Raw genomic sequence first — 72,089 nt, forward strand, 5'->3', positions numbered from 1 at the left:
TAACGACAACAGAACTCTCAAAATTATTCAATTCTTTCGCGTTGTAACGCTCTATAATTTTCAGGTTTATAAATCGTCAAAAGATGCCTAAAATGGAATTCTTTGAGCATGGTAAATGTTCAGTATTACTGTTTCCTCACAAAAATCATAACTACAGCGAAAATTTTGCGAATCTGAATTTTGTTGTAAATTTATCCACATGTGGTTAGCGTGTGGCTATGATATTAACTAGTACAAACATCATTTCGAATGAAAAAGTAATCAATTTATAACGAAAAATCAACTTTTCTGAAAACAAAAATTCAAATATATACAGGGGCGTCGGAAGCAAATTGACATTGGGGCGGCAGAGCGGTTTGGTATGGGGGGGTGTATCCCCCTCCCGTTAGTGGGGGTCCGGAGCCTCCCCCGGATTTGTTTTTCAAATTTTAGCATCAAATGGCGCATTCTGGTGCGTTTTTATGCCTGATACCTGACCTTATACACGTCTATTGCAGGCATATTCTGAATGACAAAAGTTGTGACAGACAGACAATCGATGGAGAAGTGATCTCTATATGTCGCAGTTTTTTCTTTGTAGCAGGCGACACAACGATAGGGATCATGTGGGTTAAAATAACGTTCTTCGGAATTTTTTCCCGCAATTCCGTTTGGGAAATTTAAAATTCGTTGGTTTGGAGTAGACATATCGAAATGACACAAAAAAGTGGTAAAAAAAAAGTTTTTTAGAATTATCGATTTACTTTGAGTTATTACAATTAATTCAGGTATCTTGAGGTATCTTTAATTTTGTGATAATTAAGGACTATTGGATATCGACACATTTGTTTCAAGTCATACTTTCCTTTATATTAATAAAAAGAAGCAAAGGCTTAGATCATACCAACAATTAAAGATTCCCAGGTTTAATTACTCAATAATAAAGGGATTATCGTTATAAAAGAGATCGATCAATTAACAACATAATTGACATGTAAACTACCGCGGGCGGATGATGGCAAACAACAATACACGTGTCATAAAATAAAACAATACACGTGTCATAACCGCCAAAGCGTGATTACCTTGCTTCGTGGTAAAGATATTTTCAAATATACGGGTATTGAAATGGAAAAAAAAAATACAAAAAATGTCTGCCGAAATTTCGTTTTTGCCGAAAATATTGGGGCGGCGACCGCCGCCCCTGCCGCCCCAGCTCCGACGCCTCTGATATAGTGATTTTGTTTTCAGAGAAGTTGATTTTTCGTTATAATTTGATTATTTGTCATGCAAAATGAAGTTTTTACTAACTAATGCTCGATTGGTCATTGTCGGCTCGGGTACTACTTACATGTACCCCGGGTACTCTTAAGTATACTTACATGTACCCCGGGTACGGTAAATATACTTAATCGTACCCGGTCGATTTTAGACTGCACCCGAGTTCTATTCCCGCCTAAAATCCGATGTCGTAAAACGCGCTACCCATTATCTTAAACAAACTTCTCTTTTTAAAAAAACTGCGTCAACATGCTTTGTGAGTATGAGTTTCGATAATATAGAGGCCATTTTACAGAAAATTGACATAAATGCGAGTATAATTAATAAAAAAAAGAGACGACAACGACCGATTTAGCGTTTAATTTCCCGGGTAAGTTTTAGTATATTTACCGTACCCGGGGTACATGTAAGTATACTTAAAGGGATCTTTTCACGGTTTGGTAAATTGACAAAATTGAAAAAAGTTGTTTCAGATTCGCAAATTTTCGGTTTAGTTATGATATATGTGAGGAAACAGTATTACTGAACATTTGCCATGGTCTAATATAGCCATTGTATGCATCTTTTGACGATTTAAAAACCTAAAAATTATAAAGCGTTGCAACGCGAAACGATTGAATAATTTGGAGAGTTCTGTTGTTGTCGTTTACATTTGTGAAACTACGAAGATTGCTTATATAAGGTACAAAATACGCATGTTATGAATGCTTGGCAAGATAGCCCAGTTGGCTAATTCGTTTTTGCTTCAGGATTCCGGGGGTCACTGGTTCGAGCCCTGCTGCGGTCTACTTTTTTTCCTTTTTTAAATTTTATTTTTGATATTTTACTGGAGATTTTAAAATTTAATGTTTACATTTATCAATATAAAGCATTTAATGACAAACTTCAAAACATGTCAAAATCTGTGAAAAGGCCCCTTTAAGAGTACCCGGGGTACATGTAAGTAGTACCCGAGCCGACAATGACCAATCGAGCCTAACTAATATCACAGCCACACGCTAATCACCTGTGAATTTACCAAAACGTGAAAAGGTCTCTTTAAGCAAGCTCATTATTCAGTTAAAGCCTGTTCTTATGTCTCGCATTTAACGGCAAAGATACACACGATATCGAAAGGCCGTTCATATATATTTCAGGAATATAGTGATTTAGATTGGTCTTTTAGTCGAGAAGTTTAGCTCTCCTTAGCACAAAGTCCTCATGGTAAGCGTTAAGGATACCTTATTGTACGTCGTCCGTCAGTCCGTGCTTGAGTTAAATTTGTACTTTTAAAGACTTCTCCTCCTGAACCGCATATTTTAAAGAACATTCACACGAATGATTTTTAAGTGACCCCTTTTCAAAGTTGTTCAAATCGTTCAGATGAATTGCATATGCAGTGTACCATAGCCACAAACATATTTTAAAAAAGGAAACCTTTAAAAGCCTTCTCTGAAACCACAACATCGTATTGGGATCATCTACTGCGTTATTTCAAAACATGGCCCCGGGGTCAAAACTGGCCACGAATCAAGGTGTCAATTTATTTATATAAACTTATATGGTATATCATTTTTTTTTTAAATCCATGAAACAACTAACAACACATTGTGTGATATACATTTTAATGTCTTTGGTGTGAGCCACACACACACATTTGTACAGACGACATTTTAATGTCATTTGTTCGGCGTAAGCTGTATTAAGCCAGCTTTTCACCCTGACTTGACCTTCGTAAGTGTCCAATAATATTCAAATAAAATTTCCCGCGGCTAGGTACGAATGAATACACTTCATTTATTCTATTGGCTGATTTGAGTATAACACCAGAACATTGGAAACATATCCGCGTCTTTGTAACACTGTTTTACTGCATGAAACAATTTTATCTCTAATGAAAAGGCTGAATAGATAGAACAGTTTTACAATCAATTTTCGACATAAATACAGTTTGTGCGTTCACCTTCTATTTTCAGAGAATTACCAGCGCAAAAGCGTTTATACTAAAGGCTATATTCTCATATTTAGTACTTACTTGCATTGCATTTCAACCCGCGAGGTTTCGGGTCAATTCGCGGCCAGTGTGTGAAAGTCAGAGTTTATATACAGTTCATCAGCGGAGTTCGCAGAAGGGGTTACGATACATTGAAGGAAAAAAATGGAATCTATGCTATTTTTGTCTGATGGAGTAAATAGTTCGTTTAGTCGCTTTGTCGATATATCAATATTTTAGGCACAGCTGTTGCCTTGGTCGTGTACAGTTGGCGTAAACAAGCCGTCGTTTCAGCAGCAGAATTGTTACCTAACTTTAATGCCTTGCATTCCAATCCGCAAGGTATCAAGGTGAGTTTGCGGTCAGTTGCAGAAATCTTTTTATAAACGCCGTCTCGTAAACTTTATGCACTTGAAGTCTGTTTTGATCAGAAAGATACTAAATAAAGATATTCGGCGATATTATTGTGGTATGTCAATCATCGATTTTTAATATGTTTTCAATATTTGCATGATAAGGACCAATTTTGATTAAATTAATTAGAAATATTTATCCATTTAGACCAGTTTATTAAGAATGAGCACAATAATTCACTATACTATAATTATGCAATTAAATAAGATTCGAGTATTGCCGGCTGACCTATATGCACTCGTTTATTTTCATGTTTCTTGTGTTTTTCTATTCTGTAAATATAGATATCTGAGTAAAAATATCACATAAAGCAAAATAAGCCACGAAATCTGGCGCAACACCCCGTAATTGATTTGCTTGTGATGTAGCTAAGAACTGCGCAGAAAAAAGGCATCCGCTACTTTTTATCTCATAGAGATAACTTTTGATCGTTCATAAACATCGACCACAATCAACGCCGTATATCTTTTTTAAAGATATTTCTTGTTATTAAAATTATATTGAAATGTATAATTAACGAAAATATTACATTTAGAGAAAAAAGCATTCTTATTGTAAACGTGAATTTGTTTTACGCACCCATCACATCACAGAGTTTTAATTGAAATAAGTAAAAACGTGATGAAACAAATCGAACCTTTGCAAACGTTTGAATGAAGCGGAGTCCGTTTCCGCCCCGATACGCCCCTAAATCCGCAATTCAACACGCCATTTATAATATCTGGGTATATTGATTAACATGCATAACATGGGTTATTGCGACTGCAGCGCCCCCGCTCTTGAAACGTATTGTGATACTGCTATGTGAAAGTTGATCTTTCCACACATGCTTATGGTGAGACATAATCATGGCACACAACGTTTCTTCTACTGCTCTTTGTTTTCTAGGTCTTCGCGGATTTTCTTCAGTTCTTCTGCAATTATTGCAAAACCCTGAAAGAATTTCCATCAAATAAAGCCTGTGTTGCATGTTTTAATATTGCAAGAAGAATATACTAACTAAAGTAGTTGGCCAATTATATTTAGAGCTATGTGGTATGGCAGCAAGTGAGATTTAAAATAAGACACGTACAAGTAACGTGCGGTATTACCTCTTCCATCTTACGATCTGTGGCGAGAGAAAATGAAATCCTAACGTATGGCGATCTGGCATCTGTACCGGCAACAAAGGCGCTTCCGGTGACCATGAGACACTTTCGCTCAAGCAATTGGCCCATGACGAGAGGCATCGAGTCTTGCACGCCTAAGAACCTGACCCAGAGGAACATTCCGCCAGAAGGCGAACGCCAATCCGCCAGACCTGTGGGTGAACGTATTATAAAGTTTGAAAAAAAACCCGTCAACACTCAATTTTCTTGGAACACATCATTTTTTATTTTGAATGCAAACACTACTGGTGTATATTTTTTGTTTTCGCTCTCGACTCTGAAAACCCCACATCAGCTAACGTTTTAATGGAAATTCGCCGTTTTCCATATGTGTGATGTTTCTAAAACGGCCGTTGCATAATCTATTTCGCGATTCAATGTTGCCTTCGCCTGTTGCTATTACAACGGCACAACATACCTGTCAGATGCTTTTTGGCGATGCGTTCGCATGCCTCCCGTCGTCGGCGATAATACGCCCCAATGTTCTCACAGTGCGCAAGGAAACCTTCTATTCCCCACTTCCGAAGCAACGTCAGAATAATTGTCTGCAAAAATACGGTAAGTTTAAGATGCAGATCTTTTTCACATCACTTGAATGTCAACTTGATATTAATTCTTCGTTTATACCTGACAAAGGTTGCTTGTTCCCTGTGTGGACGTCTGACTCACAGCAACCAACTTCCGGTAGAGACCATGAGGCGCCGTCACGTAGCCTACTCGAAAGCCAGGTGCCAGCGTCTTGGAGAACGTATCGAGACGCACCACACGGCCTTCCACGTCGAGGGAGAGGAAGCTTTTGTAGAGCGGCTGCAACATCGGACAGAAGGGTGTGCTTACCGCTAGTCTGTAAGCGTATACTCTAAATACTTGTTGTCCAAAATGTATCGAAAAGCGCAATTTAAATACCCAGCTAAATGCCAGAGTACGAATTTAAAAGATAATTTGAATCTATTTAACTCTGTTGATTCTGGAAAATATTATGTCTATTGACATCGCCACGCCAATCTCATTTAATCACGATTTATCGGTTATACATTTCAATTGCATTACTACCGTTAACGACAATTACACTTGATTATAAGAATCTGTTCGGTTACAACAACATACTTGAGTGCAATTCAACCACACCGACCACAGCTCTTAGTTACCCGTTGTTCCAAGAAGTAGTAGGCGTCGTCCTCGATGATCAGGAAGTTGTACTCGGACGCTAACTTGTACAGCGCCTTCTTGCGTGCCTCCGTGTACCGAATACCTGTAGGGTTGTCGCCATTGGGAACGCAGTAAAACGCCTGAAATATATTGAACAGATTTATATCACATTAAAGCGAGTATATACGATTTTGTCAAATATTAATTAATTTATATAAAATGTGTAAAAAACTTAATATATATATATATATATATATATATATATATATATATATATATATATATATATATATATATATATATATATATTTCAATATAAAATATAAAGAAAGTTCAGAAGAACATGTGTCGAAAAAATGCGAAATAAGCCAGATATTTTATTCTGAAATCGAAAATGGCTGTACAGTTGAATTCACCAGCATGTATATCATGCATTTAAGATGTGAATCTAAACTTAGTTTAACGGTTCATTTTAAATACCTGCATCGATAACTATACATACGACACACGAACACTAACTCTGGTCCTAATAAAAATACGAATGCTTTGGTTATTTTAGGAAAATATGTTCGTCACAATCGGCTCGGGGCGCTAATTCGTCGTTGCTGCATTTTATGAAATTCGTATTTAATGTTTAATTTGTCTTGCCTATTTTGTGTTATTGCAGCATATTTTATCAATATATTACAATTCAACACATATACAAAATCGTATAATCTCGCTTTAAATTGTTGTTTAAAAACAGTGTCTCAATAGTTTGCTTATTGAGACAATACAGTGAATTACAAATAGCAAAACGGCCAGATTCCCACGTTTCACACACTCGTCCTAGCTACACCAATGTTTTGGTGGAAAAGCCGCGTCCAAAATGACCAAAAGTGAATGTATTTAAAAGACTATTAAAATATAATGCCATTTTTGAAATAAAAATATTGTCTCGTCGATATGCCCCCTTAAAATGTAAATGTGTACAGCTAACCGCTGACCTTGATTTTACCGCCCGTCACCTGTCCTGGGCCGGGTTTGGGCCACTGCCGAAGATACGCCTCTAAGTGATCAGGCATGATTCCCTGTTCGTCCGAATGGATGTGCTGAACGGAACAGCCGCGCGGTATTATCTACAAACTGAAATCACTCAAAGAAATCTTGTTAACACACGCAAAACATCCTAGAAAGGTACCGCATATACGAGCTGTGGAACTATCGACCTAAGTACGTACCTCGTAGAGGTGTTACATTAAACAGCTATTTCGTGCCATGGTTTGGGGTTATGACCCTGTACCGCTACGTACGAACTTCAGATATGAGGTATGACATTGAAGAGCTAGGTACATACACAGGGAATTAGATATGACTATGCGTACGATGGATATGAAATATGACGCTGTTCAGCAGGGCAATCGTAACGGAGATGATACAGCTCGGTAATAACCACAGAGATGAGAAATGACATGGTACATCTTGGTAAGTACCACGGATAGAAGATTTGACAGAGCTAAGTACGTACCCAAGATATGATATAGGTACTGTTCAGCTTTGTAAGTACCATGGAAATGAGATATGGTACTGTACAGCTAGATACGTAATACAGATACAAGATATGGTGCTGCATAGCTAGAAACGTACTACAGTTATGAGATATGGTACTGCATAGATAGATACGTCATACAGATACAAGATAATTTATGGTCCTCTATAGCCAGAAACGCACTTTACATATGAGATATGGTACTGCATAGATAGGTGCGTTATACAGATTACGAGATATGGTCCTCTATAGCTAGAAACGTACTACATATATGAGACATTGTGCTGTATAGCTAGAAACGTAACACGAATATGAGATATGGTACTGCACAGATAGATATGTCATACAGATACGAGCTATGGTACTGCATGGCTAGATGCGTAACACGGAGATGAAATCTGGTATTGTCCGGCTAGATAAGTAACACGGATATGAGAAGTGACAATACACATACGGCTTGGTACGTACCCCGGAGATGAGATATGACACAATGCAGCTATGTATGACGTACCATTTGGGTCAAAAGTCAACAAGACCTACTAGGTAAAAAGAGAAATGTACGTCGCCGTACAATTCGTACCGACCCTTGAGTGTTAGCCAATCAGAAGAACCCTTACATTTGTTGCTTTGATCCGCATGTTAAATATTCACTGCGCTATTTCCAGACTCTTTATACGATTTTTATTTCATAATTGGATTCCGTATTATTTGGCCTATGCTTTCTAAACAATCGTGTTAGCACAATAAAACAGCGGAAGTCTACACTGTGTATTAGCAACCTGCTGTGGTGATCCCTATCCCTTTGAGCGTCAAGTTATGACATGTAGATCAGACATCGGCGGGCTGTCTAATAAAGTGTATAATATTTATTACTTAAACCGATTTTAAAATAAATACCGTCAAGTAGATACTTATTTTAATTTTTTGTTTTGTTTGTAGTTTTTTGGCAATATTGATATTTTTATTCATTTTGTCCCCAATTAAAAAAAAAGATTTTAAACATTTATTAAGAATAAATCTGAAGAAAAAGCCGCTCAAGAGACGAGTGTTTTGATTGGCTGTTCATAAAATTTGTACGTCGACGTACAAAAATGTACGTCGAAGTACAAATTGTACTTCGACGTACAAATATATACGTCGAAGTGTATTTCATATTTTGTACGTCGAAGTACAATTGTTGTACGTCGACGTACATATTGTACGTCGACGTACATTTCTCATTTTACATAGTAGGTCTTGTTGACTTTCGACCCAAATGGTACGCTATAGCTATGAGGTATGGGGCAATACAAGCAAGTACCTACCACGGCGAGGACGTTTGGGTACACATAGTCCCCGGCAAGGATGATGTCGCCTTCGTTAAGCAGGAGATCCAACACCTGAAAACACGCACACGAAATAGGCCTACTTATATTTCTTTTCTAGAAGCTGCCTTGGAATACAACCGCTAACAGACAAAGTTACATTATTATAGGATGATTATCATCAGCATATAGATAATCGGCTATTAATATCTAAACATACTTGTTTTTACTACTTACAACGATTTGCAACATAATGTTCACATATAAAAGTTACCATTACGTCAGACAATATAATTCATGTGTTTAAAAGGCGCTATAGGTCAATTTTTTTTGTCGGCGAATATATGTGTCATGGTGCATACGGTAGTTATGTTACACCAATGGTTTGATAAAACAACAGGAATTAGATTTATGTCAATAAAGACTCACACATTAAAATATAATTAAATGGACTAACTTTCATAGAACATTAGATGGAAAATGCAACTAAACATTCATGCATTCATGGCCAAAGCGACTACGGTGTAAATCGCCCGATTAAGAACCACAATGCAGTGCAGTCTAGTTTGGTCGGGAACTGACAAGTTGCTATCATATCAGATCAAGGTCGCAAGGTTAGACGTATCACTAACATTCTATCTTTCATTTAAACATGTGATGGATCATGCTTGTGAATAATTCACTAACCACATAAATAGTAATGTACAATGTTCATCTTTTTTTTTTACACAAGATCTTTCAATATCAAGATATTTTAAGCAAGAGGGTCATGGACCCTATGACGCTCACCTGAGAGACAAAGGAACTTAACAAACATCGACCGAGATTTCATTTGTGCAAATATTCTGATCCATCGTCATAAAAAATGGACCTTAAATGTGACTTATAGTACGGTGGCATAGAGGTGACATTCGCTCCTCTTTTTCTATCTCGTGGCCACGAGTTAGCTAAGTCGGGATCTCGAGATCTCGAAATAGAAAAAAGCACTCCTCTCTTTTCTATCTCGTGGCCACGAGTTAGCTAAGTCGGGATATCGAGATCTCGAAATAGAAAAAAGCACTCCTCTTTTTTCTATCTCGTGGCCACGAGTTAGCTATGTCGGGATCTCGAGATCTCGAAACAGAAAAAAGCACTCCTCTTTTTTCTATAAAAGAGAAGAGAATTTTCGTTATCTCGAGATCCCGAGTTAGTCAGCCAATCAAATTTTGCGTTACATGTGTAAATATTCTGTACGCATATATATAGCTGGTCAAAGCAGGCAAGGCTCTGATATAACATAACATACTTCTATTAGTACTACTATTACTACTACTACTACTGATGCTGCTGTTGTTGTTGTTGTTGCTGCTGTTACTACTACTACTACTACTACTACTACTACTACTACTACTACTACTACTACTACTACTACTACTACTACTACTACTACTACAACTACTATTACTACTACTACTTCTGATACTACTACAACAACAACAACAACAACTACTACAGCGATTTTTTTTGTCATATTGGGAAAAGTACCCGTACCGGTCCAATTGGGAAAAATTGAGTCGTGAAAACCTCAAAATTGGAAAAAAATGAGTCGTGAAAACCTTTAAATTGGGAAAATTGCGTCGTGAAATCTTCAAATTGGGAAATTAGTGTATATTATTTTTTTGCTAACAAATACCTTAAAATTGAGAATAACTGAAGTCAAGTTATTAATATTATATTACTTAGGTTCTAGCCATAGAGCTGCATAAGTAAATTAATTAAAGTTAATTAAAACAAAATTAACCTTCATTTGGGAAATATGTATTTTTTCCCAGATTGGGAAAGTGCCGTTTTCCGGTACTTTACAAAGAAGGAAAAAAATCGCTGTACTACTACTACTACAACTACTACTACCACTACAACTACAACTACTATAACTACTACTGCTACTGTTGGTACTGCTCTTCCTCCTCCTACTACTACTACTTTTACTTCTGCTGTAGCTAGTAGTAGTAGTAGTAGTAGTAGTAGTAGTAGTAGTAGTAGTAGTAGTAGTTGTAGTAGTAGTAGTAGTAGTAGTAGTAGTAGTAGTAGTAGTAGTAGTAGTAGTAGTAGTAGTAGTAGTCGTAGTCGTCCGTCGGTCGTCGTCCGGTCAACATTCGGTCGTCCGTCGGTCGTCCATCGGTCGTCCTCCGGTCGTGGTCCGTCGGTCGTCCATCCGGCGTCGTCCATCGGTCGGTCGTCGGTCGTCCGTCGTCGTCGTCGAAGTGGTAGTCGTAGTAGTTGTGGTTGTAGTAGTAAAAGTAGTATAAGTAGTAGTATTAGTAGGAGTAGTAGTAGTAGTAGTAGGAGGAGTAGTAGTAGTAGTAGTAGTAGTAGTAGTAGTAGTAGTAGTAGTAGTAGTAGTAGTAGTAGTAGTAGTAAAAGAAGTAGTAGTAGTAGTAGCAGTAGTAGAAGTAGTAGTAGTAGTAGTAGTTGTAGTAGTAGTAGTAGTAGTAGTAGTAGTAGTAGTAGTAGTAGTAGTAGTAGTAGTAGTAGTCGTAGTCGTCCGTCGGTCGTCGTCCGGTCAACATTCGGTCGTCCGTCGGTCGTCCATCGGTCGTCCTCCGGTCGTGGTCCGTCGGTCGTCCATCCGGCGTCGTCCATCGGTCGGTCGTCGGTCGTCGGTCGTCCGTCGTCGTCTCGAAGTGGTAGTCGTAGTAGTTGTAGTTGTAGTGTAAAAATAGTTCTAGGAGTAGTATTAGTATTCAGTAGTAGTAGTAGTAGTAGTAGTAGTAGTAGTAGTAGTAGTAGTAGTAGTAGGAGGAGTAGTAGTAGTATTAGTAGGAGTAGTAGTAGTAGTAGTAGTAGAAGAAGTGGATAGTTAGTCGAGTAGTAGAAGTGTATTAGTAGTATTAGTAGTAGTAGTAGTAGTAGTAGTAGTAGTAGTGTAGTAGTAGTAGTAGAAGAAGAAGTAGTAGTAGTAGTAGCAGTAGCAGAGTAGTAGTAGTAGTTAGTAGTAGTAGTAGTAGTAGTAGTGTAGTAGTAGTAGTAGTAGTAGTAGTAATAGAAAGTACTAATAGAAGTATGTTATGCTTTACTATCAGGGCCTTGCCTGCTTGACCTAGCTTATATATAGGCGTACCAAGAATATTTACACATGTTACGCAAAATTTGATGGCTGACTAACTCGGGATCTCGAGATAACGAAAATTCTCTCCTCTTTTATAGAAAAAAGAGGAGTGCTTTTTCTATTTCGAGATCTCGAGATCCCGACTTAGCTAACTCGTGGCCACGAGATAGAAAAAAAGAGGAGTGCAATTTAAAAAAAGAGGAGTGAATGTCACCTCTATGCCACCGTATTATAGCGTGTTAACAAGGTTTCACTACAGCAATTTAATGACAACTACCCATCACCCTGGCGGCCACGTTTTTCAACAGACCGAAACCATTTTCGGACTAACATATAAACAAACAAACAAATATTCTGACCAAGGTTCATGAATATTGGTTAATATTTGTGGTCTCGAGCGTGAAAATATCGTTTTTTATCTTCTGACCAGTGGTTCATATACGTGCACAATACATAGACCTAATATAAAATGCACTAAAACACTTAATTTCATTAGATAATAGTGCGTGTTTGTTGTTCTTGTTGATAAATATTGTATGTATTTGGTTATAAGTAAGAACAAGTTTTATATTATTTGTTTTAAGATTAATAAAACTCATCATTTAATTAATAAATAAATCAGAGGAGCTCGCTACAACTACCGGTATACAAGTTTACAAGAAATATCTTTAAAAAAAGATATACGGCGTTGATAGTTCAACGAATGAGATCAAGGATAGCGAATGTCTTTTTCTGTGCAGCTCTTAGCTGCATCACACGCAGTACTGGATGTTACGCGGAGTTTTCGCGGCTTATTTTACATTATTACATAATGCTGGTCATAAACCTATAGATACAAAACAGAAAACCAAAAGAAGAATGGAAGTGAAATTAAAACATATGAGTCAACCCGCCACACCCGAAATATCCATATTTATAGGCGCGTTCTTCGAACAAACCTGTTTTAGTTGTTTGTCGGGCATTGCTATTTGATTCGATTATTAACAGTATCGAGAATCATCGCGCTCATGCTTAATACATAAGTCAATATGGTGGAATAATTATTGTTTAATTAATCAAAAATAGTATTTATCATTGTATTGTTGAAAACACATTTAGCATCTATTATTGACATACCATAATTATATTGCTGAATATCTTCATTTAACATATTTCTGGTCTTAAGAACATTCCAGGTCACCTAGTTCATGGATAGCGTCTTTATTATATAACGATTATTTTACTGGCCGTGAACTCCGGTGATGACCTGTATATAAACTCTGACATTCACACACTAACCGCGAATTGACCCGATACCTCGCGGGTTGAAATGCAATACATTAAAGTGAGGCCTCGCTTCCACTGCTCTTTATACTTTTACATGTTAACATGTTGACAGGAATATGGAAGTAAGTACTAAATATGAGAATATAGCCTTTAAGTATAAACGCTTTTGCGCTGGTAATTCTCTGAAAATAAAAGGTGTACGCACAAACTGTATTGATGTCGAGAATTTAGTGTAAAACTGTTCTATCTATTAAGCCTTTTCATTAGAGATAAAATTGTTTCATACAGTAAAACAGTGTTACAAAGACGCGGATATGTTTCCATTGTTCTGGTGGTATACTCAAATCAGCCAATGGAATAAATGAAGTGTATTCATTCGTACCTAGCCGCGGGAAATTTTATTTGAAATTTATTGGACACTTACAAAGGTCAGGTAAAGGTGAAAAGCTGGCTTAATACAGCTTACGCCGAATAAAAAGACGTTTATTGATACATCACTGTTTTAACGACAATAATATATCAATGCAGAAGTACCCTAATGTTCTGTCTTAGGTCTCTTAAGTCAGGGTATGATGAAACAAAATCGAATTAAATGGCAGTCTTTGGTTAATTCTAATGATTTTTCAGGTTCTATAATTTCCTTGTATTCTACACTCTCTTTACAACAATGCGGAGCATGACAACTTGGTGATAATTACCGGTATATCCTCGTTACCATACTTGACTTTGTATACAGGTAATTCTACGCCCTATCCATTTGCAAACATGATACTTATATTTTTATAAAATATGTCACTGTAGCAAATGTTGTTCAACATTTAAACAGATTTAAACAAATAATAACCGGTGTTTTTCTTTCAAATTTTAGGTCTGTAGAGGGACCCATTCCCAATCGGAAAAAGTATGTATTTTTTCCGAATGGGGCCTAAATATTCACAATTGAAGGTTTAAACAAATAGATAAATAGATAAATAGATAAATAGATCAATAGATAAATAGATAAAAAGATAAATAGACTATTTGATCAATAGATAAATAGATAAATAGATCAATAGATAAATAGACAACTAGATAAATAGATAAATAGACAAATACATAAATAGATAAATAGATAAATAGAAATCAACATTTAGTGTATCTCCCATCAAGCTCTATAAGTTAAAGGGGCCTTTTCACGTTTTGGTAAATTGAAAAAAAATAATTCAGATCCGCAAATTTTCGTTGAAGTTATGATATTTGTGAGGAAACAGTATTAGTGAACATTTACTATTTCAAAAATATCCATTATATGCATCTTTTGACGATTTAAAAAACCTGTAAATTACAAAGCGTTGCAACGCGAAACGATTAAATAATTAGGAGTTCTGCTGTTGTCGTTATATTTTGTTACACTACGAGGATTGCTTATATAAAGTATAAAATACATTATTCATTGTATGAGCACGGATGGCCTAGTGGTCTATGTGTTAGGCTTTTTTACTCCAGGGGTCAATGGTTCGAGCCCAGTTGATGTTTATTTTATTTTTTTATTTCTTTCATTTTATTCTAGTTTCTTACTGGAGCTTTTTATATCCAATATTTACATTTATCAATATAAAGCAATAAATGGAAATCTTCAATATCTGCATAAATCTGTGAAAAGGCCCCTTTAATCTTAAGTAAATATATGCAAATCATTTTTATTATTGATTTAAAAGTATTTGTTAGCAAAAAGAAAGCAACACTAATTTCCCAATGTCAGCCAAAACGACGCGATATTTCCCAAGCAATTTAGGGGCCGTCCATAAAGTATGTCACGCTCCAGGTGGGAGGGGGGGGGGTAAGAATGTGTGACCGTTTGTGACATGAGCGTATCTCCTGAATGTGTTGTTCGAATTTTGTATAGGCACCTTGGCTGGGCCGGCTTATTCATTAGGCACAACCTCTACGCAGATTTAATTAGCAAATGACGAAACAATTTATTGGACTGTTCCATTTTTTAGTTAGTAAAGGGTTAAAATAACAATTATGCCAATCACATTTCCTTGACATGCTATTTAATTGAAATATTTGCTATGTTTATATGGCTATGTACTGATTGTATTCGCCAATAAAATTGTCTGTCTGTCTGTCTGTTAAAAGAAAATCTAAATTATAATGTCGTTTTTTATTAGAGGTTAACACAAGGATAAATATTCATACTGCCCACCGTAACAACCCTACAGTCATAAAAGCCTGAGGCCAAAGGAAAGATGATGTCCAAAGTGAACATGTTTTAATTAGAAATGTTATTCAATTAAAAACTCTTACAACTGTTGACAATTAACTATTCTAGTATTAAAGTCATTTTAATAATGTGAAAGTTCTTTTAAGCGAAATTTGAATAGTGAATTGTGTTTTAGACTAAATTTGAAATAGGTATTAATTTAAAAAACAAATGTTCGAAAGTGTGCGTTTATGACGTACTTAAGTGGGTGGTGGACTTTAGTGAGGGGGGGGGGGGGTCCAAGATTTTGGTACAAATATGGACGGCCCCAAACGGATAACATGAGAGAAACACGACATGGTTGTGTTCGTTCTTGATTACCTTATATTGTCCATCCTGGGCACCACATGAAGTCATAATACAATGAGCGTCCGGGCTACCTGGAGTTCGCCACGTGGGTGGATCATGAAGACGCTTGGTAAGGTCGGTTAGAAAAACTATTAGCTCCTTCCGGCTAAAAAGGGAAACAGACATTTTGATATTTTTACTCTGAACGCGCGCACGTATGACGAATATATAACTGATTTGCACGTAAACATGGCATTCTGAATGCATAATAATTCATGTTCAAATTTAAGAATGTTGTGATAGAGTAAACTTGTAAAAATAATCAACTACCCTGCAGTGGCGTCATATTGCAAGCCAGCAACCAGATCTTTAGATGAGATTTCGAGATTGGTGCCGTCGCTGAAATAATATCAAATAACAGGATATTGTCTTATTGATCATTTTTCTTATTTACTGTAAAGTATGATGATTTAATTTTAGCAAAGTATTTTATACGCATAACATAACCGAGGCTACACGAGGTACGTACGGCAGAGTGAGGGCCACGCTCTTCAGTGGGAAGAGTTCCGGTTCCGGCAGCCCGCCCGCCAGTTTGATGTAGGTCTCGTCCGTCTGCAGGGCGTCGACTGGCGAAAACAGAGACCACGGGCAGGTGTGTATGGTTGCGACGGTATAACAACGAGACATGACAGAGACCACGGGCAGGTGTGTATGGTTGAGACGGTATAACAACGGGAGACCACGGGCAGGTGTGTATGGTTGAGACGGTATAACAACGAGACCACTGGCAGGTGTGTATGGTTGAGACGGTATAACAACGAGACCACGGGCAGGTGTGTATGGTTGAGACGGTATAACACAGAGACCGCGGACAGATGTGTATGGTTGAGACGGTATAACAACGGGACATGACAGAGACCACGGGCAGGTGTGTATGGTTGAGACGGTATAACACAGAGACCACGGGCAGGTGTGTATGGTTGAGACGGTTTAACAACGGGACATGACAGAGACCACGGGCAGGTGTGTATGGTTGAGACGGTATAACACAGAGACCACGGGCAGGTGTGTATGGTTGAGACGGTATAACAACGGGACATGACAGAGACCACAGACAGGTGTGTATGGTTGAGACGGTATAACAACGGGAGACCACGGGAAGGTGTGTATGGTTGACACGGTATAACAACGGGAGACCACGGGCAGGTGTGTATGGTTGAGACGGTATAACAACAGAGACCACGGGCAGGTTGAGACGGTATAACAACGAGACATGACTGAGACCACGGGCAGGTGTGTATGGTTGAGACGGTATAACAACGAGACATGACAGAGACCACGGGCAGGTGTGTATGGTTGAGACGGTATAACAACGGGACATGACAGAGACCGCGGGCAGGTGTGTATGGTTGAGACGGTATAACAACGAGACATGGCAGAGACCACGGGCAGGTGTGTATGGTTGAGACGGTATAACAACGGGAGACCACGGGCAGGTGTGTATGGTTGCCACGGTATAACAACGGGACATGACGTAAAACATGATATAATGTATGGTTTGGACGGTATAACAACGGGACATGATGTAAAACAATGCATAATCTATGGTTGGGACGGAATAACCACGGGAAATGACGTCAAACATGATATAATAACTATATAATAATAACTACACAAAATTGTATATTAAAGCATACATTTGTTGAACTCCCTCAACATTTACTTTTCATCCAGTCATTTGATTTTAGGGCTAATTTTTTATTTACTCGATCACGAATCCAACACAGCCGATCGACCGGTTTCTGAAGTCAATCTAATTAAGGACTTATAATTATGCACAAATACTTAGAAACGGCCATTTACTAAATATAGGAACCGGCACATGTACATTCCTATTTAATTTGAGAACAGAATAAAATATTCTTAGGAACTGATAAGCGATAACGTTTCAGCGGAAATACCTGATTTGAACCCCGGAGGAGACACATTCTGATTCTCACAGGAGAGGCTTCAAAGCCCGTAAACACTCAAATCAAGGAATATTTCGTACAATATTTCGAAAAATCAAAAATGTTACACATACAAATCAATGTTCCTTATAGCATTAGCCAACATGTTAAAACTAAGATGTGGTCTGGTAACATAAAAGGATGAATATTTGTGCAAAAAGATGTGGTCTGGTAACATAAAAGGATGAATATTTGTGCAAAGTTATTTCAAAATCCTTCCATGAAAGAGTAAGCCACAGTCCGCACAAGTAAATCAGACTAGAAATACCGGTATCATACTAGAATCCACAGACAAATCATTTTTGCTTTAAAAAGATTCAGCACTTAGCGTGCTTACCATGGCATGCGAAAAAGCTTTTATATAAACAGAGATGTTATATGACACAAATCTGCACAATATATTTCGAACTCGTTTTTATGCTCCCCCAAAATAAATTTTGGGGGGAGCATATAGTCGCCACTTCGTCTGTCTGTCCGTGTGTCCGTGTGTCTGTGTGTCCGTCCGTGCACAATTTTTGTCCGGGCTATTTCTCAGAAACTAATGACCGGAATTCAATGAAACTTTATGGGAAGCTTCACTACCATGAGAAGATGTGCATATTATCAGCGGGTTCTGGTCGGATGATTTTTCACAGAGTTATGGCCCTTTGAAATTTTCCATTAACTGTACATATAGTGCAATTCTTGTCCGGGCTATTTCTCAGCAACTAATGACTGGAATTCAATGAAACTTTATGGGAAGCTTCACTACCAAGAGGAGATTTGCATATTATCAGCCGGTTCTCGTCGGATGATTTTTCACAGAATTATGGCCCTTTGAAATTTTCCATTTTACATAGAGTGCAATTCTTGTCCGGGCTATTTCTCAGCAACTAATGACTGGAATTCAATGAAACTTTATGGAATGCTTCACTACCAAGAGGAGATGTGCATATTATCAGCCGGTTCTGGTCGGATGATTGTTCACAGAGTTATGACCCTTTGAAATTTTCCATGGTACATATAGTGCAATTCTTGTCCGAGCTATTTCGCAGCAACTTATTACGGGAATTCATTGAAACTTTATGGGAAGCTTCACTACCAACAGGAGATGTGCATATTATCAGCCGGTTATGGTCGGATGGTTATTCACAGAGTTATGGCCCTTTGAAATTTTCTATAAACTGTACATATAGTGCAATTCTTGTCCGGGCTATTTCTCCCCAACTACTGACTGGAATTCAATGAAGCTTTATGGGAAGCTTAACTACCTTGAGGAGATGCGCATGTTATTTGTGGGTTCTGGTTAGATGATTTATTTAGAGAGTTATGGCCCCTTTGAATTTTTTAAGTTGCTAAACCATCCATCGTATTATTTTGTCCAAAGTTATGCCCCTCAAGACGTTTCCTTTTATCTGAATATATAGTGCAATATTGTGACCAAAAAAACTTTGAGGGGCATCACCCGTCTCCGACGGTTTCTTGTTTTAATACGTTTTAAAATCAACATTCACTCCAGCTATATTTATGTCAAATAGCCTACATAAAGCTTTCTCAGAAATTTTATTGTGCAGATATATTTTATTGTGCAGATTACTTTAAGGTCGCCATCAAACCAGTGTTTATTTAATGAAAATGTATTATATTAGTTTGTCAAGCCTTTCCTTGTAACGTATATGTGTACACGTATTTACGGTGTCTTAACTGCGCGACATATGTAAATATTGTTTAAAACAAAACTTGCAGTAATTGTTCTTTACCCTAAAAGTTAAGATCATAACCTAAATAGAAGAATAACAACTATATAGTTTTCCGACCTTCGAATAGATCCGAAATACTGATGAGTGTTTCCTGAAAATGTTTTCGTTGTACATTAAACAGTTATCTCTAGTGGTTTGCGTGTTGTTGTTTTTTTTTGGCCATAGTTGTTAAAACAACCGTATAGAACATACTTGAAATAAATCGATATCTTTTTTGGAATAATTCAAGCTCGACAGGCAAAACGGTACTTCTATTTGCCGAGAACACACAGTTCAACAATCCTTTATCGACAGAACAAACAATTAATTATCAAAGGTGTTGTAAACACATGTTTACAACACTCCGTAAGTGCTGAGTCTACATGTACCGGTACTCACAGAATTCCCGAAGTGGACTTGGTACAACTCTAGCAGCAACTTTGCTAAAGAATGGGGAAAAATCCATTCCAGACATATTTTATTAAATATGTTGTTTCCAATTTAAGCTGTCGTATAACGAAGTTGTAAGAAATTACACCGCTTCAAAGCAAGTCCGTTAACATTAACTTACACGTCGTTTTAAGTATGTAGTAGTTGCTTATGTAAAATATATTCATTCCGTCGTATCTCATCCTCATGCGCTTGCATTAAATAACTCGAATGCAGTGTCTCGTCTCGTAGCCATTGAGGTTATGTACATGAACAGACACGGGCAAACGATATAACAGATTTACATTTAAAAACGAACTAACAAAATAAAACAACAACAATGTGTGCTTTATAAATACAAACAAATGTATATCGTGTGACGTAGTTTCTCTGACGAAACATTCCAGTTGGAGTTAAATTCTCTGGATGTCGGACGTGGTGTTTTTTTAACAGTTAGTTATTTTTTTAACAGTTAGTTGTACTCGAAATGTATTTTCATACATAATAAAACACACCTAAGCCGCTTTATAGCTTCGAAACTTTACAATGGAAGATTAAATTACTAAAGGAACAAGGATCTGTGCAATCTGAATGTGTTTTATATGAGTTGGTTGCAGTGCAAGCTGATAGTCAACACCTGGATCCTCGTCCCCGATCCCTTTTTATCCGCATCCTCCCCATCAGCAGAGAAGCATCGTCATCTCCATCATCAGCTGTGCGACCGCCACCAACATGGGCGTTGTAATCATTATTTAGTTGTCATGATCTAGAGCATTTCCAAGATTTTACTAAAGCTATGAAGAACACTAACATGTTTTTAACAATATTCTGTTCTGACAAAGTTTAATAAAGATTGGAAAATAAATATACCGGTAAATGTTAACGATGTTTACTATTTCATCATTGTCATTCCATAGACATGTCTGCTCAATTGGTGGAAATGAGGGACGACGACACAATGATCATCAACAAGTCATGTTGTAGGTAATCATTGGGGGGGCGGGGGGGGGGGCACACACTTGTTCACATTGCCCATCTAGCTTTTCTGATGGCCTTGACGGCTACTTCCCTATAGCGTGCCCTGGAGAACAGTCTTGCACTGAGAGTCATGCATGAAGGCGTATCCAAACCAAGCAGCTTTTGTCGTTTGATGGTCGCCATGAGGGGTTCTTGTGGCCTAAAAGTTCCGGACGTACTCGTTGATCTTGTGCTCTATGTAGATGTGTAGCAGTCTTCGTTGATACTTGGGTTCAAAAGCATGTATCATACGTTCTGTGTCCGCATTAAGTGTCCAGATTTGGCAACACTACAGTAAGATAAAGACTACGAGTGACTTGAAGAATCTGTGTTTTTTGGTGAGCTGACGGAGCTGCTTGTCCACATCATGCTCAGTCTGGATATCAATCTGCAGTTGCCAAGGCAATTCTTATTGGGACCTCAGCTGTACTGGTACCATCATTGGACAGGGTTGCTCCTGAGCACTTGAAGCTGGTCACTTCTTCCAACTTCTCACCGTTCATGATGATGTCTGCACTGGTGTTGTTCATACTGTTTACCATAATCTTCGACTCCTCCGTGTTGTTCTCCATCCCGGATGCTCCTGTTCGTCTGTTGGTGAGGTCTTGGTGTTCACTGCAGGTGCAACCCAATGAGGTCAATGCCATCAGCGAATCTCAAGTTTAAGTTGAGTCTGCACATACATATAAACAAGTATTAATCCTCTATGATTTGGCCAACTTTGACCACAGTGGCATATTTTAACAAACTTGGTAGAAGTAAACTGTTGGAAGATTTTATTTTCATATTTGACCCCGGGAGCATGAATATTTTGACTCCAGAAACATGATTTTATCAAAGTTTGTACAAAAAAACAAAACAATGTTTCATTCCAATTATTAAACCTCTGACCCTTCCGGTTTAATATATTAGTTATTTAGTATAGAAGTATATATGAATCATTTAAACCCTCAGGCACGTCCAGTTTTAACAAGGACATATTCTGAACTTAGCAAAGAACCACTATAAAATGTGACATGACAAATAACAAAGCTCTGGGCCTTGTCGTTTCAAAGAGGAAGATTTAATTATATGCATATAAGCATAACAAGTAGCCTAACAAGTAGCCCCATAGAGTGGGGCCAATTTTGAACCAAAGGGCATGAATTGAAAAAACTTGCTAGAGGATCATCAAACAATCCTACACCTTAATATATACCCCATGAAACTTTGTAACTTAAAAATGATTTTAAAACGTATTTACTATTTATAGCTCTACATAATCTTGTGTCTCCTAGGGATGGCAAATTTTGACCCCAGACCCATAGTTTGATTAAACTTAATAGGGGACGACCAAACGATCTTTCATGCCAAATACCAAACCCATCATGCTGATGTTTTTGGTATTTGGCATATAACATCGTTCAGTTTTAGAGATTTTTTAAGTTATCACTTTAAAAATCATTTAGGTAAAACAAGTAACCCCAAGGCTAATTTTGACCCAAGGGGCATGATTTGATCAAACTGTGGAGAGGACCACCAAACGATGTTACACACCAAACATTCAACACATGATCCTTGCAGTCTCATAGAGATTGTTTTAAATTTACTATGTAAGTCTATAAAAATAATTTGACCATTAGCATGTGGCCAGTTTTGATCTTAGGAGCATGATTTTAACAAACATAGTAAAGGGCCACTAGACAATATTACACACAAACATAGTAAAGGGCCACTAGACAATGTTACACACAAATATAGTAAAGGGCCACTAGACAATGTTACACACAAATATAGTAAAGGGCCACTAGACAATGTTACACACTAATATAGTAAAGGGCCACTAGACAATGTTACACACAAACATAGTAAAGGGCCACTAGACAATGTTACACACAAATATAGTAAAGGGCCACTAGACAATGTTACACACAAATATAGTAAAGGGCCACTAGACAATGTTACACACAAACATAGTAAAGGGCCACTAGACAATGTTACACACAAATATAGTAAAGGGCCACTAGACAATGTTACACACAAATATAGTAAAGGGCCACTAGACAATGTTACACACTAATATAGTAAAGGGCCACTAGACAATGTTACACACAAACATAGTAAAGGGCCACTAGACAATGTTACACACAAATATAGTAAAGGGCCACTAGACAATGTTACACACAAACATAGTAAAGGGCCACTAGACAATGTTACACACAAACATAGTAAAGGGCCACTAGACAATGTTACACACAAACATAGTAAAGGGCCACTAGACAATGTTACACACAAACATAGTAAAGGGTCACTAGACAATGTTACACACAAATATAGTAAAGGGTCACTAGACAATGTTACACACAAATATAGTAAAGGGTCACTAGACAATGTTACACACAAACATAGTAAAGGGCCACTAGACAATGTTACACACAAATATAGTAAAGGGCCACTAGACAATGTTACACACAAATATAGTAAAGGGCCACTAGACAATGTTACACACTAATATAGTAAAGGGCCACTAGACAATGTTACACACAAACATAGTAAAGGGCCACTAGACAATGTTACACACAAATATAGTAAAGGGCCACTAGACAATGTTACACACAAACATAGTAAAGGGCCACTAGACAATGTTACACACAAACATAGTAAAGGGCCACTAGACAATGTTACACACAAACATAGTAAAGGGCCACTAGACAATGTTACACACAAACATAGTAAAGGGTCACTAGACAATGTTACACACAAACATAGTAAAGGGCCACTAGACAATGTTACACACAAATATAGTAAAGGGCCACTAGACAATGTTACACACAAACATAGTAAAGGGTCACTAGACAATGTTACACACAAACATAGTAAAGGGCCACTAGACAATGTTACACACAAATATAGTAAAGGGCCACTAGACAATGTTACACACAAACATAGTAAAGGGTCACTAGACAATGTTACACACAAACATAGTAAAGGGCCACTAGACAATGTTACACACAAACATAGTAAAGGGCCACTAGACAATGTTACACACAAACATAGTAAAGGGCCACTAGACAATGTTACACACAAACATAGTAAAGGGCCACTAGACAATGTTACACACAAACATAGTAAAGGGCCACTAGACAATGTTACACACAAACATAGTAAAGGGCCACTAGACAATGTTACACACAAACATAGTAAAGGGCCACTAGACAATGTTACACACAAACATAGTAAATGGCCACTAGACAATATTACACACAAACATAGTAAATGGCCACTAGACAATATTACACACAAATATTAAACCCATGACCTTGAAATGTTCATTTTTAACTCCACTCCAGTGATCTACATATGCAATCGATCTAGACAATTTGAACAACTTTGTCAGAAAGTTAGGCCCACCCAAGGATCATTCATGGGCTTCGTGTTGACTTTGATTGTTATTCTTACAAGAAGATAGTCATTAGGACAATGATGATGTGATGATAATAATAACGATGGCAACAGTTTATCTCCTGATAATGTTACTCATATATACTTCATTTCATAACTTTTCATGGATCTCAAAAGACTATGTATCAAACACCAAGGCTCTGTGACTTAAATTTTACTAAAGAAGTCAACACAAGTCATGTTACCCTACGGAGCATGGCTGAAATTGAGCCCAGTGGAATGATTTGTAGGGGACCACTAGAAGTAGAAACTCTAAGACTTGCTGTTTCAGACAAGATATTCAAAGTCATTTTTCTATGTTACACATTCATTTGTGTGATTCCTGTTATGTTTCTTAGTATTTGCAAAGCCATTTAGGATATATATTTTAATCTTGATGGTTATTTTCAACCATTAACATACTTTAACATAAATAGATTGTTAAACCTCAAAAAGTAATTCTTGTTCAATATACAGTAATGTATACAACTCGCAGTTTGCTCTTGAATTATTGAAATACTTGAATTATTGAAAGTCTCAGGTAATCAAGGTTTTCATATTGTATTACTTTACCCAAATTCTTAGTAGGAAAGAATGAGTGAAATGTTTGAGACTACCCAAGAAGATTTTATCATGAAAAAAAATACATGTGGAACAATAATTATATCTTGTTTAAAGGGGCTGTATGGTAGGCGCAGTGGTTGGTGCACACACACTTATCACCTAAACAATCTGGGTTCCATTCTGGCTCCAGGAGCAAGTTAGTTTGGTTGGTGAACATCCTCCTGGACAGGGTTTCCTTTGGGTTCTCCAGCTAGCCACCCCAATACACCACAAGACCACCACCACTTAAATGTTACAGTAACAAGACATGTGTCAATAGGGCTCAGATGCCCTTTAATTCCACTTTGTCTCAAACCTCTGCTCATCTCACAAACAAGCTTTCTATGTGTATATTTTACCTTCGACCATACAGTGTGACTTTGACCTTTGAGGCATGAAGGTATGAGGTATTACAAGGGGCACATCATCTTATGATGGTGGATAATTGTGGCAAGTTTTTTCATAATCCTTCAAAATATGATAGAGTTACAGCTGAGACACAAACAATTGCACAGATTGACAGATGAACAGAAAGACATGCAGACTGTGGCGTTAATTAAAACGGAGTAAAGAAAGCATATGCAAAGTAACACATCTGATACTGAGAAAAAAGGTTTATAACATTTATTTAGTTATTGTAAATCATAAACAGAAATGGGTGAAGAAATAAAACGCTTATAGTGCTTTTCATTAACAATAATATGCCTAACATTATGTTACAAAGAAGCTGCTGTCCATTATAAATGCTTGATTAGTGTGGTGGCAGCAAGTTTGCTTTTGCTACTTCCAAAGAAGTATCTGGATTGAGTCTTGTGGAAGGAATCTTTTTAATATCAATCTGCACCAAAATCATATAGTTAGAACCTGAAATTACTTTCTTTTAGACCAGCTATTTTGTTATTTTTTATATCAGTAAAATTAAAAAAACATTATTAACCAATCTCTGTCTCTAAAACACAGTTTGAAATGGAATCTGTCTTGCAAAAATATACTGTACACAATCATCAAATGTAATAGCCTGCCTATGAAATGATGTTTTAGTACATTGTTAATGCCTTCATCTGCCAGTTGTTTTGATAAGCCGTAAGCATGCTGCATTCTTAATTAGCCACTCCTGTGGATAGAGATGTCACAGAAGCTTCACATCCCTGAGTGCGTCAACTTGTATGCTGACTATGTGGTGTCCCGGCACCATGGCAAGTCCAAGGATCCTCGGCTCCTCCTTCTTCCCTCCCTCACCTGTCAACAATGGAACAACCGGTAATCAATGCCTTCCTCACCTGTCAACAATTGAACAACTGACAATCAATACCTCCCTTACCTTTCAACTATAGAACAACTGACAATCAATACCTCCCTCACCTTTCAACAATGGAACAACTGACAATCAATACCTTCCTCACCTGTCAACTTTGGAACAACTGTCAATCAATACCTACCTCACCTGAGAACAATGGAACAACTGACAATCAATACCTTCCTCACCTGTCAACTATGGAACAACTGACAATAAATAACTTTCTCACCTGTCAACTATGGAACAACCAACAATTAATACATTCCTCGCCTGTCAACTATGGAACAAATGACAATCAATACCTTCCTCACCTGTCAACTATGGACAGCTGACAATTAATACCTACCTCACCTTTGAACAATGCCTTATGATACAACTGACACTCAATACCTCCCTCACCTGTCAACTATGGAACAACCAACAATAAATACCTTCCTAACCTGTCAACTATGGACAGCTGACAATTAATACCTACCTCACCTTTGAACAATGGAACAACTGACAATCAATACCTTCCTTACCTGTCAACTATGGAACAACTGACAATAAATAACTTTCTCACCTGTCAACTATGGAACAACCGACATTCAATGCCTTCCTCCCCTGTCAACAATGGAACAACTGACAATCAATACCTTTCTCGCCTGTCAACTATGGAACAACTGATCATCAATACCTTCCTCACCTGTCAACTATGGAACAACCGACAATCAATACCTACCTCACCTTTGAACAATGGAACAACTGACAATCAATACCTCCCTCACCTGTCAACTATGGAACAACTGACAATCAATACATTCCTCACCTGTCAACTATGGACAGCTGGCAATCAATACCTTCCTCACCTGTCAACTATGGAACTACTGACAATCGATACCTTCCTAACCTGTCAACTATGGAACAACTGACAAGTGATACCTTCCTCACCTGTCAACTATGGAACAACTGTCAAGCAATACATTCCTCACCTGTCAACTATGGAACAACTGACAATTAATACCTTCCTCACCTGTCAACTATGGAACAACTGACAATCAATACCTTCCTCACCTGTCAACTATGGAACAACTGACAATGTATACCTTTCTCACCTGTCAACTATGGAACAACTGACAATCAATACCTTCCTCACCTGTCAACTATGGAACAACTGACAATCAATACCTTCCTCACCTGTCAACTATGGAACAACTGACAATCAATGCCCTCCTCACCTGTGAACAATGGAACAACTGACAATCAATACCTTCCTCACCTGTCATTTATGAAATAATTAATATTCAATTACTTTCTCACCTGTCATTTATGGAACAACTGACAATCAATACCTTCCTCACCTGTCAACTATGGACAGCTGACAATTAATACCTACCTCACCTTTGAACAATGGAACAACTGAAAATCAATACCTCCCTCACCTCTCAACTATGGAACAACCGACAATCAATACCTTCCCCGCCTGTCAACTATGGACAGCTGACAATTAATACCTACCTCACCTTTGAACAATGGAACAACTGACAATCAATGCCTTCCTCGCCTGTCAATAATGGAACAACTGACAATCAATACCTTCCTCGCCTGTCAACTATGGACCAACTGACAATCAATACCTTCCTCACCTGTCAATTATGGAACAACGGACAATCAATACCTACCTCACCTTTGAACAATGGAACAACTGACAATCAATACCTCCCTCACCTGTCAACTATGGAACAACTGACAATCAATACCTTCCTCACCTGTCAACTATGGAACATCTGACAATAAATAACTTTCTCACCTGTCAACTATGAAACAACTGACAATTAATACCTTCCTCGCCTGTCAACTATGGAACAACTGACAATCCATACCTTCCTCATCTGTCAACTATGGACAGCTGACAATAAATACCTACCTCACCTTTGAACAATGGAACAACTGACAATCAATACCTCCCTCACCTGTCAACTATGGACAGCTGACAATTAATACCTACCTCACCTTTGAACAAAGGAACAACTGACAATCAATGCCTTCATCACCTGTCAACTATGGAACAACTGACAATAAATAACTTTCTCACCTGTCAACTATGGAACAACCAACAATCAATACCTACCTCACCTTTGAACAATGGAACAGCTGACAATACCTCCCTCACCTGTCAACTATGGAACAACTGACAATCAATACCTTCCTCACCTGTCGACTATGGAACAACTGACAATAAATAACTTTCTCACCTGTCAACTATGGAACAACCGACATTCAATGCCTTCCTCCCCTGTCAACAATGGAACAACTGACAATCAATACCTTTCTCGCCTGTAAACTATGGAACAACTGACAATCAATACCTTCCTCACCTGTCAACTATGGAACAACCGACAATCAATACCTACCTCACCTTTGAACAATGGAACAACTGACAATCAATACCTCCCTCACCTGTCAACTATGGAACAACTGACAATCAATACCTTCCTCACCTGTCAACTATGGACAGCTGACAATCAATACCTTCCTCACCTGTCAACTATGGAACAACTGACAATCAATACATTCCTAACCTGTCAATTATGGAACAACTGACAATTGATACCTTCCTCACCTGTCAACTATAGAACAACTGTCAAGCAATACCTTCCTCACCTGTCAACTATGGTACAACTGACAATTAATACCTTCCTCACCTGTCAACTATGGAACAACTGACAATCAATACCTTCCTCACCTGTCAACTATGCAACAACTGACAATGTATACCTTTCTTACCTGTCAACTAAGGAACAACTGACAATCAATACCTTCCTCACCTGTCAAATATGGAGCAACTGACAATCAATACCTTCCTCACCTGTCAACTATGGAACAACTGACAATCAATGCCTTCCTCACCTGTGAACAATGGAACAACAGACAATCAATACCTTCCTCACCTGTCATTTATGAAATAATTAATATTCAATTACTTTCTCACCTGTTATTTATGGAACAACTGACAATCAATACCTTCCTCACCTGTCAACTATGGACAGCTGACAATTAATACCTACCTCACTTTTGAACAATGGAACAACTGAAAATCAATACCTCCCTCACCTCTCAACTATGGAACAACCGACAATCAATACCTTCCCCGCCTGTCAACTATGGACAGCTGACAATTAATACCTACCTCACCTTTGAACAATGGAACAACTGACAATCAATGCCTTCCTCGCCTGTCAACAATGGAACAACTGACAATCAATACCTTGCTCGCCTGTCAACTATGGAACAACTGACAATCAATACCTTCCTCTCCTGTCAACTATGGAACAACGGACAATCAATACCTACCTCACCTTTGAACAATGGAACAACTGACAATCAATACCTCCCTCACCTGTCAATTATGGAACAACGGACAATCAATACCTACCTCACCTTTGAACAATGGAACAACTGACAATCAATACCTCCCTCACCTGTCAACTATGGAACAACTGACAATCAATACCTTCCTCACCTGTCAATTATGGAACAACGGACAATCAATACCTACCTCACCTTTGAACAATGGAACAACTGACAATCAATACCTCCCTCACCTGTCAACTATGGAACAACTGACAATCAATACCTTCCTCACCTGTCAACTATGGAACATCTGACAATAAATAACTTTCTCACCTGTCAACTATGAAACAACTGACAATTAATACCTTCCTCGCCTGTCAACTATGGAACAACTGACAATCCATACCTTCCTCATCTGTCAACTATGGACAGCTGACAATAAATACCTACCTCACCTTTGAACAATGGAACAACTGACAATCAATACCTCCCTCACCTGTCAACTATGGACAGCTGACAATTAATACCTACCTCACCTTTGAACAAAGGAACAACTGACAATCAATGCCTTCATCACCTGTCAACTATGGAACAACTGACAATAAATAACTTTCTCACCTGTCAACTATGGAACAACCAACAATCAATACCTACCTCACCTTTGAACAATGGAACAGCTGACAATACCTCCCTCACCTGTCAACTATGGAACAACTGACAATCAATACCTTCCTCACCTGTCGACTATGGAACAACTGACAATAAATAACTTTCTCACCTGTCAACTATGGAACAACCGACATTCAATGCCTTCCTCCCCTGTCAACAATGGAACAACTGACAATCAATACCTTTCTCGCCTGTAAACTATGGAACAACTGACAATCAATACCTTCCTCACCTGTCAACTATGGAACAACCGACAATCAATACCTACCTCACCTTTGAACAATGGAACAACTGACAATCAATACCTCCCTCACCTGTCAACTATGGAACAACTGACAATCAATACCTTCCTCACCTGTCAACTATGGACAGCTGACAATCAATACCTTCCTCACCTGTCAACTATGGAACAACTGACAATCAATACATTCCTAACCTGTCAATTATGGAACAACTGACAATTGATACCTTCCTCACCTGTCAACTATAGAACAACTGTCAAGCAATACCTTCCTCACCTGTCAACTATGGTACAACTGACAATTAATACCTTCCTCACCTGTCAACTATGGAACAACTGACAATCAATACCTTCCTCACCTGTCAACTATGCAACAACTGACAATGTATACCTTTCTTACCTGTCAACTAAGGAACAACTGACAATCAATACCTTCCTCACCTGTCAAATATGGAGCAACTGACAATCAATACCTTCCTCACCTGTCAACTATGGAACAACTGACAATCAATGCCTTCCTCACCTGTGAACAATGGAACAACAGACAATCAATACCTTCCTCACCTGTCATTTATGAAATAATTAATATTCAATTACTTTCTCACCTGTTATTTATGGAACAACTGACAATCAATACCTTCCTCACCTGTCAACTATGGACAGCTGACAATTAATACCTACCTCACTTTTGAACAATGGAACAACTGAAAATCAATACCTCCCTCACCTCTCAACTATGGAACAACCGACAATCAATACCTTCCCCGCCTGTCAACTATGGACAGCTGACAATTAATACCTACCTCACCTTTGAACAATGGAACAACTGACAATCAATGCCTTCCTCGCCTGTCAACAATGGAACAACTGACAATCAATACCTTGCTCGCCTGTCAACTATGGAACAACTGACAATCAATACCTTCCTCTCCTGTCAACTATGGAACAACGGACAATCAATACCTACCTCACCTTTGAACAATGGAACAACTGACAATCAATACCTCCCTCACCTGTCAACTATGGAACAACTGACAATCAATACCTTCCTCACCTGTCAACTATGGAACAACTGACAATAAATAACTTTCTCATCTGTCAACTATGAAACAACCGACAATTAATACCTTCCTCGCCTGTCAACTTGGAACAACTGACAATCAAAACCTTCCTCATCTGTCAACTATGGACAGCTGACAATTAATACCTATCTCACCTTTGAACAATGGAACAACTGACAATCAATACCTCCCTCACCTGTCAACTATGGACAGCTGACAATTAATACCTACCTCACCTGTGAACAATGGAACAACTGACAACCATTACCTTCCTCACCTGTCAACTATGGAACAACTGACAATAAATAACTTTCTCACCTGTCAACTATGGAACAACCAACAATCAATACCTACCTCACCTTTGAACAATGGAACAACTGACAATACCTCCCTCACCTGTCAACTATGGAACAACTGACAATCAATACCTTCCTCACCTGTCAACTATGGAACAACTGACAATAAATAACTTTCTCACCTGTCAACTATGGAACAACCAACATTCAATGCCTTCCTCCCCTGTCAACAATGGAACAACTGACAATCAATACCTTTCTCGCCTGTCAACTATGGAACAACTGACAATCAATACCTTCCTCACCTGTCAACTATGGAACAACCAACAATCAGTACCTACCTCACCTTTGAACAATGGAACAACTGACAATCAATACCTCCCTCACCTGTCAACTATGGAACAACTGACAATCAATACCTTCCTCCCCTGTCAACTATGGACAGCTGACAATCAATACCTTCCTCACCTGTCAACTATGGAACAACTGACAATCAATACCTTCCTAACCTGTCAACTATGGAACAACTGACAATTGATACCTTCCTCACCAGTCAACTATGGAACAACTGTCAAGCAATACCTTCCTCACCTGTCAACTATGGAACAACTGACAATTAATACCTTCCTCACCTGTCAACTATGGAACAACTGACAATCAATACCTTCCTCACCTGTCAACTATGGACAGCTGACAATTAATACCTACCTCACCTGTGAACAATGGAACAACTGACAATCAATACCTTCCTCACCTGTCAACTATGGAACAACTGACAATAAATAACTTTCTCACCTGTCAACTATGGAACAACCAACAATCAATACCTACCTCACCTTTGAACAATGGAACAACTGACAATACCTCCCTCACCTGTCAACTATGGAACAACTGACAATCAATACCTTCCTCACCTGTCAACTATGGACAGCTGACAATCAATACCTTACTCACCTGTCAACTATGGAACAACTGACAATCAATACCTTCCTCACCTGTCAACTATGGAACAACCGACAATCAATACCTCCCTCACCTGTAAACAATGGAACAACTGACAATCAATACCTTCCTCACCTGTCATTCATGCAATAACTAATTTCTCACCTGTGATTTATGGAACAACTGACAATCACTGCATCCCTTACCTGAGAACAATGGAACAACTGACAATCACTTCCTTACTCACCTGTCATCTATGGAACAACCAACAATCAATACCTTCCTCACCTGTTAACAATTAAACAACTGACAATCAATCCCTTACTCAGCTGTCACTAATGGAACAACGGACAATCAATACCTCACTCACCTGTCAACTACGGAACAACCTACAAACAATACCTTCATCACCTGTCAACAAAGGAACAACTGACAATCAATACCTTCCTCAACTGTCAACAATGGAACAACTGACAATCAATTCCTCCCTCACCTGTCAACAATTGAACAACTGACAATCAATACCTTCCTCACCTGTCAACAATGGACAAACTGACAATCAGTACCTTTCCCACCTGTCGCCTATAAAAAAACTGACAAGCAATACCTTACTCACCTGTCATTTATGGAACAACTGACAATCAATACCTCACTCACCTGTCAACTACAGAACAACCGACCATCAATACATTCCTCACCCGTCTACAAAAGAACAACTGGCAATCAATGCCTGCCTCACCTGTCAACAAAATATTTTGAACAACTGACAATCAATACCTTCCTCTGTGTCAAAAAATGGAACAACTGGCCATCAATACCTTTCTCATGTGTCATAAATGGAACAACTGCAAACCAATACCTTCCTCACCTGTCATTAATCGAACAACTAACATCAATGCCTTCCTCACCTGTCATTTATGGAACAACTGACAATCAATACCTTCCTCACCTGTCAACCTATGAAACTACTGACAATAAATGCCTACATGTACCTCACCTGTCAACAATGGAACAACTGACAATCAATACCTTACTCACCTGTCACTAATAAAAACAACTGACAATCGATACCTTACTCACCTGTCACTAATAAAAACAACTGACAATCAATACCTTACTCACCTGTCACTAATAAAAACAACTGACAATCAATACCTTACTCACCTGTCACTAATAAAAACAACTGACAATCAATGCCTTACTCACCTGTCAACAACAGAACAACTGACAATCAACACCATACTCACCTGTCATTAATGGAACTACTGACAATCACTACTTCCTCACCTGTTAACAAAGGAACAACTGACAAACACTGCTGTCTTTACCTGTCATAATTGGAAAACAAACAAACAATGCCTCCCACCAAAGTCAACAATACACCAACTATAAAACGACTCCAAATTAATTGTGTACATCATACTATTAAGACATTTTGACATATAGTAAGAAAATAAGTAGAGTAAGAGTTGATGTAAATGTTACCTATGTGTGACTGATAACTCTAACGTAAAGCATGATCACCACATTCAATAGTACAAAACAGCCAGCTAGTCTCATCAAATTACTAGGTGTAAGCACATGTTACAAAACCGAATGTGATCAAGTAAGTATTTTGGAAATGATGCTTGCCCTGAGCACAATTTTGGTTGCCAATTTGTATTCCCCTGTAGTTGTGTCTGTAGTATGAAATGATAGTACAACAGAACTGTTTTTGAAAGGCATTTTAACAGGCAGTAAAGGGTTGCTAACAGACAAAAGGGATGACACACAAGTAGTGTCTGCAGTAAGAGGGTTGCTTACAGACATGAGAGACGACAGACATAAAAGATGACATATATGAGAGATGACAGACAATGAATGTCTGCAGTTAAGGGTTGGTAACAGACATGAGAGATGACAGACAAGTAGTGTCTGCATTAAAGGGTTGCTAACAGAAATGAGATATGGCAGACAAGTAGTGTCTGCAGTTAAGGGTTGCTCACAGACATGAGAGATGACAGACAAGAAGTGCCTGAAGTAAAGGGTTGCTAACAGACATGAGAGATGACAGACATGTACTGTCTGCAGTAAAGGGTTGCTAACAGACATGAGAGATGACAGACAAGTAGTGCCTGCAGTAAAGGGTTGCTAACAGACATAAGAGATGACAGACAAGTAGTGCCTGCAGTGAAGGGTTGCTAACAGACATGAGAGATGACAGACAAGTAGTGCCTGCAGTAAAGGGTTGCTAACAGACATAAGCGATGACAGACAAGTAGTGTCTGCAGTAAAGGGTTGCTTACAGACATGAGAGATGACAGACAAGTAGTGGCTGAAGTAAATTGTTGCTAACAGACATGAGAGATGACAGACAAGTAATGTCTGTAGTAAAGGGTTGCTAACAGACATGAGAGATGACAGACACGTAGTGGCTGTAGTAAATGGTTGCTAACAGACATGAGAGATGACAGACAAGTAATGTCTGAAGTAAAGGGTTGCTAACAGACATGAGAGATGACAGACAAGTAGTGTCTGCAGTAAAGGGTTGCTAACGAACATGGTAGATGACAGATATGAGCGATGACAGACATGTAGTGTCTGCATTAAAGGGTTGCTAACAGACATAAGAGATGACAGACAAGTAGTGTCTGCATTAAAGGGTTGCTAACGGACATGGTAGATGACAGATATGAGCGATGACAGACATGTAGTGTCTGCATTAAAGGGTTGCTAACAGACATAAGAGATGACAGACAAGTAGTGTCTGCATTAAAGGGTTGCTAACAGACATGAGAGATGACAGACAAGTAGTGTCTGCAGTAAAGGGTTGCTTACAGACATGAGAGATGAAAGACAAGTAATGTCTGCAGTAAAGGGTTGCTTACAGACATGAGAGATGACAGACATGTAGAGCTTTACTACCAGTATATAGTTACCTGGTGGCTTCAAATATTCTTCACAGGATCCAAGAATAACATTGCGGTCTTTATCTGTGCATAAAAATAAACCTGAAAAAAAATCTAGATTTATTATATCAAGTGGTCCAAAAGGGCATAGTTATATGTTTTATATTGATTGAGAAAAATACATTGCTTAATAAAGGCTATATATTTACCACAAGAGGTTGGACAGTTTTAACCACAGGGAAATATTTATTTGAATGCACTTTGCAAAAGGACTATTATATCACGGTGCCTATACCATGTGAATTCACAATTCACTCTTAAGAAACACAAGTAACCCCTAAAACAGGACCAATTTTTCAAGGGGGCATCCTTTGAACAAACTTTGTATCAGACCACCTTATTATGTAAAACACCAAACATCAAACCCCAAGGTGTTTCTGAGAAAGGTTTTTAAGTATTGATCTTATAAATCTTGTTAGTCTTGTGACCCAGCGCTATGTCCAGTTTTGACCCCAGGTGCATGATTTTATTTTATTAGAATGCCACTGGACGATATCACACACCAATTATTAAAGCCTTAACACTTGTGGTTAAAGATATTTTTTCAGTTTCTATTTCAGGAATCTAATATGAGCTTCTGTGGCATGCATATGCATTGGAACACAAGGATTTGAACATCTTTGTAAGAGGGTCATCCAAGGATCATACCTGTGAAGGTTTGTTAATATCCTTCAAGGGGTTATGGAGGAGAATTTGTTAAAGAAAAAATTAATGCAGGCACCACATGCACTAACAGACAATATTCAACATAGAATACTGTTTAGGTAAGCTAAATTTCATATGTGACCACATAGGAATCTCTCTTATAATAAGGTTTGAAATAAGCATTGGTGGTTAGCAGATGTAGCTTGAATGAAATATTGATAAAAGACAACAAAAAGTGCTCAAAAAAGTTCGCCATAAATATAAAAATCCAAGCAATAAAATTGAAGTCATTTCCAAACAATCTAGGTTATTTCTCAAGTATTAATTGGCTCTATTTGGAGAAATGTTTGGTATCCTGAAGGTGAAAGCAAGAAAAACTAGTGTTTAAACACTTAAAATCCTACCTACCTATTAATGTCCGGCCATCTGTCATTTTGATCTTCATACTCTTATTCAACCATGACTGAAGTAGTTCTTTTCCTGTACAAGCTCCTGCAGAAATACATGTAATGCATTTAAACATTGTCCATAATTTTAGTATAAGTTCAAGATACATGTATGTGGACAGTAATTCCAGACTTCACCTATTATTTTGTATAACACAAGAAAAATGGCAATTCCACAAAACCCAGTTGATTGAGAATGCTATTATTTGATTTAAATAATTGAGCAATCCCAAGCACAACCTTACAAAACAAAGTAAAACAAAATTACTTGGAAAATAGTCAGTAACAGTGACTTTGACCTCAATCCAATCCCATTGTCCCAACATTCAATGCTGAGGAAGTAACTGCATTAAATCTCCAGCTATTGAGCAGCATCAATTTGTCTATTTCACTGTTTAGTGATATTGACACAACCAGTCCCACATTTAACTCAAGCTACATACAAACACAATTTCAGCCCAATATCTCCATCCACACTCACTATATTGAGCAGAAACTGTCATTTTATGTTAACCCTTTCCCACTCAGAAGTAAAAAGAAAATGGCTATGTGCAAACAGCATGAAACCAGAACAGTCTTTGACTAACTTGCAGTCTGTTAAGGTTTTATGCTGTTTGCAGCTCATCAGTATCTTAGGGTTGGAAATGAAGCCTTGAACACTTGAATATAGTCTGAAAGGTCTTTAATAAAATTAAACTTTCTAAGGGACTACAAATTCGTCTAAATACGTATCTAAGTGGTAAAGGGTTAAAAGTTACAGTGAACATCAGCGACTGACCATAATGTTTACCCGAAATGAACCGCCACGCTAGGTCTGCATATAAGAAACCTACATACACAATTGCAGTTAAGTTATTCACCAGAAAATTTGTCTATTTTTATAAACGTTGAACTCACTGGCCCAAAATGCAATCCTTAGCTAGGTCATCACGTACATAAAATGTAATTGCAAAATCTGTAGCCAAATTTTTTTAATGAAGTTTTTATTTTCATCCAGATTGGTGAAAGCATTGACCGGAACCTGCCTGCCTGCACACCTACCCACACCAATCTTATACTAGTCACCAGTATTTTTCACTTCCTTGTTTACTTGGTTAAAAGATGAACATGTTGTACATAAGGTCATTTTTCGCTTTATCTGTTGAAAATAATTTCATGGAATCTTTTCTAAGAGACCTTGCCCACATGCTCAGAAATATCAAAACAACTTTCAGTGTCTGTAATGAAGTTTGTGTTCAATAGCTCAAGTCAGACTAGCATAAACATTGTGTTCATGTTAATGATTGATGTCTAATTCCTTTTCTTGGTATAACAAGAGATGTGTTTGTCAGAAACACAATGCCCCCTATTGCGCCCCTTTGAAGCCATAAATTTGAACTATGTCCTTGAATGATGACCTTGACCTTTCACCACTAAAAATGTGCAGCTCCATGAGATACACATGCATGCCAAATATCAAGTTGCTATCTTCAATATTCAAAAAGTTATAACCAAACTTCAATGAAGGTTAAAGTTATAGGAAAGAAAAATACAAAGATATTTGACCTTTGACCTTGAAGGATGACCTTTACCTTGACTTTTCACCACTCAAAATGTGCAGCTCCGTGAGATGCACATGCATGCCAAATATGAAGTTGCTATCTTCAATATTGCAAAAGTTATAAAACTTTAACCAAGGTTAAAGTTTTGGGACACGCACAATGAATGAATGAATAACAGACAGACAGACAGACAGGCCAAAAACAATATACCCCTGATCTTTCGATCCGGGGGCATAAAGAGTCTTGTGTATTAATAAAACCAATAAGGTGAAACAATAGAATTCCATTGTCTTTCAAAACTGAATAGACATGTTTTGTTACTAAAAATACCTTGAAAGTGATTTGACAGTTAATGCAGTGAGATTATAATTTTACAAATGGATTCTATTTGTCAGATAACCACTACATTTTGAGTTAAAAAGTGTTTGACAGTACCGGTATTTTGTTAAGTTAAAAGTGTAAACATTATCAATCTTTTCAACTATGCTGCCTATTTTGATCTGTGCTGCATCAAGAAACTCTGTTAGGCAGATTTTATGGAGACTAGCAAATACAATGGAACTGCCATAATCTGGTAAAATATGGCTTTTGCCCCATAACATAATGTCTTCTGTTAATAAAAGTAGACGATACACCAGTTGAAAGTGATGTTTATTGTGTGCATGCACACTTACCAGTTAGAAAAAGCTCTTCTTACAGTGACCTTAACAATTAGTAATCAGGTTAAGCCATTGTCAATAACTACATGTAGTGCACCAGCCTATTAGCCATATTTATCCAAATACTAATAATACAATTGTTATGTTCCAATGAATTTTTGCATTCATCTGGCAGTTTTTCCAATTGTATATATCAACTTTCTCAAGGATCTTACCCATGAATGATTTATGCAATACACAAATTACAGAGCGTGTTTTCGTTTAACGGTAAAAACTTTTGACGTTTTTACTTGGAGGAAGTTTTCAGTGTGCACGTGAAGTAACATTTCGTGAATGTTAACAAAAATACCACGTTTTTTGTACTGCTCATTTTTTTAGCTATTTTTTATTTTCAGATTTTAATTCTATGAAATAAAATAAAAATCTTTTGCTCTTGTTTTATTACCGCACATTTGGACTTGCAGCATAGCATTATCAATTGAAACTGTCTTAAAAACGTCGGTCAGGTCCGACGGTCTGGCACTTTCGGAAATGTCCGAAAATTTAGCAACAAAAAATATTCAAAAATTACAGGTGTCCGAATATTTAGAGAAAAAAAAAGGTTTCTGAAAATTATAATTATATTAAAACAAGGGCTGTTTGTAAAACATGCATGCCCCCCATATGGGCTGTCCGTTGTAGTGGCAGCAATTGTGTGAATACGTTTTTTGTCACTGTGACCTTGACCTTTGACCTAGTGACCTGAAAATCAATAGGGGTCATCTGTGAGTCATGATCAATGTACCTATGAAGTGTCATGATCCTAGGCAAAAGCGTTCTTGAGTTATCATCCGAAAATCATTTTACTATTTCGGGTCACCGTGACCTTGACCTTTGACCTTGTGACGTAGGCAGGGAATTTAAGCCTTTTAAGGTGTCCTATACAAGCCTCGGGACGTCCGGTTTTACCCTGATGCGTCGATATTTATAAAGTGCAATCTCATTTGTTGACTATGCGTCGATATTTATAAAGTGCAATCTCATTGGTTGACTAAAAGGTTTAAAATAGATTTGAACATTCAATACTGTTGCATGAAAGCTACTGTACCAAGAAAACAAAACTCAAAAGCATTACGCTTCGAATAGTGAGTCATCGAGATTACGCTGTCTTTTTCCTGGAGGTGTCCAATATAACCCAGGGTTACTCTACTGTCGGATAATTAAGAGACTACGGTACTACAAAACTTCTGCTTTGGTTTTGATAACATTTTTAATTTTATCAAGTGTTTTTTAGAATTTCTCGACAAATGACATGCAAATTGATGTCCATGGTAACAGGTATTGTCTTTGCTACGATCATGTATTTGGTTGATAGAACTCGATTTTATAGACTTACATGAGACGTATTTTTTTAGCTAAAGAAACATGTTAAAACATCTAGAATTACCACCTCTAGAAGAACGGCGCAAAATCAACCGTCTAGTGATGCTCTACAAAGTGGCCGAGGGGCTGGTGCCAGCTATACCAGCATCCGATTACTTGAAACCAGCAAGGGTCAAAAGGCAAATTAAGGCGAAAAAATATAGTGACTGTGTTACATCCAATATAATAGATAAACAAGTAATAAATAATGACAGAGGCTTTGTAGTGAAAAACTCAAATAGTAGTCAATTTAAAAACTCATTCTTTGTGAAAACCGTGTTAGAGTGGAACCACCTGGACAGTAGAGTGGTCCACGCACAGACAGTTGAGGGCTTTAAAGCTGCCCTCCATTTCGACTAGGCGCACTCCCCGGTGTACTACGCCGTAACTGGCCCTTCACCGTATTAAGCAGAAGCAGAAGCAGAAGAAACTTCAGCGTACAGTTTATATAGTATTGACAGACCTGTACGCTGAAGCTAACCCCGTATCAAAAGTCAACCAGAGTCGTAACATATTTATGTCACGCTATAAATAAAAAAAGCTCATTTTCTTGGATACATTTCTACATATATTGGTGAATGAATATAAATTACTGCATCGAGGAATATTTTAAGGTTAAAATGTTTCAAATGCATCTTACAATAGATGAAAATAACTCTCATCAGTCTTAAATTCACAATTTTGACGCCATTGTCGCTTTGTCACGTGACGAGTTTTCATTTGGATACTTTCGGATCGACCTTGACATTTTACGCTGAAATTGTAAACATTACTTTCGTTTTCTGAAATCTATTATTTGTGATTAACAACTTACGTCTGGTGGATTATAAGACTGATTTCATTGTGAATCAGGTAGTTTTATAAGATATTTACTTTGACTTTGTATTGACACTACAATTTGTTTACAAAATAAGCCAGAATAATTAAAATACCGGGAAAAGTCATTCTGAATTTGAAAACACTTGAGCACATGGTTTGTTACTAAAAATAGAAATAACGTCATATGACCGTGAAATCTCGGGAGATTCGCATTTCAAGAAAGTCTGTCACATCGCTGTTTTTCTCGATATGTAAGAGCAGAATAGATACATTTTAAATGTTTAAGATAGTATTTTGTGGAAGAATATATCAGTTAAATGTGAAAAATGTCAATCTTTCCAATCAAGTGGTTGATTTGGGCCATCAACTGCATTTAAAAGCTGTTTTGGACCGGTCTTTGTTAACTGTCAACTTTTCGGGAATTTCTGGTTGACTTTCCTAATGGGGTTGGTCCATAACAATATATACGGAAAGACATAATATCTCAATAAATCTATAGCATAAGTCTTAACATATTTAAAGAACGATCTATCAAAAGTCATTTACGAAGTTTACCCGATGAAAGGAAATTTTCTTTCAATGATTTATTCATAATAAATGTCGAAGTTTTAAACAGGGGAGGTCAGCGTGCGTCAATAGCTTAATGATTTTGACGAAAATAATAAATTGGATAAGCACAAAAAACATTATCTTAATTGATTTTCAGTTATATAATTTTTACTTATTATATTATATTTGACAAATTGTTTGGTATTTCGAAGGGTGATACAAATTAAGTAATAAATATTTTCGTCTGATTGTTCTACTTCCGATGTTTACATTGGCAACGTAAAAAACCTCCATACATTTTACAGGTTTTAGATAGAAAATGACAAGACCAAAATATTTCACGCCCACTGAAGTTGCGGTTCATAACACAGTGGACGATTTGTGGGTTTCTTTTCTTGGAAAGGTGTATAATTTAACACCATTATGTGAAAAGTATCAAGGCAAGTTATCATCAGTTTAGATACACTAATTAGCCTCTTTTCCTGTATACAGTTAAGTTACTTTTACCGGATCATTACCCATAGCGGATCACTTTGATGTTCAAGACTGCGTATCGGGATAAATACTTGACATTTTGAGATGATATTTTGCACACAGCATCTTCAAGGCCTGTTCTTTAAAACACATTGATTGAGTCGTAATCGGAACTACTCTTTGTCAAACATTTCGGTATGTTTTGCTGACATGTATATACGACTTTATTGACGTCCGTCTCGTTTCCAAATTGAGGTTGAACATTTTTCGTGGCCACATGCTATAACTCTGATGGAAAGTAAGAAGTGTACGCATTAAATTTAAAGGCCGTTTAGTAGTCGTTCTGCCTGCAAAAGTCCAATTCAGTTTTGATTGGTGTTTTAGATTTTGCAACACCTTAAATGAAATGAATAATTAGGGCAATAACGGATCAAGCGTGATTATATGCGTATTGATAATATATTATATAAAAATATATGCAAATCTTGTTGATTCTTACAATAAATGATCTCAATCTTACTGTTTTATTTATGTTCCATGTTCAATATCGATGATTAGATATGATTCAAATAATTTACATGGTTTATAAGATGCCCATATCTTTTCGATCTTTTTAGGATTTTCAACAGATAATTTACACAAGAACACCATGTGTAAAGTGTGGATACAAGATCATATTATAGAAAACAATAACAAAAAATGAATACAATTCATAACTGGCAATGTAACTTGGTCATTGTAAACAACACATTTCATGTTTCGACAGTTCAAATAGCGTGTTAGATGCCCCCTGAGTGGTTTCAGTCACGTGATCCGTTATGGCTACAACTGATCCGTTCATGCATAAATTCTGCGACGAAAAAAATGTATCACAAATACATTTTGCCTGCGTTTAAAAATAAGACTATGTGCTGAATCAGTAAGCAAAGGTAATATTTAATCAAACTGGAGTAAAAGAAGTCTCAAAACATTTATTGCTTTTCACCAGAACAACTTTATTACGCTACTGATCTGGTAATGGTAATTTGACTGTATTCAGCCACTTAAGAGTGAAATTGACTTTTTCTACTGAATGAAAAGATTTTCAGCACAAGTGAGACATTTAATTAAACAAATTATATCTTCCCCACAAAAGTATGGCAAAATAATTTACAACGCAGGTATTTCCTTAGTTACTGGCCAATTCAAGGCGGGCACCCTAGCAACCCTGATTTGTTGGTATCTTTCCTATCAATCTGTTCAGTCATCATTTTTATATGAAAACATAAAACTTTTTTAAGTAATTTGAATATAAATCACTAAATAAATATTCTTATAGACAAATAAACACAAAAATACCATTAAAACATAAATATTTTCAGAATTATTGGTATTTACACAGCATGGGTAGCTGAATTACTTAATTTTTACCTAAATTTAATTTTTCCCTAATTTGTTTTAAAATTCACATGTTTTAAATCAAAATACAACATCTATGTTATAGATTTTTTTAAAATAAGCATAACTAACTTAAGTTTAATCACAAATATGTCATAATTACCAAAATAAAGGGGTGGATGAATCTATAGGAATGGATGAAACAATAGGAAAGAAGGATAATAATTTCGAACAGGCCTATTTTATTTTCTACTAAAATAGCAATATATTTTTATCTTAATTGAAGTAAAGTATCTTTTATTGTAAGTCAATGAAAGATATGTGTTCTGTCACTTGTGTAAAATCGCAGTTGAAATAATAAAACTTCCACCTACTGACCCTCCATGTCGTGTTGAGCTGTACAGTCAAGTTACCATTAACGGATCATTACCAATAGCGAATCACTTTGATGTACAAGAATGCGTATCACGATAAATAGTTTTTATTTTTTAATTATACTTTGCAAACAAGATATTCAAGGCATTTTCTTTAAAACGTGATTATTTTTTTTTTTAATCTGGCACCTCTTGCTGACATGTACAAACGAATTTGTTTACTTATGTCTCGTTTGGAGAAAGAGGTTGGACATTAGGGCGACCACATTTTATAACTTTGTTGGTAAGTAAAAAGTATGTGCATATATTAAAGGTCATTTAGTAGTCTTTCTGCCTGCGAAACACCATTTCAGTCTTGTTTCACTTTTAAGATTTTGCACCACCGTAAAGAGGATGAAGAATTAGGGCAATAGCGGATCAAGCTTATCCTGTTTACATGAGTAAAAGGGGATGTCTCAAACGTTTGAAAAGCCATCCAATTTTGTTATGGTCATTAAAATTATGTGTTCATTCTCTAAGGAAATTGTTTAATCTTATGTCATGGAGAATTTAAAAACACAAACAAAGCTTACTGTGTATGATACATAAAGACATTATTATGATAAACATAATTATGCTGTTCATTGAAAAATTAAAAATTTATAACAGTCAATAGATTTATTAATTGAAAATGGTTTCATCACTCAAAAAGACCAATAGTGCATGTGTACAACAGCTGTTTGTATGATATCTACATGTATGATTAGAAATCATCATGTTTATATTGATATCCATATCTGTTGGATAAATTAAAGAATTTTAACAAATAATTCACACTGAAACAATAGATATTTGTAGCCTGTTGAGAAACCCACTTATGTGCTGCTAAAACAAAGCTGACCTATTGATAATCCTTTCAAAATCACATAACATTATATAATTTTATTAATGGAATGAAATTACCATGTGTGGATAAAATGGGCCAGGTTGAAATGGTTAGTGGGTTTTTCCAGTTTAGTGCATATTTTGCAATAATAATTAAATTCCACTGCTTCCAATATATATACAATACTATATAAAACACAGCATTAACACTGTTTATTAGCATATAAACTTTATTCAATGTTTTAATCACAGTATACAAGTACCAGTTTCATGTTTTTACAGTTCAAATAGCGTTTGAGATGCCCCCCTGAGTGGTTTTGATCTTGTGATCCGTTATGGCTACATGTGATCCGTTAATGCATGAATTCAGAAGTGAAAAAAACGTGCCACAAAAAATATATTGTCTGCAATTTAAAACAGAATTATAGCTTTAACAGTAAGCACAGATAATGTTTTCTTAAACTGGTATAAAAGAAGTATCAAAACATTTATTGTTTTTCACCAGCACAACTTTATTACGCTACTGATCCGGTAATGGTAACTCGACTGTACTTTTGCAATCTTAAAAGCTATAACGATCGACGATAACTTTTATTCCACAGTAAAATAATCAAATTAAAAAAAAGGCAGCTTCTAAGGAATAACAGAATTCAAAACACGCATAACACAATAACACTAATAATGAATCAAAACCTTACATCAATGTTTCCATTTGATTTACAGGAGATGTTCTCTTGAAACCTATTGTACAGGCAGCTGGTAAAGATATATCTCACTGGTTTGACCCAAAGATTAAAGATGTAAGTGTCATGTTTTGCCAGTAAAAAGGTTTAATTAATAGAGTTGCATCAATTAAATGTGAATACAATTTAAGTCTTAAAATATTTGTAGTGTTGTTGTATAAAATAAAAGTAAGTTAGTATTTGACAAATCTATGTGTACTTTGAATTAAAGCTATGTCTACTGATCTCTAAGTTTCCTTGAGCCTTTATCTCCTGGTATTCAGATCCGCACGCATGTCGACCCTCTGACAGGCTGTGTGATTCCATACTGTCCAAACGGACGCTTTGTTCACATTCCTCCTCCTTTTCCCAACTCTGACTGGGCCAATGATTTTGGTCGACCTTGGTGGAAGGATGACAGTTACCTGGTTGGAATTTTGTCAAAGAAGACCAGATTCATAAAAATAATCAACACACTGACATCGCAGGAGCAAGTCATAGAGGTATATTATTTTGTATTTCATAAATTAAGAATTCTGTTGGAATAAATATTCTTGCATTTTTTAACCCTTGCATATCTTTGTAATTTTGTTATATATTTTTTATATCATTACTCTGAAGTGCATTTTTATGCCCCAGGTAGGATGGCATAGAGCAGTTGAACTGTCCGTCAGTCTGTCTGTCAGTTAGTACGTCCATCCGAAAACTTTAACATTGGCCATAACTTTTGAAATATTAAAGATAGCAACTTGATATTTGGCATGCATGTGTACATCTCATGGAGCTGCACATTTTTAGTGGTAAAAGGTCAAGGTCATCCTTCAAGGTCAAATATATGGCTTCAAAGCGGCGCAATAGGGGGCATTGTGTTTCTGACAAACAAATCTCTTGTTTACATTACAAAAGTCTTGATGAAGTAATGAAATGGTCATTATATGTTCCAATCCGAAGTAAAAGGGGGTATACTGGAATCACCATGGATGTGTGTTTATTCATCGGTCTGTCTGTAGAAACAAATAACTTTTCTACTTACAACAATCAAATGTTCTTATGTCAGTATGAGAGTAACCCCATGTTTTGTAAAACATAAATAATGCTTTCTTCAAAGCTTTTATACTGACATGGATATTACCCATGAACAGTCTCATTTTGAACATGGCATTAACCTTCATTTGGATATGAGACTGATGAAAATTTGCAAAGGAATCAACACCGATAAGGCTTCCACTTTGAATTTCTGTTCATTATTAGTCGCCATAGGCAGAAGGATATTGTTTTGGCGTTGTCCGTCCTTCCATCTGTCATGAGCCATATCTCGGAACTTCTTGAACAGATTTCATTGCCACTTAGTATGAGTGTATGTATATAATAAGAGGAGGATGCACATCAAATGCACAAACCATTTGCAAATAACAGAGTAACAGTCCTTTTTGACATAAAAGTAAGAACACTTGTGTCTGGAGCCGCATCTTAAAACTGCTTGGGCAGATTTCCTTGAAGCATGGTATGAATGTATATAATTATGGCAAAGAGGATGATGCATGTAAAATTGTGATTCAAACCATATGCAGATTAAAGAGTTATGGTCCCTTTTTTACTTGAAAATACCCTTTTTATATAGGATTGTTTCTGTCTTCAGCTGTATCTCCAATAACATATGGTCACAGCAATGAAACTTATCCCAAATGTTCCCAATCATCTGGAGCAGAGTCACATGCAACATATTCCTAGAGATCAAGATAAAGGTCACACATTGTGGTCAAAGATCACAAGTTTGATGGATTGTTCATAATTTAGCAATTAGGTTTAAATGCATCAAGGGATTATATAATATATTTTGCAATTGTTCTCATTTATCTTGCTGTGTGTCACAGATAAGACTCGGGTCTCTAGGGTCAAGGTCACATACAGAGGTATAGTTCTGATGCTTTTATTAAATTTCTATAAGAGACACCATGAATAACATAAATACATAAAGTACCAGATTATTCTTGATAATTATAAAACATTAAATGGATTTTTTTTTAACCAACATTGAATTGTGCAGGTGTAATTATAAAGATTTATGGTAATTTTTACCTAAATACATTCATCAAATTCAGGGATTATTGCAATAAAAAAATAAAAGCGAATGGTCATTTATTTAATCATGGTCACAATTCGATAAAATTCACCTGATAAATAGCAATTTTATTGAACCGTTCGAAGTTGTAAGGTTAGAGAAGTTGTATTTTGTGGAAGAACCATACAACTTTTCAATGTTTTATTGTTCATATTGAATTTTTATGCGTCATTTAAAGCATATTAAACTGTATGTTATTTTTATTCCTCATAAAATCCCTGTTCATTTAAGAAAGCAATAGAATCTAAATGGGCTAGATTTTGGGGCTACAAACAAAGCTGACACATTTAAATTCCTGTCAAAATCACGTTCAGTCTAGTACTTCATGTTTTATTATTTGAATGACACTCAAGAGGAAAAGCCGTTTGTACCTACGATTAGATGTTGTTTTTTTCAGAATTGTTGAGATAGCTAGCACTCACTCACACTTGCAATCTTCACAAATAATAGTTGACCTGGGAAGATGGAACACAGGCAAACAAGAGCACCGCATAACGGGTGCCACGCTCGGCTGCGAAAGCTTGTCAGAATTTTTTTTTTTTTTAGAGGTCACAGTGACCTTGACCTTTGACCTAGAGACCCAAAAATGGGTGTGGCGTGTAGAGCTCATCAAGGTGCATCTACATATAAAGTTTCAAAGTTGTAGGTGGAAGCACTTTGATTTTAGAGCAAAATGTCAAGGTTTTAGCACGACGCCGGGGGACGACACGACAACGACACGACGAGCTGGCTATGACAATACCTCGGGTTTTCTCCGAAAAAAGCCGAGCTTATAATATATAAGATTTATTTTCTTGTCCAAATCATACAGGAAGATTGATTGACAAGCTTTTGCAATTCAGAAGAGTTCAGGCTAAGCATTCATGTTGAACAAACTTTCAATCCTACTGGTGTGTGTTTGCAGGTTTGTTCTGAAGAGATAATGACAGAGATCCTGGATAGATATCTCAAGTTCAATGCACACGCTGCCAGCTACACATGGAAATATGATGGCCGCAACCTTGATATGCAGAAGACCCTGCAAGAAAATAACATACAGGATGATGATGAGGACTTCTACAAGTTGAGCATGAATGACGATACCTTCTTGCAATCTGTGCAGCTGTATTTCAATGACGACCTAACAGAATCATAAAACTGTGTTTGGCTCAGAGTGGTATTGTAAAATTGGCTTGTTTCACCTTAAATGGAAAAAATCGGTTTTATCTTCAAAGCAAATTGACGATATGTGATCTTTGTTTATGGTAGTTGTTTAAAACTATAACATATTATATTGTATCTTGAAATAATGTTATTTGTTTGAAAAAATAAAATTGTTTTTAACCACTTAATGGGATTAAATACAACAAATGTAATTACGATTGAATTGTACACCCAAAATGGGCAGAGCATTTAAGTCTAAGGCTTAGTATGTCTGTTTATATGAACATTTAAAAGCTTTTTTTGTCTTGTTTGAAGCGAAATTATTGACAATTGTATTCATCATATTAAAAATTACTAATAGGGGGCCCATTAAGTAATAAAATGATTTTGCTGTTAAACAACATGGCAATCAGGCAATGGGGCTTGCCATAATATGACTTTATTAAAATCGTGTCTATCAAAACGATCACAGAATGATTTCATATACCGGTATTTATATTGAGTTCATGGCAGATTTCTGAGTCCTTTAGATTTTCGAAGAAAAGGGGGTATATAGTTTTCGCACTGTCCGTCCGTCAGTCTGTCTGTCAGTCTCTCACACTTTTCTTGTCACTCTCTAATTCAAATAGTTTTCAGCCGATCTTAACCAAACTTGGTCAGAAGTTGTATCTAGACAATATCTAGGTCAAATTTTTAATATGGGTCATGCCGGGTCAAAAACTAGATCACGGGGTCACTTAGTGCATTTCAAGGATTTAGCATGGTGTCCGCTCTCTAATTGAAGTAGTTTTCATCTGATCTTTACCAAACTTGGTCAGAAGTTGTATAAAGACAATATCTAGGTCAAGTTCGAATATGGGTCATGCCGGGTCAAAAACTAGGTCACAGGGTCAATTAGTGCATTTCAAGGATTTAGCATGGTGTCCGCTCTCTAATTGAAGTAGTTTTCATCTGATCTTAACCAAACTTGGTCAGAAGTTGTATCAAGACAATATCTAGATCAAGCTCGAATATGGGTCATGCTGGGTCAAAAACTAGGTCACGGTGATTTAGCATGGTGTCCGCTCTCTAGTTTATGTGGCTTTCTGATTTATTTTGAGATTGTAAGACATTTTTATGCCCCCGAAGGAGGGCATATAGTGATCGGACTGTCCGTCCGTCTGTCCGTCACACTTTGCGTTTTGATTTCGAAAAATGCTCATAACTTCTATGTCGCTTCAGATAGCAATTTCATATTTGGCATGCATGTGTATATGGACAAGGCCTTTCCATACGCACACAAATTTTGACCCCTGTGACCTTGACCTAAGGGTCCGCGTTTAGGTTTCGAAATCTGCGTTTAGGTTTCGAAAAAAGCTCATAACTTCTACCAAGCGTTTATAGGGGGCATAAGTCATCCTATGGTGACAGCTCTTGTTATTTTTTTATTATTCATTTTAAATTGTGAAGGTTTTTATCTAATACTGGTTGCTGATTTTAAAATAGACAAGCAAATTCGTTGAATTGATATCCCCCGCCCATATGCTTCATGACACAAAAGGGTTATATTTGACATTGAAAAAAGCATTTTATCAAGATACAAAGGGCCATAACTGTAACTGTAATTAACAGATGGTGTACAATTTCATTTGGCGTGCATCATCCTCTTATGCATATATATACTCATACGAAGTTTCAATGAAATCCGCCAAAGCACTTTCAAGATATGGCTCCGGACACAAAAGTGCCTATAGTAAAAAGCATTTTTTCAAGATACAAAGGGCCATATCTCTGTTTTTAACAGATGGTGTACAATGCCATTTGGCGTGCATCATCCTCTTATGCATATATATATAGTAACACCAAGTTTCAATGAAATACGCCAAAGCACTTCCAAGATATGGCTCCGGACACAAAAGTGCCTATAGTAAAAAGCATTTTTTCAAGATACAAAGGGCCATAACTCTGTTTTTAACAGAAGGTGTACAATGCCATTTGGCGTGCATCATCCTCTTATGCATATACATGTATATATACTCATACGAAGTTTCAATGAAATCCGCCAAAGCACTTCCAAGATATGGCTCCTGACACAAAAGTGCCTATAGTAAAAAGCATTTTTTCAAGATACAAAGGGCCATAACTCTGTTTTTAACAGATGGTGTACAATGCCATTTGGCGTGCATCATCCTCTTATGCATATATATACTCATACGAAGTTTCAATGAAATCCGCCAAAGCACTTCCAAGATATGGCTCCGGACACAAAAGTGCCTATAGTAAAAAGCATTTTTTCAAGATACAAAGGGCCATAACTCTGTTTTTAACAGATGGTGTACAATGCCATTTGGCGTGCATCATCCTCTTATGCATATATATACTCATACGAAGTTTCAATGAAATCCGCCAAAGCACTTCCAAGATATGGCTCCGGACACAAAAGTGCCGGACAGACGGACAGCCGGACGGACTGACAACGCCAAAACAATATCCCTCCGCCTCTGGCGGGTGATAAATAATACAATAATGGGCAAATTAATTCATTGCAGGAGCAAGAATAATTCAAAAGATTGTGAACACTGTAGAGTTACTTAGAGTGCTTATAAAGTTTGTTTATACTTTTAGTATGTTATAGCCCAACAACATTAATCTGGCGCTCATTAACTCTTTAAGAGAGTAATGTGTGCTTGTATTGTTTGCATTAAGGCCTATAACAGTATAGTATTGCAAGGAGCGCTTCAATTACAGTATAGTTAGCAAGGTACACTTCAATTAATCAATCCTGTCCAATACAAAAACTAATATATTCATCATAACGTATTTTCACTATATTTATGCATACCGACAGTGCTAGGTTGATATTTGCAAGCTATAACAGTGACCTGACCTTAAAGCAAACAAAACATGAATATAGTCCTCACAATGCCGTTTGTATATCATCTAACTATCTTCAGTACTTTTAATAAACAGGATCCAATTCTGTGGACAGACAGACTGATTAACAGACATAAAGATGCATTGACATGATTGGTTGAGGGCAAACCTTTTATATATCAATAATCAAAATTAAATAACTCCTAAATAAATATTAACAGACCTGTACAACCTGACAATGTGTGCTTGATAAGGAAGCTGCACACAAAAGTCATTGACTTAGTTATAGAGGTCATTCATGGAAATGAAATGGTCAATAACTCCCTGAACAATCATTGGTGCACAAGGACCTGACAATGAGTGCAAATGAGGATACTGCATATACAATATCTTCAAATTCAGATCATTAGTTCCCCAATATCTCATGCAGACAAATTCATTTCAATCTTTATTTGTAAAAGAGTAATACCACCCTGACAACAACTTTGAGTGGAATTACCAGAGTGTATGTCAGGGCTTACTCTGCCATATGCTAAATAAGCCAATGGCTACACATTGGCCAATTCTACTAAATAATTTTATATGGCTGCATCTTTTCCTCTGTAAAATGCCCATTGAAATATTCCAAATAAGTAGATTTTTGCCAAATCAAGTCAAATTTGGAAACAAATTGAGCCAGAGGAAGTCCTTTAGGTATAAACATGTGCTTGTTTAAAATGTTTTTTTATACAATGCATGATACTTTATAAAATAATAATAACATTTAAAAAAAACTTTATTATGTATATCAACAGCATAGAAAATGACAACACAGTAAAGTATACAGTCAATGTTTCATTTCTGTAAAAAGAATATCGCATAAACTGGTAGTTGTAAATACCTGATCCCTACATCTGTATATGCGAAACCACACATTCTAATTTCTCACTTAGCCAACAGACATATTGCACAGAAATGAAAGCATTTGATGCTTGTTCTTTTTTAATAGAAGTTGTTAGATCTGTCATTTATACAGTCGGAAATACTGAAATACATGCATTTTAAGCAAAAAATAAAACTACATAAAACAGGGGAAAGCAACACATATCATCAACATACATATCAATGGGAATTTCAACACACTGAAACAATACAACATAATAATTCAATACACACACCTTTTAGAAGGTACAGCTACTCATTAACAGCATTTAAGTGGTTTCAAATGCTGAAAATTGATGTTATGACAAAATTGTGCGCAGTAATTTTTCTGTAACCTTTAAGTTTTATACACAAGTATTGTGTTCAAACTAGCGAAAAACCATTCAAATTCATTAAAAACAAGAAATATGTCACAGACACTATTACATCCACATGTTGGAACACAGATAAATCTTAAGATGGCCTAGAAATTGTCAAGATAATAATTGTGGTCAAGTTTCATCAAGATTTGAGTCATAAATATGGCCTCTTAAAGTGGCAACAAGGTTTTTCTAGCATTTGACCTGTTGATTTTGTACCCATTTGACCCAGATTGTAACTCCATCTAGATGAGGTTAACTTGGGACACACACCCCTGTAGGCTGGGCAAAGGGTGATCACAATATCTCATTTTGAGCACTTTGTGTTCAGGCGAGCTAAAGTAAATAGTCTATGCTGTTAAATATGTAGGCTTCACCAAATTCATTAAAAAAAATATATCATCAATTCTCTTCTTTAGAACTTTGTACCGGTATACTTTGGATTCTATGCAAAAAGGACTATGCTTCAATAAAAACAAAATAAAAATATTTGTATTTCGTTCTACAAATTTTAGGTGCTGCAAACCAATCAAACATCTGATCAACTTGATGTTGCCTTAGAATAATGTAAATAAAGTAACACTGGTCAGTTTGTTTTCTTGGCATGACATAAATTGTAAACAACACTTAGTCTGTGCAAGACTGTATGATAAAGCTGATGCTTCAGGTCTGTTCAAGATTGTTTATAAGCATCATATGCTAAATTAAATGAAATATTTCTTTACACGTCTGAAAAAATATGCCACTAGTTAAAAGATGCTACTTTTAATTTCACACAGGTAATACAAGCATCTACATATATGTTTGTAAGTTTGTATAATATACACAATAAAATACACATTTGCCAAACAATTTCCCATGGCTATTAGCAACAACAGTATACATTCAAAAACAAAACAAAGAATTCAAGTGAAAAAACAATCATGTCCTTTTCCCAATTTTCCACAAAATATGTCATGTAGCGGGTGAATATCATACAAATGTGAAGATCTACATTTCCCACATCTATGTAAACAGTCCAGTCACAGAGAAGAACTAATGATTACACAGGTCATAAGAAATAAATGCAATCTGGTAGCAGTAAATAACATGTTTATAAAAACACAGATGCTGCAAAGACATGAACAACAATTCTAACATAATTATGAGGCAGGAATGACACATATACTTTTTTCAAACAATATTTATTACAAATCACAACTCTAAATGAAGGTACCTGTGTTTATATCATTTTGTTTTTATAAACCTTATATCGACAGTGTTCATACTTAAACATATATTGACATACTTAAATGAAATCTCCTGGATTAACAAACCAACATCAGCTTGTATAATTGGTAATGAACACTAAAGTGCATTTAAAATTGCAAAGGATCTAGCTGTTGCAACATGTATTTTTAGAATAATTTAAGTAGTGATGGAACCAGCAGTTTTTTTTTGTCAGACAGATTAAAGACAACTGAATATAACCACACTTCTACAGTAATGCCCATATACGCAACGTGTAATAACCTCAGTCGAGCAGTCTTCATTCATGAATCAGTCCACTTTCAGTGGATATACTAGACGAGATATGTTTCTTTTCTTTTACTCGTGTATAATCAATATTTTATTGGTTATTGCTTGATCCAATAGTTGTTAATAATTTTGGAAAGATAAAAACTTTGCTAATGTGATTTTTTCATAGAAAAATTGATTTTAACAAATGACGAACCCTCGGTAAAGTTAATGTTTTAATTTGGCTGTACACAGTGGGAAACAACATACTATTTAAAACGAGATTTTTTAAAGTTAAAACGGTATTTATGTTCATATGTACTTCATACTTGTTTATAACAAAAACTATTTACAAATTACATGAAAATCCTTATTTCCTCATTTTTTATTAACATAATTATTTATGGATCTTACCAGTCGGTGAAAAACAATTAAAAACAAGTTTTATTTACCTAGCATTGTGCTTAATCTTAATTTCATAAAATTTAAAGTAAATTTTAACTTATAAACTTAATTATTGATGCACACAAAGTGTGTGTTTCCTCCTCTGAGAATACTTCTGATAGTGAGCAAATAGAGCTGCTGTGGCCACTCAACACCGGGACAGTAGAACAGCTGCTGACTAGACGCTCACTTGGACTCCTTGGATCGGATCCAGGCTTCTATACGCTGCCTGATGTCATCACCTGTACAACAAGCACATTTGTTGAATTGATATCCCCTGCCAAATAAACTTTGTTTATGGATGGGTGCAAATCCCTTGATTTATGGAAGTATCCTTACATAACAATAACTCTTATTTAAGAAAGTGTAGAATTATGTTTTTTGTGCATGGCACTTCTTTTCGTTGATATTCATATACCCATGAAGTTTTACATTGAAATCTTGTATTGTTTCTGAGGTATAGCCCTGAAAAGTTACATCATACAAAAACAACAAAGGACAATAAATATTATTTTAGATATGGTTCTATTGAATGGTACTTTTCTTCATTTATATCTATACACCTACAAAGTTTCATGTTTAAATTTGGTATAGTCCCGGACAAAAATACCTCTATATTACACTTGATAATAACATTTAACTGTTCCGACCAGTATATTTTCACTCCAAAAGTCATTTTTGAACTGAGAACAATGGTCACAAGTCGGTCGTTCTGAGTTGCGAAAAGTAAAAACACAAATTGTTGTTGTCTCTTTCTTCTGATGTCATTGCGTCTATTTTGCAGGTACAGAATTTGATAGAGATAACTGCCTTTGATAAAAGCCGCCCGTTGTGAGAAAACACATAATATTGTGTTGACAAGGTTTGTTTTCCGGGGATAATTATTGGGGATATCTTCAAAATAAGAAATATCAGAGTATGTAACTCGTTAAAAGTAATTATCGCTAAATGACTGCTAATTAGTAGATTGTACTTACATCCTTGAAGTAGTAATTACATCACTACATATAGATACACATCACTATATATAGATTAGAAAATAACTAATAAATTATGAGAAGCAGTCGTTGAGTGAAGTTAAATTTTGATTCCATGAAACAGGTACAAGTAACAATAAAAATGATTATAAGAAGCAATTATCGCCTGCAGTAATAATGGCAAAGCATGAGTGCGTATCACAAACAATAGATCTTTATCACTGATAAAGGTGTTGAAAACAACACTAAGCTGGCCAGTGTTGTTACAAGAAGGTGATAAAAGGATGAGTTATCGTCTATTTAGGCAACTGACTACCAACTGACCAACCATCTAAAAAGTGGTGATTGGAGAACAGCGGTCCACCTGTTGACAACAGTCACTTTAGCAATTTCCCTTGACTGACCGCTGTTCTCAGATTTGACTGTATAGCCTTGAAAAGTTACATAATACAAAAACAAGAGGGCCACGATGGCCCTGAATCGCTCACCTGACTCATTAAGATCAGATGAAAACTATGACCTCTATTGTCTACACAATGTTTTTCTATGATTTGACCTAGTGACCTAGTTCCTTACTCTAGATGACCCAAATACAATCCCAATCCAGATTTCATCAAGATAAACATTCTGACCACAGTTCATAAATATTGGATGAAAACTGTGACCTCTATTGTCAACACAAGGTTTTTCTATTTATTTGACCTAGATTTTTACCCCAGATGACCCAAATACAATCCCACCCAGATTTCATCAAGAATTCTGACCAAATTTCATAAAGGTTGGATGAAAACTGTGATCTCTAATGTCTACACAAGGTTTTTCTATTATTTGACCTAGTGACCTAGTTTTTGACCCCAGATGACCCAAATAAAATCTCAACCCAGATTTCATCAAGATAAACATTCTGACCAAATTTCATAAAGATTGGATGAAAACTGTGACCTCTATTGTCTACAGAAGGTTGTTCTATTATTTGACCTAGTGACCTTGTTTTTGACCCCAGATGACCCAAATACAATCCCAAACCGGATTTCATCAAGATAAACATTTTGACCAAATTTCATCAAAATTGGATGCAAACCGTGACCTCTACTGTCTACACAAAGAAATTGTTGACGGACGGACGCACGGACACACGCAGGCACGCACAACGGACGCCGGACATCACACGATCACATAAGCTCACCGTGTCACTTCATGACAGGTGACCTAAAAATATGTGTCGGAGATAAACATGAACAGTTGTGGTTAAAATCCCATAGAAACAAGGGCTGTTTGTAAAACATGCATGCCCCCCTATATGGGCTATAAGTTGTAGTAGCAGCCATTGTGTGAATACGTTTTTTGTCACTGTGAATGGTGGTGGAGGTGGTGGTGGTGGTGGTGGTGTAGTAGTAGTAGTAGTAGTAGTAGAAGTAGTAGTAGTAGTAGTAGTAATAGTAGTAGACGTAGTAGTAGTAGTAGCAGTAGTAGTAGTAGTAGAAGTAGTAGTAGTAGTAGTAGTCGAAGTAGTAGTAGTAGTCGTAGTAGTCGTAGTAGTCGTAGTCGTGGTCGTAGTAGTAGTAGTAGTAGTAGTCGTGGTAAAAGTAGTAGTAGTCGTGGCAGTAGTAGTAGAAGTAGTAATAGAAGACATTGTGGTGGTGTTGGTGGTGGTGGTGGTGGTGGTGGTGGTAGTAGTAGTAGTAGTAGAAGTAGTAGTAGTAGTAGTAGTAGTAGTAGTAGTAGTTGTAGTAGTAGTAGTAGTAGTAGTAGTAGTAGCAGTAGCAGTAGCAGAAGCAGTAGCAGCATTACAAGACCAATACTTAAGAATGATCAAATGGGAAAAAGTAACCTAGCAATGGCAGTAAATATGGGGCTCATTTACAGGTCAGATTTGGAATCTCTGCTGTAAAATGAGATTTTGAATGAATTAAAGGGAGGCAAATCTGTTATAAAAAGAACATGCATAAACCGTAGTTGTTTCCCTTGTTTAAACCATGCTAAATCCTTACAAGTTTGGAAAGAATTGGATGAAAAATTTGGACTTTATTGCATAAACACCATTTTCTCAATTCAAGGGGAGGTAATTCTGTACTTCATGGACCAATAATGCTCATTGTTTGTAGGGTTCGTGTCCTCATTGATATAAAGACACTGTGCAAATTTGGAAAGGATCGGACAAAAAATGTGGAAGATTTTTGAAAGTTTTCACAAAATAGGCAAAAACGAATAAACATGCAAAGTTCAACGAGCTCCTGCGGCCATGTTTTTTGACGAATCAAATTTCTTTGAACAACTTTTTCAGGGGAGCCTTCAAAGGTCATCCCTGTGAAATTTTTTGAAAATCTGATGAGCGGTTTCTGACAAGAAGATTTTTTAAGGTTTTTACCATATATGGTCATGGCGGCCATCTTGGTTATGTGATCAAATTTTTTTTAACAATTCTTTTGTCCCATGACCTAGGGATGCTCCACATGAAATTTAGTTGAAATTGGCTCAATGGTTTAGTAGAAGAAGATGTTTACAAATTGTTTACAGTCAGACAGACAGACGGACGGACGGACGGACGGACGCCGGACGGTGAGTGATCACAATAGCTCACCCCGAGCTATCGCTCAGGTGAGCTAACAAGGGCACATCTCCTCATTAAAATCTAACACTCTATGAAGTTTCATTTTGAAATCATATATGATTTATGAGATTTATCCCTAATAAGTTGGCGAACGTAAAAACTATATTTTACATTGAACTATCATATGTTTCAAATCTAGGGACAAGTGCATCAGTGATTAAATGAGACTTACGAGGGATAAGTTCCTTTTCACTCAGTGGCTGTCTGTTAAAGGGATCAGTCTGAGAGTTCAGCAAATGGCGCACAATGATTGGTCGGTCTACTACATTGCCGCTAGGCAACTGAACAGGTTCTCTCATCAGGGTGTCCATCAGGGCGTCTGGAAGGCATGTACAAGCTTATATAACCAGTTATTTCAAATACAGTATTGCTCAGATGGGCTGTCAATCAATGAATGGTCAATAACAACCTCATATGTAAAATATATTGGCACATTCATGCTAATTTACATTGTTATATTTCAATCATTTGAGTCCAATATTTGTTTATAGAGCCCGTTTTGTAATAATTAAGAATTTACAATAACCCCCAAACTCTCAAAAGCCAAATGAATTAACGTGTTGTCAACAAACAATTGGACAATTAAGCGTGGGCAGTTTTGACCATAACATTGTTCTTTTAACACAGATGACTGAGAATCACAAATACATTAAAAGTTGTATATGTTGGGTAGTGACTGCTTTTGTCCCCATGGGTATGATATGAACATCTTTGTAAATGACCAATACATAATGTTGGGGATGGCCAGTTTTGACCTCAGGGGTATGATATGAACATCTTTGTAAATGACTAATACATCATATTGGGGTGTGACTGCTTTTGTCCCCTTGGGTATGATATGAACGTCTTTGTAAATGACAAATACATAATGTTGGGGTGTGACCGCTTTTGACCTCATGGGTACGATTTGAACAATCTTTATGAAAGACCACCTGATGATCTTTCACACCAAATAGTAAACCTCTAACTCTTTCAGTTTATGAGAAGATTTTAATAGTTATTTACTATATAAGTCTGTTTAAATGACCTGATGAGCATGATTTGAACAAACTTTGTAGAGGAACACTAGACAATGTTTCACACTAAAGATCAGCTCCCCTGATCTATGTGGTTCCAGACAAGAAGATTACACAATTTATTTATTATACAAGTCTATAAAAATCATTTGATCCCTCGGGAGTGGCCAGCTGGGGCACTGATTTGAGCAACCTGTGTAGAGGAACACTAGAAAATGTTTCACACCCAATATCTGAGCTTTGTGGTTTCAGAGGAGATTTTTAAAGTTTCCACTTTATTTTTCTCTAGCTCTATTGACCTAAATACCAGTTGGATTTGAACAACTGTAAAAGAGAATAACCCAATGTTCAAGTGAAGTTTGTGACAATCTGAGCTTTAGGATAAGGTATTGTTTGAAGAAGAATTAATGACAAAAGAATGTCGGACGCCATAGGGACACCTACCACAATATCTATGATAACTTTCCGCACCTGTGAGCTCACAGGGGCATAACTTTTGTAATTTTTAAACAAAGAACAAAATTATTCCAACATGCACAACTGCATTTCATAGGGATGCAACGTCTGCAGTTTGAATGTTGTACATTGAAAGGTATGCCTGTGGACGAATTTGTGTTTGTGTACACTCAGACAGACTATGATGATTCCAATATGCCCTCCATTACTTCCTTAAGAGGGTATAATAACACTTTGGGAAAGTTTGAATTCATTTTTAATTTCTCTTGAATGAAGTTATGAAGCAGACAAAATATCAAAAGCATTTTGACCACTTGTGTTGATTTGAGTTCAGCGCCCACCTTTGAATTCATCTGGTATCTCTCCATAGTCCCTCTCCTCTCGCGCCTTCTGCACAACCATACACTCCACCTTCTCCTGGAGGCTCTTAAACTGCTCAATCTCTGTCTCAGTCTTGATGTTTGCTCGTCTCATTCGAACCACTGCATCCTCAAACAACTCCTTCCTGTAGGAGCGCTGTAAGGCAACAGTGGCACTGGACTAATATACAAAGCACAACATGACTAACAGTAAACATTTAACATCTATGTTGAACATGCTTAATACTAGTTGCCAAAAGGTACATAAAGAAAGGAAACAATACATGAATAAACCATAACCCATAGTTGTATTCATGTCTGTTAAACTTTAAAAAATCAGAAAGAAAACATCTGACACTCTTTTGTACAGACCAGGTTTTGTCATAGCAATTTGATAATTTATTTTTTGATCATTGATTTCTCCAGATAATTTAAATTGATAATTACTGCAACATGTATTTTTTATGTGTTATTGTTAAAAAAAAGAAATTAGTTGACTAATTTCATTATGAACTTAGCTGAGATTTTAACACACATGTGCATATAATATTTGTAATGATAAATGTAAACTGTTGGTGCAACTTGTTTTGTATTCCCATTAGTTATGGCCAAAACAAACTGTTTTGGGCTAATTAAATTGTAAGGTAACAAGCCTGACTGGCTAATCATGTCAAAAATGCAAATACTAAAAACTGCACTAGAGCCACATTTAAACATGGCCTGTAAAGATAAAAATTCTTACCAAGCTTCATAAAGATTGAGTAGATTGATTGGCCTCCATGGTTGTAACAAAGTTTTCTTAGATTTGACCTTGTGACCTAGCTTTTGAAAACACATGACCAAGATTCAAACTCAGCCTAGATATTGTCAAGATAAACACTCATTATCATCACTGATCATTTTTAGTCTGGACTGAAGCATACATTTGGCATCTACACGATTTTCTTAGATTCCAAGAGACAAGGTAAACATTCTAAGCGAATTTCATCAAAATAGAGAAATATATTTTATTAGTGACAAAGTTTTTTAAGATATAACATGTTGACCTAGCTTTTGGATGCACATGACCCAAATTTGAATTCTGACTACATATTGTTTAAATTTACATTTTAACCATGTTTTATCAAACTGGAGTCATAAATGTGGCCTCTACAATGGTAAGAAGGTTTCTGGTTTTTCTAAGGTTTTACCTGGAGACCTAGTTTTTGGATGCACTTGACCCAGATTCTTACTAAGCTTAGATATTGTCAAGACAAACCTCCTGCCCAAGTTTCATTAATATTGAGTCATAGATGTGGCTTCTAAAACAAGAGCACCGCATAACGGGTGCCACGCTCGGCTATGGGTGCAGTTTTGAATAAATGAAAGCTTGTCAGAATATATTTTTTTTAGAGGTCACAGTGACCTTGGCCTTTGACCTAGTGACCCCAAAATGGGTGTGGCGTGTAGAACTCATCAAGGTGCATCTACATATGAAGTTTCAAAGTTGAAGGTGGAAGCACTTTGATTTTAGAGCCAATGTTAAGGTTTTAGAACGACGCGGATGGCGGACGGCGGATGTCAGACGGCGGATGGGGAGCTTGCTATGACAATACCTCGGGTTTTCTCCGAAAATGCCGAGCTAAAAATTACATTTGACCAGGTGACCTAGTTTTGAACACATGTGACCCTGATTCACACACTTAATAGATTCTTACTAGATTTTGGATACATATGACCTAGATTAAAATTCCGACTCAGTATTGGCAAGAAAACATTCTGACAAAGTGTATTCAAGATCGAATCATTAATGTGGCTTCTATGAGGATCTAGTGGTAATATTTGACCTCATTACCAGTTTTTGATTGCATGTGATCCAGATTTGATCTCCGCCTTTTATGATATTGTAGTGATAAAAAATTCTGCCCAAGGTTCAATGTAGTTGATTTATAAATCTGGACTTTAGAGCGGTAACAACGTTTTTTTCTACAATTTGTCTAGTTGACCTAGTTTTTTATGCATGTGACCCAGATTCCAACTCAGCCTAGTTATTTTCGAAAAAAACAACACCACATTCTGATCAAGCTTCACAAAGACTTTTTATACATCAATATTGGATATAAATTGTTGCAACGTTATTGTATAGTGGATAGCTCACCTTGAGCATTTTGTGAGCTAAATACCTGCAACTCATCAGAGTAGGTTGAACATGTGTTTCTATTTGTTGTAGGAATAAACATGCACATACAAGTGGGGATATTCCAACACTAAGCAGAGTACATTTGGGTCTACAGACTGTTAGTTTCTCTAACATTCATTGCTATTTTCTAGTTGACAACTGTGTGTGTTACCTCATCATTAGCAATGGCCTCACAGAACTTGGTGCAGTCCAGGTGTAGGTATATGTCAGTGAGATAGCTGAGCAGCTTCTTGGGCTCCCAGGTGTACTTCTCCGGGTTCTTCACCTTCAAATTCTTGCACTTGGGTCCACAGAGCTGCTGCAGGTTGAAGTTCAGCATGGCTGCCAGCCGATCTGCCAGCTCCTGGAGACAGCACAACACCTCAACACCAACAACACCAACATGCACCGGTAATGGCAGTGGATAATATAAATTTACAATAATGCATTTTCTATTAAAATAACTTAAGTTAAAGTACCGAGTAAATGATAGTTCTTTTTTTCTGCTACATAACTTAACCTATGCTGTGATCAAATGCTTAAAATTGCATTCCTTATGGACAATAGTCTTGTTTAACAAAGTGAAATTTTAAGACAAAGTAAGACATTTGTACTAGTATAAGGATACATAATAAACCATATTGCAGAGGTAATGGAATAACTAGTTAACCATAATAAATCTTGTAACTTGGTTGTTTTTATGTCATAAAGTGGATCAAGAGAAATAAGCCCACATAAAACATATATCTGGTAACACGATTTCTTGCTGTTAATTTACTTTTTTTTCAGATGCAAAACAGCACATTGTGACCATTTTTAATTCAGACAGCACAGGAGAGAGCTTATAAATGAGACCAAATAGTGATGGAAGAAGTTCCTGTTTGCCAGTAGGCCGGAGCAAGCAGTGAGAACGGTCCTGCTACCCTGACCGTGTACGTACAGGAATGAGGAAGGGTGCCTGTATCTTGTCAGTGAGGTAGTGGAACATGTCCACAGTCTCTGTGGCGAGGGTGAGGTAGGAGCGACACTGCTTCTCGTCCATGGCCAGCTGCCTCTGCTCTGACTGCTGCTGCTCCTGAAACCACGTATATACACCTACATCACCTAGTGCAAGTAATCATGGTGAAGAAATCATGAACTAAGAGAAGTAAGAAAATAAACAGAAGTATTGAGGTTCTCCTTCATCTTTCTCAGAATAGAACAAGTAAGTACAAATAGAGCAAATTAAATACCATAAATAAATAATACAGAATTCAATATGAAACCAATATATTTATAAAATGTCATCCCACCCATGTTCATCTACATGTAGCTGGTGTATTGGGGACTTACTGGAGAGTTCAGGTTGAACTCCTCTGTAGCTATGGCCTCTTCCCACCCCTGTACATCTAGCTGGCCTATTTGGGACTTACTGGAGTCTTCTGGTTCCACTCCTCTGTGGCCATGGCCTTCCCTCACCCCTGTACATCTTGCTGGCCTATTGGGGACTTACTGGAGTCTTCTGGTTCCACTCCTCTGTAGCCATGGCCTCCCCTCACCCCTGTACATCTTGCTGGCCTATTGGGGACTTACTGGAGTCTTCTGGTTCCTCTCCTCTGTAGCCACGGCCTCCCCCCACCCCTGTACATCTAGCTGGCCTATTTGGGACTTACCGGAGTCTTCTGGTTCCACTCCTCTGTAGCCATGGCCTCCCCTCACCCCTGAACATCTTGCTGGCCTATTGGGGACTTACTGGAGTCTTCTGGTTCCACTCCTCTGTAGCCATGGCCTCCCCCCACCCCTGTACATCTAGCTGGCCTATTGGGGACTTACTGGAGTGTTCCGGTTCCACTCCTCTGTAGCCATGGCCTCCCCCCACCCCTGTACATCTAGCTGGCCTATTGGGGACTTACCGGAGTCTTCTGGTTTCACTACTCTGTAGCCATGGCCTCCCCCCCACCCCTGTACATCTATCTGGCCTATTGGGGACTTACCGGAGTCTTCTGGTTTCACTCCTCTGTAGCCATGGCCTCCCCCCACCGCTGCACATCTAGCTGGCCTATTGGGGACTTACAGGAGTGTTCCTGTTCCACTCCTCTGTAGCCATGGCCTCCCCCCACCCCTGTACATCTAGCTGGCCTATTGGGGACTTACAGGAGTGTTCTGGTTCCACTCCTCTGTAGCCATGGCCCTCCCCCCAATGCCGTACATCTAGCTGGCCTATTGGGGACTTACAGGAGTCTTCTGGTTCCACTCTTCTGTAGCCATGGTCCCCCTACCCCTGTACATCTAGCTGGCCTTTTGGGACTTACAGGAGTGTTCCTGTTCCACTCCTCTGTAGCCATGGCCTCCCCCCACCCCTGTACATCTAGCTGGCCCATTAGGGACTTACTGGAGTGTTCTGGTTCCACTCTTCTGTAGCCATGGCCTCCCCTCACCCCTGTACATCTAGCTGGCCTATTTGGGACTGACTGGAGTGTTCCTGTTCAACTCCTCTGTAGCCATGGCCTCCACCCACCCCTGTACATCTAGCTGGCCTAATGGGGACTTACTGGAGTGTTCTGGTTCCACTCCTCTGTAGCTATGGCCTCCCTCCACCCCTGTACATCTAGCTGGCCTATTTGGGACTTACTGGAGTGGTCCGGTTCAACTTCTCTGTAGCCATGGCCTCCACCCACCCCTGTACATCTAGCTGGCCTATTGGGGACTTACTGGAGTGTTCCGGTTCCACTCCTCTGTAGCCATGGCCTCCACCCACACCTGTACATCTAGCTGGCCTATTTGGGACTTACTGGAGTGTTCTGGTTTCACTCCTCTGTAGCCATGGCCCCCCCCCCACCCCTGTACATCTAGCTGGCCTATTGGGAACTTACTGGAGTCTTCTGGTTCCACTCCTCTGTAGCCATGGCCTCCCCCCACCCCTGTACATCTAGCTGGCCTATTTGGGACTTACCGGAGTCTTCTGGTTCCACTCCTCTGTAGCCATGGCCTCCTGAACCTCATGGATTCTCTTCAGACAGTCCAGACTCTCATCCAGCAGGAAAGTGGTGTCGTTCATCAGCATGTTCACAAATTTCACAAACTGCTTCCCTTGGCTGAAAATACACATTACGTGTCCAGGATCCTGGTCAGACAATATGCACAAAAACTCAATATTCTGTAAATAGTAGGGATGGCAAAATTATTCGAATAATCGAATATTCGATTGAATGGTCAGCATTCGAATAATAAAAATGATATTCGCATATTCGCATTTTTTTCCAAACGTAATTTCACCAATATTTAATGAACTGTGAACCGCTTACTAAAAAGCAACCGAAATCACTTGGGAGTAACATGTTTGACGTGACGTTCTTCGTGTCAAACTGATAACGCGGCTCGTATCAGTGTTGATTGCGCAATGCAATATACACGCTCTAAGAAAGGCCCCGACTGTTGTTTGCCAATGGGGTGCCAATTCACGGTTTCAATTGACTGGCGAATAATAATTAAGTTTTGTGATCACAGTATGTACAGCCATTAAAATGTGTGAATTACTCAAAAGTAACAGATGATATAAATTAAACAATCATCAAGGAATCATAATTCAAATCTGAAAATGCCACCAGCCCCTTCTGCAGTATGGAATGGTGTCGTATGGAATACTTTACACGGTCTGTGGATAAGAAGACCGCAACGTGTAATGTGTGTAAACTTAGTTTTACATATGCGCGGTCTGCTACAAATCTGTGGAATCATTAAAAAATAAAATTCTATGACACGATGTTTTTCATTCTATTTGTGCCCGATCACAGTATCGGTCATAGTATTAGTCGACAGTAAGGGTATCACGTTTAAACGTTTAAACGATGGCGTTTCATGTTTTGCTCAAACACGTTTACAAAAACAATAAACGTTTAAACGACAGGCAATGTCAACAGAATTCATTTAATTCATTACATAACGATGTTGCAAAACTCATTAAAAGCTGCTGAAAAAGACTCATATTTGTATCACGTGCGCCAGATGGCCCTTATTCACAGTACCGTAGACATAACAATATACCTGTACGACCTAGACGTCTTGAATATTTAACCCGCATCGGCACGAAGTGCTCGGGATAAGTTTCCCGCTATTTCTTGCATGATCATGCCCCTAATCGTCTTGAACATTAAACGCGCGTCGGCATGAAGTGCATGAGGAAAATTTCCCGCAGTTTACTCGTTTTGATGTACATCTTGTTAAGTAAAACAATAAAAACAATTAACACCGGTGTACTCTTATTGAAGAAATGTGGGTTAAATATTAATTCATCTTTGTTACAAAATATAACGGCATGTAAGTAGAAAACGCGTAACCCAATGGTTAGAAAACGACGAGAACAGTTGGTTTTAATATGACGTCATTGTGCAAATGGGTTATGAACTAAATACATGTATAACTTCCGAAAATAATCACTACTTTCAGTTTTGAAATGTGATGGCACTGATGCTTTTAAAACGGACGTATGGATACCGTTTGAACGGTATCGTTTCGTTTATTTCATTTCGTGTAAACGTTTAGAAAAATCTGTAAACGTGATACCCTTAGTCGACAGCGATACAATTATTCGATAGCAACGTTAATAAACAGCCGCATATTTAGCAAACGGATATAACTTACAAACCAATGGAAATTATTACATAACAAGGTAAAATCAATCCAGCCGTTTTATGCGAATATTCGAATATTCGATTGAATGAATTTGCGAACATTCGAATACCGATATTGGTATTCGATGCCATCTCTAGTAAATAGCTGTGTTTTTTTCTCAGTACATTCATGTGAACATAGAAATATCCATACATGGGTCCCATGATGGCCCTACATATAACTTACCTGAGAAAATTGCTGTTGAAATAAAAAAAAATAATGCAACAGATCAATTATGAGTCCATTGCTGAACATTTTTTGTGAGTTGATTTTCAAGATTATCTGTTGACCTAGTTTATTACCCTACTTGACCTTGATAACAAATTGACCTAGATATTGTTCATAAAAACATTCTCATAAATTTTCATTATGATTGAGTCGTCCATTTTGTCTCTAGAGTTGTTACAAGGTTTTTTTTAAGCTTCAACCTGATAACCTAGTTTTTGATGCACATGTCCCAGATTGACACTTGGGCCCTTTTCACCAAACAATTCTTAGACTTAAGTCTAAGAATAAAGAAAATTCTTTAAATTAGAATATTCAAGAATTTCTTAAATTTTGATTCAAACTCTGCAGTAAACATCTCTATCTATATTATTCTTCGTATAGAACATTTTGTTAATGACATAATCACCAGTGGAGGCCTGTATATACTTAAACACTGAACACATTTTCTTGGTTCTAAGTCTATTCTTTATTCTTAAGTCTAAGAATCGGTTGGTGAATACGGGCCCAGGCCTAGAAAAGATAAACATTTTGACCAAGCTTGTTACATCATAATTATTTTCTGTGTTCATTTTAATTAATACATATTGTATTGATAATCATATGAGATGATGACAATGTACATGGAGCAAACACATAAAGTGTCTGTCTGTCCATTCATCTGTCTGTCTGTCAAAAGATTATAACGTACAGCGCTTTTTACAAATTAATCCAAACAGCTCACCTTGTGCACTTCGTGCTTAGGTTAGCATATAACCTAGAAGAAATTTCATTAAGCAATCACATCAAAATAATATAAGATAGTAAATGGATAAAAGCTTGTAATAATGTTTGGCCATTGTGAGCCATGTGATTGTAGAGTAGTTTGTGTCCCTACTTAGCCTCCTCTATGATTTTAATCTGGTGACATGGTATCCCCCACATGGCCTTGAATATGATAGATATGTGGTAGCGGATGCTGAACTTGTCATAGAATTCACTGCTGGAACCCGTAGACTCAATATCTGTAACATAGAAAGTTGCAGGAAAATATTGTTTTGATGATCACTTTGGGCAAAGGGTCATAAAAATATTCATTAAAAAAATTCAAAATGTTATAAAGTTGATGAACACAATGATAGTACTTGGTAAAAGAGTGGACATCATCCTTAACATTTGTAATGCTTATAATCCAGAAATTAGTATGAATGTGTGCCCATGTGTGCAGATGCTTCTTAAAGTATTGCATTCATTACCTGCATACAACTGCATACAAGCTGGAAGAGGAATTATGGGGATTGATTTCTGCCAAATGGGATTGCTGATGGGTAGAAGGACATAAACATGCAGATGACAAATATACATGCCTACGAGACATTTATAATAGTTCTTTCTTGTTGGGTGTCAAATATGCCAAAACGACAGCATTCCAACACTTAAGAACAACAAAATTAATAATTGTAGTGTCGGCCCATATATTGTCGTTCTGGAGTGTCCAGCTGTTGTCACTCTTTAAAACATACCAACATGCCAGTATGATACAGCCAAAATGAGTCACCATAGGAATTCAATTCATGTAAAGAACTGCTTAAGAGCTTGGGTAAAACATTGCTTACATGTAGAGATATAACTGCATGAGAGCTTGGTCAACGAATTCCTTACCTTTGAATTGAACTGCATAAGAGCATCAGTACGTAATTTCTTACTTAATAGAACTGCATAAGAACTGGGCAAGGTATTCCTTACCATAACAAGAGCACCGCATAACGGGTGCCACGCTCGGCTGTGGGTGCAGTTTTGAATAAATGAAAGCTTGTCAGATTATTTTTTTTTTAGATGTCACAGTGACCTTAACCTTTGACCTAGTGACCCAAAAATGGGTGTGGCATGTAGAAATCATCAAGGTGCAGCTACATATGAAGTTTGAAAGTTGAAGGTTGAAGCACTTTGATTTTAGAGCCAATGTTCAAAACCTTAACAAAATGTTAAGGTTTTAGCACGATGCGGACAGCGGACGATGAGCTGGCCATGACAATACCTCTGGTTTTCTCCGAAAACAGCCGAGCTAATAAAAACTGCATAAGAGTTTTGGTGAGGAATTCCTTATGTGTATAGAACTGAAAAAGAGCTGGATAAGATATTTCTTACATATAGCTCTACAACAAAGTTTATGGGGGGGAATTCCTTACCCGTAAAGAACTGCATAGAGCTGGGGAAAGGAATTCTTTACCTGTATAGAAACTGCATTTGAGCTTGATAGAGGAATTCCTTGCGTGTACAAATCTTCATAAGAGAATGACAAGATAATCTTTACCTGTATAAAACTGTTAAAGAGCTAGGGCAAGTAATTCTTTACCTGTATAGACCTACATAAGATTTGGGGAGAGGAATTCTTTACCAGTATAGAACTGTATAAGAGCTGGGGAGAGGAATTCTTTACCTGTATAGAACTCTATAAGAGCTGAGGCAAGGGATTCTTTACCTGTATAGAACTGTATAAGAGCTCAGAAGGAGAGGAATTCTTTACCTGTATAGAACTGTAAAAGAGCTGGGGTAAGGAATTCTTTACCTGTATAGAACTGTATACGAGCTGGGGATAGGAATTCTTTACCTGTAGAGAACTTTATAAAAGCTGAAGAGGAGAGGAATTCTTTACCTGTATAAAACTGTATAAGAGCTGGGGATAGGAATTCTTTACCTGTAGAGAACTTTATAAAAGCTGAGGAATAGAGGAATTCTTTACCTGTATAGAACTGTATAAGAGCTGAGGAGAGGAATTCTTTACCTGTATAAAACTGTATAAGAGCTGAGACATGGAATTCTATACCTGTATAGAACTGTATAAGAGCTGGGGAGAGGAATTCTTTACCTGTATAAAACTGCATAAGAGCTGGGGAGAGGAATTCTTTAACTGTATAGAGCTGTATAAGAGCTGGGGAGAAGGTTTCTTTAACTGTATAGAACTGCATAAGAGCTGGGAAGCGGAATTCTTTACCTGTATAGTACTGTTAAAAAGCTGAGGCAAGGAATTCTTAAACTGTATAAAACTGTATAAGAGCTGGGGAGAGGACTTATTTACCTGTATAGAACTGCATTAAAGCTGCGGAGAGGAATTCTTTACTTGTATAGAACTGCATAAGATCTGAGGAAGAGAGGAATTCTTTACCATAAAAGAACTATATAAGAGCTGGGGAGAGGAATTTTTACCTGTATAGAATTATAAGAGCTTGAGCGAGGAATTCTTTACCTGTATAGAACTGCATAAGAGCTGGGGAGAGGAATTCTTTACCTGTATACCATTGCTGAAGAGCTGTGGCAAGGAATTCTTTACCTGTATAGAACTGAATTAAAGCTGGGACAAGGATTTGTTTACCTGTGTAGAACTGCATTAGAGCTGGGGCCAGGAATTCCCTGGAGAGATCATGCAGTAAAACACGTTCATGTATGGCCTCCATTCGAGGCTGCACGGCCGGGTTCAGGTAGAAAAGAACCTCCACCAGCTTTGCCACTAGGTAGGGATTGTTGACATAGTTGGTATTGCAGATGAACACAATCAGCAGCTGTACCAGGGAGTCCAGGCAGGGGTCCTCTAGCACATGGGGCATCACTCTGTATAGACATCGTAGTGGAAGTTGATTCAAGTTTAGGAAAATTGTGCAATGGTTCTTAAGGATTCAATGTTTTCATGTTATCATTTTAGCAAAAGACATTAGACAATCATTTAAAAGAAATAATATAAATATTAGATGGGCAAATCAAGAAATAACAATTCAAATATTTATTACCAACAATAAACATGGATATGCCATGAAACTAGGTTTTAAACATTTTACTTATGTAACTTTAATTTAAATACCATAATTGTGCAATCCCACGGTAGCATAGCAAGTAAGTAACTTACACACACAATTTCAGCCCAATACGTCAATTCAAAAAATAAGTAATTGAATAGAATACATTGACCCAACTGGTCCCAAAGCAAACCCAAGCTATGTCTGCATGTAAGCTACCTACACAGTTAATTCAATTCAATAATGCTGCAGAAACTATCGTGAAGCAGAAACTATTTTAGTTACAGTGACCATGACGGTAGACATAAATGTCCCAAATGCTATGCAAAGCTATGTCTGCATACACAAATTCCATATACAAAATTTCATCAAGACCGGTAAATGCGAACTACACAAGATGTGGTGTTCAATAAACCATATGCCCCCTTTGGAAGCCTTGTCAATATTGATTCACTGGCCCATTTGAATAAGTCCAGGTCAATCAACATGAGTGTAGGTGATGTGTTGTTCTAAATATTGAATATAAGAATCAAACCTTTTTTGTAAGTAGTATTAATGTTAAGAAAGTGGTCAAGTTATAATATTGCAGTTTCAGACTGCTTAAAACTAAAAAGGTTGTCATAGTTGGATGCATAACATTAAGAAATTATGTGATAATTATTATCCATGCTAGTATCAAAGCTTTGCAGCAAGCATTATTGATGTAAGACATAACATTTTGAATTAACCTAGTATGAATGTATGGCTGAAAATCAGACAGGCCACCTCGTACTTAAAACAGTGAAACAATATAAAGGTAGTTGTTCTTTTCTTCAAATATTTAAGAATAAGTAAACCAATGAACTTACTGTGCAGCGAAGAGAGTGAATTCTGCAATATCTTCTAAGTAGTACTCTGGTATAGCTGCAAACACTGGTGGTATTTCAGACGGTAGCGGCAGCACTCGCCTACAAACAACAAGAGTGAACTCTGCAATATCGTCTAAGTAGTACTCTGGTATAGCTGCAAACAC

The 72,089-nt window shown here is 37.2% G+C and overlaps 4 protein-coding genes across 12 annotated transcripts in view; 1 reads left to right on the forward strand and 3 right to left on the reverse strand.

Moving 5' to 3' along the window:
- Positions 1–4,110: 4,110 nt before the first annotated feature.
- Positions 4,111–19,926, reverse strand: LOC127832387 (kynurenine/alpha-aminoadipate aminotransferase, mitochondrial-like). 2 transcript variants are annotated; one of them, XM_052357850.1, is made up of 11 exons: positions 19,789–19,912; positions 16,192–16,288; positions 15,993–16,061; positions 15,696–15,828; positions 8,776–8,850; positions 6,930–7,061; positions 5,943–6,083; positions 5,422–5,601; positions 5,213–5,339; positions 4,738–4,946; positions 4,111–4,579 (listed from the first exon to the last, which is right to left on the reverse strand). In XM_052357850.1, exons 1-11 carry the CDS (start codon positions 19,862–19,864, stop codon positions 4,514–4,516), a joined length of 1,305 nt encoding a protein of 434 aa, XP_052213810.1. In that variant the 5' UTR covers positions 19,865–19,912; the 3' UTR covers positions 4,111–4,513. The 2 variants fall into 2 exon arrangements, with proteins under 2 accessions (XP_052213810.1, XP_052213811.1); XM_052357851.1 differs by lacking the exon at positions 5,943–6,083 and having other exon boundaries at positions 19,789–19,926.
- A 5,541-nt stretch (positions 19,927–25,467) lies between these two features.
- On the reverse strand, positions 25,468–41,807 carry LOC127832219 (N-alpha-acetyltransferase 38-B, NatC auxiliary subunit-like). 3 transcript variants are annotated; one of them, XM_052357535.1, is made up of 4 exons: positions 41,712–41,807; positions 36,699–36,782; positions 35,616–35,687; positions 25,468–26,097 (listed from the first exon to the last, which is right to left on the reverse strand). In XM_052357535.1, exons 1-4 carry the CDS (start codon positions 41,746–41,748, stop codon positions 25,988–25,990), a joined length of 303 nt encoding a protein of 100 aa, XP_052213495.1. In that variant the 5' UTR covers positions 41,749–41,807; the 3' UTR covers positions 25,468–25,987. The 3 variants fall into 3 exon arrangements, with proteins under 3 accessions (XP_052213495.1, XP_052213494.1, XP_052213496.1); XM_052357534.1 differs by lacking the exon at positions 41,712–41,807 and adding an exon at positions 41,270–41,297; XM_052357536.1 differs by lacking the exon at positions 41,712–41,807 and adding an exon at positions 39,382–39,426.
- LOC127832218 (cytochrome b5 domain-containing protein 1-like) lies at positions 40,019–48,969 on the forward strand. Of its 3 annotated transcripts, none has more exons than XM_052357533.1 (5): positions 40,019–40,148; positions 42,011–42,145; positions 45,518–45,594; positions 45,801–46,019; positions 48,543–48,969. In XM_052357533.1, the coding sequence occupies exons 2-5, from the start codon at positions 42,025–42,027 to the stop codon at positions 48,771–48,773; spliced, it is 648 nt and encodes a 215-aa protein (XP_052213493.1). In that variant the 5' UTR covers positions 40,019–40,148; positions 42,011–42,024; the 3' UTR covers positions 48,774–48,969. The 3 variants fall into 3 exon arrangements, with proteins under 3 accessions (XP_052213493.1, XP_052213492.1, XP_052213491.1); XM_052357532.1 differs by lacking the exon at positions 40,019–40,148 and adding an exon at positions 41,079–41,189; XM_052357531.1 differs by lacking the exon at positions 40,019–40,148 and adding an exon at positions 41,270–41,407.
- A 3,422-nt stretch (positions 48,970–52,391) lies between these two features.
- LOC127832214 (ubiquitin conjugation factor E4 B-like) overlaps positions 52,392–72,089 on the reverse strand; it is a 98,430-nt gene continuing 78,732 nt past the window's right edge. For all 4 annotated transcript variants that reach the window (XM_052357521.1, XM_052357520.1, XM_052357519.1 and 1 more), the window contains 9 exons: positions 71,926–72,024; positions 70,660–70,895; positions 68,185–68,311; positions 65,365–65,506; positions 63,373–63,507; positions 62,605–62,796; positions 60,257–60,431; positions 58,616–58,762; positions 52,392–55,097 (listed from right to left, as the gene is read on the reverse strand). In XM_052357521.1, coding sequence (XP_052213481.1) covers positions 55,042–55,097; positions 58,616–58,762; positions 60,257–60,431; positions 62,605–62,796; positions 63,373–63,507; positions 65,365–65,506; positions 68,185–68,311; positions 70,660–70,895; positions 71,926–72,024 — 1,309 coding nt within the window. In that variant the 3' untranslated portion in view covers positions 52,392–55,041. The remainder of the gene's footprint in view (positions 55,098–58,615; positions 58,763–60,256; positions 60,432–62,604; positions 62,797–63,372; positions 63,508–65,364; positions 65,507–68,184; positions 68,312–70,659; positions 70,896–71,925; positions 72,025–72,089) is intronic.

The sequence above is a fragment of the Dreissena polymorpha genome, chromosome 5 (assembly GCF_020536995.1).
Source record: "Dreissena polymorpha isolate Duluth1 chromosome 5, UMN_Dpol_1.0, whole genome shotgun sequence".
Lineage (NCBI taxonomy): Eukaryota > Metazoa > Mollusca > Bivalvia > Myida > Dreissenidae > Dreissena > Dreissena polymorpha.

What these genes read in the sequence shown, in the direction of transcription:
- LOC127832387 (XM_052357850.1), bottom strand. Translation starts at nt 19,864, where the DNA reads ATGTCTGGAATGGATTTTTCCCCATTCTTTAGCAAAGTTGCTGCTAGA. An exon ending in AGCGTGGCCCTCACTCTGCC is followed by an intron (nt 16,062 to 16,191) that starts GTACGTACCTCG and finishes ATATTATTTCAG; the next exon opens with CGACGGCACCAATCTCGAAA. An exon ending in CAATATGACGCCACTGCAGG is followed by an intron (nt 15,829 to 15,992) that starts GTAGTTGATTAT and finishes TTCCCTTTTTAG; the next exon opens with CCGGAAGGAGCTAATAGTTT.
- LOC127832219 (XM_052357535.1), bottom strand. Translation starts at nt 41,748, where the DNA reads ATGAATAAATCATTGAAAGAAAATTTCCTTTCATCGG. An exon ending in AGATGGCCGGACATTAATAG is followed by an intron (nt 35,688 to 36,698) that starts GTAGGTAGGATT and finishes ATTTTTTTTCAG; the next exon opens with GTTTATTTTTATGCACAGAT. An exon ending in AGAATATTTGAAGCCACCAG is followed by an intron (nt 26,098 to 35,615) that starts GTAACTATATAC and finishes CATTGTTGACAG; the next exon opens with GTGAGGGAGGGAAGAAGGAG.
- LOC127832218 (XM_052357533.1), top strand. Translation starts at nt 42,025, where the DNA reads ATGACAAGACCAAAATATTTCACGCCCACTGAAGTTGCGGTTCATAAC. An exon ending in ATTATGTGAAAAGTATCAAG is followed by an intron (nt 42,146 to 45,517) that starts GCAAGTTATCAT and finishes TTTGATTTACAG; the next exon opens with GAGATGTTCTCTTGAAACCT. An exon ending in TTGACCCAAAGATTAAAGAT is followed by an intron (nt 45,595 to 45,800) that starts GTAAGTGTCATG and finishes CCTGGTATTCAG; the next exon opens with ATCCGCACGCATGTCGACCC.